At 41.7% G+C, this 72,089-nt stretch overlaps 2 protein-coding genes across 2 annotated transcripts; both read right to left on the bottom strand.

Annotated features, from left to right (window-relative positions):
- Positions 1–29,715: 29,715 nt before the first annotated feature.
- LOC310869515 (kelch repeat and BTB domain-containing protein 11-like) lies at positions 29,716–34,558 on the bottom strand. Its single transcript, XM_083780289.1, has 3 exons — positions 33,720–34,558; positions 31,720–31,951; positions 29,716–31,197 (listed from the first exon to the last, which is right to left on the bottom strand). The coding sequence occupies exons 1-3, from the start codon at positions 34,288–34,290 to the stop codon at positions 30,690–30,692; spliced, it is 1,311 nt and encodes a 436-aa protein (XP_083636415.1). The 5' UTR covers positions 34,291–34,558; the 3' UTR covers positions 29,716–30,689.
- A 12,863-nt stretch (positions 34,559–47,421) lies between these two features.
- On the bottom strand, positions 47,422–59,351 carry LOC310868536 (cytosolic phospholipase A2 gamma-like; the record flags this gene model as incomplete). The annotated part of the gene is made up of 11 exons (XM_083778996.1): positions 47,422–47,600; positions 48,477–48,580; positions 49,970–50,114; positions 51,712–51,870; positions 52,719–52,844; positions 52,950–53,015; positions 53,348–53,522; positions 54,102–54,300; positions 54,953–55,095; positions 56,869–56,888; positions 59,303–59,351. The coding sequence occupies 11 exons, from the start codon at positions 59,349–59,351 to the stop codon at positions 47,422–47,424; spliced, it is 1,365 nt and encodes a 454-aa protein (XP_083635122.1).
- Positions 59,352–72,089: the final 12,738 nt, after the last annotated feature.

Here is a 72,089-nt window from a genome sequence, read left to right as displayed (position 1 = left end):
ACGTTCTTTTTAGATTAACCAATTAATAAAGCATAACAACTAATGTAGATATAGTGTAGCTGCATTAAATATTCATTAAGAAAACAATTACATTAGATAGGCATACTGTATTTGAGATTTTGTTTGAGTTATACAATCGTAATTGCTTTAAAAAAATTGGTTGTGTATACCGTTTATTAGATTAATTTGCACAAATAAAGAAATAATACCAGTTCATATCTTGGAAGGAGGGGCCCCTGAACCAATTGTCTGTATTAAGATATGTCATGTAGGGCGAAAACAGAAAAGACAATAGAATAGACTAGACTAGAGCCCTGAGGGACTCCACTCAACAACGTATGGGGTTTGTGATTAAACAAGTGTTGACAAGTATGATCCTATAATTCCATGAAAACTAGCATTCAGATACCAATTATTTGAGAAACGTAAAACCATGCCCTGTCCTGGCAGGCTATGTACTTCAATGTACTATAATTTAACAAGTACTACTACTACGTACACGTCAAAACACAAGTAAACAAAACTCCCACTGTCTTCAGACTTCAGCCAATTTCATGAATTAAAAATAGAAAAGAGGGCTGAATTTAATTATCTGAGAAAGAATTGCCATTCTGACTGTACTTTCCACACATTTACAAAAAAAAAAAAAAAAGATCAACCGTACAATATATTACAATAATTTAATGATTAGAGTGTAATACAATGATGTTTGGGCAACTTTTGTCTGGAATTATATTGCCCATGTTGTGTACTCAGACCACTTTAGAATGTGGCTTTGACAAGACCGTGAGCACACACACACCTACTAGCAAGTTACGATGTCTTCAGTGCAAATGCAAAGCAAAAGCTGTAAAATGTATTTTCAAACAAACTTCTTACACAGCAAAAAAAAAGGAGTCTTTACTCAACTCTGGGAGTTGAATTAACACTCGGCCATTGGTTCCTCTCATTCAAGGTAAAGTTGTACATGCAGTAGCAAGGCAGAGTGGCCAGAGTTTGTCCAGCTGTTGCACAGAGACTTACAGACAGCTGCACGACAGATATTTTGGGCCCCTGTATTACGCTCGAGATAATCATGGGCATATAATTGTGAGGGAACGTGTGTGTGTGTGTGTGTGTGTGTGTGTGTGTGTGTGTGTGTGTGTGTGTGTGTGTGTGTGTGTGTGTGTGTGTGTGTGTGTGTGTGTGTGTGTACACAGTGCACCACGTGCTATCGTTGTGGAGAATAGTAATTCCAATCAATCAATATTGGTCTGGTCCCCATTGGGAAACAGTCCCCCCATTTATTTTAGTTAAGAAAATATTGAGGTCAAGTTTAGGGATTTTCAGGATAGGGATTTTGAGTTTTACAGTAGTTTTTGGATTAGGATTATAGGTGTAGTTGTAACAAAAATATAAAATATGACATTTATAGGTCATGATTTAGGGGGCCATAGCTGAATGGGAAGGCAAATGTTTCAAAGTGTCAAGCTAGCAAGACACTTGCACAATTAAAATTTACGTTTCACGTCCATGTGCAAATGTATACAGTGACAAAAAACACCCTAAAGATGGGGAACAAATTATTATTGTTATATCTCAGAACAATTTGTTCATGATTATAATCTATATTCAATCTGCATTTGGCAAAAAAAATATATATAAAATATGGAACAACCTACAAAAATAGGTTTCAGGACCCCTGACGAATTTAAACTTCTTAGCAATAATATACTGTGTGTTGCATGATGATCAGGGCCAACGTGCACCAAGAGTATACTAACAGTATATCAACAGGTATAAATCTGTGTGCCTGCATATTAATCTTGGTGAATGAATGAGTGGTTCTATGAATCATGGCTATATAGAGTTCTGTAGGGTTTCTCTGTAATTTCCCCTCTCTCTCTGCTGAAGGTAATTGCTTCCATCTGGGCCCTCCCCATGCAGCAAGAGGGAGATGGATGGATCGAGGAGCCTCATTGCAAAGGAATTGCCAGAACTCTGTTATATTTAATTGCACCAAATGTTAGTAATGTTCTTTAGTGTGTGTAATCTTAAGAGCAGTTGAAACTAAGAATGAATGAAATGGTGGGGGGGGGGGGGGGGGGACAGTAGCTTGTTAATCCTCCTCAAATGCAGTCTTTTTGTGGTGTCTCTCGTTGAGCTGGCTGATGTGTCTGAACACATTCAAAAAGGTGTGGAACTAATGGAGTATGAACAACAAATTTGTTAAAACAACATGTTTAGATTTTAATTCACTTTACCAGTGAAGACGTAAGTTAAGAAAAGGGCTGTCACAGCCAGCATATGGTGTAGCTGCAGTGCATGGGAACTCTTTATAATTCATTAGTGTTTCTCAACGGGGGCGTAGAGAAGCCTGTGGAGCGCTGGAAGCAATATTTTTTAAAGGGGGGAACTGATGGGCTCTTGGGAGGGAGAGTTAATACATTGATGTGCACGTTTTCTTCATTTCATCCTAGACTTTGTTATACGAGGCATGGTTTCTGAATTGTGTATAGTTGCACACAATTCAGAAACTTGTCACAACTTGTCATCACGATTCAACACGCTGTGATACTGATGACAGTATTATGGTCAGTATCATGCGAGTATCATCATGGTCAGTATCATATTACACTTTGACGGGACCCAACATAGCATGGTACCACCATGGTATGGTCACATGGTAACATGACAGAACCTGTGACAGCCGTGTTCAGTGCTGTGAGAGGTTCCTGTTTTGACAGGGCCTGGCATTCATAATACACTTCACTCACCGTGTAGGCGTGTACCAATTATAGCAAAAATGAGGGAGGTGGTGGGTCAGTTCAGAACAAAATCACTAAAAGAATCAGTAAATTAGTTTAGTTGAGATTTATTAAACAGCAAAGCAAATATAGCTTCAAATATATATATATAATATAACAAAATATTCACTTAAAACAATAAAATATAACAGTCCTCAAAAGGTTTACTGAAAATCAAGTCCTGGCACTGTCCAAAACTAAACACAAGTGTCCAAAATAAAGCAAAATGCAAACCTGTCTATGCCGTGATCTTACACCCTTTAACTCCTTTGCACAGTTTGTCCTTCAATAGAAAGTCTTGATCCAAGAAATCCAATAATCCAGTGGTGGTATCTAATAAGTCTTGGGGAAATAATCCTCTTGCTCCCAAAGTCTGCTCAGCCTCTGGACTGCCAGACAGGTCTGGCTACCGAATCAGCCGTTGACAAAAAAAATGCCAGTGTGATTTCAGTCTGTCTTATTAGCCCCAACTCTCCAGATGCCACAAACATTGTGAGTGCCAATCACTCACTCTAAACTAGCCCGATAGGTGAGTCTTGTGAGTGATTTTCCAATCATTGCTAGACTAAGTAAGTCAATAAGTAACTCAATGGCTTCATGGATCATCAGATTAAACAGAAAATAACAAAGCACAATCAAATTGAAACAAAAAATATTAAATACATAGAAACACATGTGACTCTGGGCACAGAGGTTACAATATAACTTAAGCACAGGTTCCTTCCTCAAATCAAAGCCTACCTCAAAATGTTCACATGTCTGTCTCACCAAAATAATACAAAATAATAACACAAAAATAATACTACAAAAAAACTAAGCAGTTAGCAAAGCTTCATGTCCAGTTAGAAGTTATATGATTGCTGCTCTCTTCTCCCTTCTCTCCTCTGTCTTACCGCTCATTTCTTTGTTTGTGCAGCCTTTGCAAATGCGCCCTGTTTTGACCTCCACTGAATTCACAGCTATCTCATAAATTCTCCTAATTCTTGGTGATGACAATATTTACACTAGCAAAACCACCAATGACCAGGGGGAGGCAGACTGCTCTGCAAAGATTCATAGACACACTAGGAATTAATTGTGGACTATACAGGTATTAAGTTTTTCAGTTTTACATGATTATATTTAACTTTAATCTGAACACACTGATATGCAGGTGTATAGTTACTGTGACAGCCATGACATATTTCTCCAGTTAGTTGTTTTTCAAAATTATACAAATATTGACATTATGATTATGAATTAACTTTACCTACAGTGTGTAGCTACACTAATTATCAGTGTTTGAAAAGGAACGTAATTTGTGTAAATGCAGTAATAACTGTACATGTGTGTCAGACTCACCATGCATGTGGACCTGGTGGGGGAGTAAATAACCTTTCTTAATGTTAACGTCAGCAAAGTTCTACCACAAAGAGTCACTTTCATTAATCAAAAAATCACCATAGAGACTTTTCAAATAATCTGAAAGGTTAATAGCAACAGCACCCACCCTGATAATTTAATTCATGACTCACAACACAAATCGTACAGTATAATAACAGATCATATGCCCCTGAGGGAGAACAGAGTGGGAACATCTACACTGCACATGTTACCGGCCTCAGACCTAGGGGAGTCTGGGTCGGTACAAGCGATTCACAGGCTTGAATGCCATGTGGATCTGTGAAAAACGAGGAACAGGACACGAACTTTAGTGTTGCTTTGCTCGGTCAGCAGCGGTTTATTACTAACTCAATGTCAACATTCATATTGTGCATTCAATATCAAAATAATAATAGACACATAACATACTTCACAATAGCTTCAAAAATACAAAATACAATAAACCAAAAATAAAGTACACAATAATAAACCTTTTGACATCCTATCCAATCTGTATTCTTAACATACAAACTTAACACTGTAATCAGAACACTCAGATTCCATTTATCATCATTAGCTCAAATACATTCAAATAACACGTACGTTTTCATTCAGACACGCACGCACGCACGCGCACCACGTGTGCCTGTCTGTGTGGTAACACAGTGTAAAACTACCTGCAGCAGCCATTATTCAACTCAATCAAAACAATAAAACTACTGATCCAAACTCACTTCAAGTACACTCAAAACGTTACTAAACATGTCACTGACAGTTCACAGTAGTTTCAACATCATTAGGAATGTTTAGATATGATTCTTATACCTGTGAAAAACGAGGAACAGGACACGAACTTTAGTGTTGCTTTGCTCGGTCAGCAGCGGTTTATTACTAACTGCGCATGCGTGGGACCGAGACTATAGGCAGTTCCTCTATGATTCACAGTAGCGCAAGAGCGCCATCTATTGACTAGGAAGTCTAATAAGATGTGGCATCTCATAAAAAAGTGTCAATAAATGTTAGAATAGTTCTAATAAATCTTTAAAAATGGGGGGTGTATGTTTTAGTGCAAAACTATAATAGAGGCTATTTCTGAACCCTCTACACTCTCCCCTGCTTCAAGAGATGTCTCCTGACATCTAGAACTAAACAAACAATGAGTAGTCAAGTCATAGTCAGGGAAAAGTCATCAGTCTAGTCTGTGTAGTGTCTGGTGAGGTTCATTGGAGTTAGTCAAAGTCTGTCAAGTCAGTGAACTTCAGTCAAATCCTATGTAAGTCTTCTGTCCTAATAAGTCCATTCAGTTGGGGTAGGGTAGTAGTAGGTTTGGGGCAGAACTGGGTAAGGGGTCATGGGGTAAGGCACACATGTGAACATGGCGTTTGCTTCGGGCCTCCAGTGCTGGTATGACGGCTGTCCGAAATGTTCATATGTGAATCTTTCTTTGGGTTTTACAGTCCGGGTGGACCTCCTCGCGGGCAGTTCCTCTCCACCTCGTGGCTCTATGTCAGGTTCAACCATATCCTCTGGCAACCCTGGACCTGTATCACCCTCGTTGTCATCCATCACAGGTTGTTCCTGGACATTCTCAGCAGGCAGCGTGTCAGCTGGTGTTGGTGCTTGTGCTGATGCTGGTACAACAACTGGAACAGCTTCCTCCTGCTGATGCATATCACCTGGTTCTGTCGTTTGTCTTAGAGGTTGGAAATCTGGTGCTACAGCTCTGAGATGATTGTGTGGTTCAGGTTGAGGCGCCTGATGTCTGACTGTCCTCCTTGTGTACACAGGTAACGATCGGAGGTTGTAGGAATATCCTTCCTCTTCAGCAGAATCATCCGATTCCTGCTCAGCTGTTTCTCTGTTGTTAGTCTGTTTGTCTCTCTGTTTTCTCTGTTTCTTTTGTGCATGACAGGGCTGCTCATCTTGTTCGAATGGCAAGTCATTTACAGATAACAGGAGGTTACGATGCAGAACGCGAATAGTTTGTTCTCCCTTTTCTGCTTGAACTTTGTACACAGGCCCGTCTCCCACCCGTTCAATGACTCTGTGAACTTTCTCCTCCCAGTAAGCACGGAGTTTGCCAGGTCCACCTCTCTCGGACAGGTTCCTGACAAGCACACGATCTCCTGGCTGAAGTGCAATCCCTTTAACACCACGGTCGTAGTATTTTTTTCCTTTTGCAGAGCTCTTCTGGCTATTCTCTGAGGCGATCCTGTAAGCCTCCTGCATCCGAGAAGCCCATTTCTGTGCAAACTCCTGTCGACTCGACACCTCTTCCTCCTTTCTCAGATCAAAGACTAAGTCAATGGGCAAACGTGGGGCTCTTCCATAGAGGAGAAAGAATGGCGAATAGCCAGTTGCTTCATGTCTCGTACAGTTGTACGCATGGACGATGTGGGGCAAATGGTCTTTCCACTCAGCTTTTCTTTCCTCTTGGAGAGTGCGGAGCATCTGTAACAGTGTTCTATTCAGGCGTTCCACCGGGTTCCCCTGCGGGTGGTATGGTGTGGTTCGAGAATGGGAAATGCCAGACAGCTGTTGGAGTCGCTGGAATAGATTGTTCTCGAATTCTCGTCCCTGATCATGGTGTAACTTCTCAGGGTATGAGAAACGTGGGATAAAATCACTGAAGATTTTCTCAGCTGCTGTTTTGCCTGACTTATTCTTAGTCGGGTAGGCTTGTGCGAAGCGGGTGAAGTGATCTACCAGGACTAAAATGTACTCAAAGCCTCCTTTACTTGGCTCTAGGTGGAGGTAATCAATGGAAATAAGCTCAAATGGGGCACTGGTCGTGATTGAACCCATGGGTGCTTTTTCTGGGATGGTGGGTCGTTTCTGCTTAATACAGGAGCACTGGCGGATGACATAATGTTCTATTTCACGCTGCATGAATGGCCAATAGAACCTTTGCCTTGCCAGGTGAATAACTTTGTCAGCCCCGACATGACCCATGTCGTCATGCAGGTGTTTGAGCACAGTGGACTTCAGCTTACTGGGGAGAACGAGCTGTTTCCATTTTCCTGCTTGCCTGTATAGAATGCCTTTGTCCAGTTTGAGTCTGTTCCATTCATGTACTAGTCTCCTTGTCTCTTGTGGCATTTGTCTTTTGTCTTTGTCATTGGGGTTCCATCCCCTCCTCTTCAATGTCATCACCTCAGAGATTGCTGCATCCTCCTTTTGGGCCGCTCTGATGTCTTCAGGGGTGATAGTGGGGATTGTCACAGGTGGATCGTCGTCACCAGAAGAGAGTTGCAGTGCAGCCATCCATGGCACATCCTTCTCAGCCACTGCTTTGTTTCCCTGCCATATGGTGGAAACTACATCTGGGGGCAGAGTTTCAGTGTACTCCCCTATGTGACCATGAAGCTTTACTGGGTACCGTGACAGTGTGTCAGCGTCAGCATTCGCCTTGCCTGGCCTGTATTTTATGGTGAAGTGGAAATCTGCCAACTCACCCACCCAGCGATGTCCGACGGCGTTGAGTTTGGCTGTGCTCAACACATAAGTAAGGGGGTTATTGTCTGTGTACACGGTGAATGTGGGTGCATAGTAGAGATAATCCCTGAATTTATCGCAGATGGCCCACTTCAATGCCAGAAACTCGAGCTTGCCAGAATGGAGATGGTAATTCTTTTCTGCAGGTGTGAGTGTTCTGGATCCATAAGCGATGACGCGGAGTTTCCCCCCTTGCTGCTGATAGAGCACAGCCCCCAGACCTTCATTGGACGCGTCAGTATTTAACACAAAGGGCAAATTAAAATCTGGGTAGGCTAAAATGGGTGGATTGGTCAACATGTCTACGATGCGAGAGACGACAGCACTGTGTTCGGGGGTCCACTGGACAGGTGTATTAGAGGGGAGCTGGCCAGGCTTTGTGACTTTTCTTTTGTGTGCAACATTGTTATCTTTAACAGGTCTCTGGTTGGGCAGACTGGGACCCTCTGCAAGCTTGAATAGTGGCCGTGCAATCCTGGAAAAGTCCTGTATGTAGGATCTGTAATAGCCTAGGAAACCTAACAGACTTCTGACTTCTCCCACATTCTTCGGCTCTCTCTCTTTTTGCTGCAGCACTGCTTCCAGGTCTTTCGGGTCTATCTGGACACCTTCACTTGTCACTAGGCGTCCGATGTATCTCACTTCTCGTCTGAACAGCTCACATTTCTTTGGACGTAACTTGATGCCATGCTCTCGCAGGCGGCGGAGCACTTGCCTCAGGTCCTCCACGTGGTCTTGGAATGATTTAGAAAAACAGAGAGTGTCATCCAAATAAGGAGAGCAGCATTCGTCCCTCATGCCCTCGAAGACACCCTCCATACATCTTTGAAAGGCCGCTGGAGCGTTGGTAAGGCCAAAGGGTAGGCGAAGCCACTCATATAATCCCCAAGGGGTACTAAAAGCGGTCAGGTGTCTGGAACTCTCGTCGACAAAGCCCTGGTGGTACGCGCTGCCTTGGTCGAGTATTGAGAACCAGGAGTAGCCTCCCAGGTTATCCAGCAGGTCTTGAATGCGCGGAAGCGGATGACGGTCTGGGACAGTTTTGCGGTTTAACTCCCTGAAGTCAACGCATAGACGCAAGCTCTTATCTTTTTTTCTGACACAAACCACGGGGGATGAGTACGGTGAAGTGGACTTTCTTATCCAGCCATGGTCAAGCAGGTTCTGCACATATTCTTTTACCTCTCTGTACAGGGGTTTCGGGATTGCATTGTAGCGTTTTTGGACTGGTGTCTCATCATTTAGCTGAATTTTGAGTTGCAGGTTTGGGATGCAACCTATGTCAGAGTCATTCTTTGCAAAGGCATCTGACTCATCGTATAACATGTCTCTGGCTATCTCTTGTTCCTCCTCTTCGAGGTGTGACAATTCAATAGGTGGGTGCCATTTATCCTGAGTCAGAGCGGAGCAGGTTTGAACAGTGGAACGGTTTATGGGCTTTGGGTTGTCGGTGGAATGGTTAATGGGTTTGGCCTCAGTAATTTCCTCAAGTGTGCCTAAAATGGTTCTCTGTGACAGATAGATGTCATGTTTAGTGACATTCTGAATAGGGATTTTTGCAGTTTTAGTTGAGCCATTGGGGACATCTACTAAAGTGGGAAAGGGGTCTAAACCCTCCGGGCAGTTGTTCTCTGTGCTCGGCTCAAATAGCATTGTTCCGCCACGGGGCCATGCTCTGACTCTGCACTTCACCTCACATATTTGACCAGCAGGAATAGTTAGTCCTTTCTTTCCAACTCGCACAGTGTACTGAGGAGGTGTTTCATCAGGGGGCAGTATCTGGAGAACAGAAACAAGGGTTTCCACTGTGCTTTCACTGACACTCATGGCTTCCTTCAGTATTGCAGTCATATCCACCTGTTCTTTGTTCTCTTTGATCATCTCTGCAATAACATTGCTACCTAACAGGGGACAGTTAACACAGTTCTGACTGATTAATATTGGCACCTGTATGTCAGCATGTCCATGGCTCTCACTGTGTATCTGTAAGTCAACGTAAGCCCATCCATCAAAGGGAACCGATGTACCATTTGCTGCAGCTATTTTGAGGGGTTTATCTGGGAATAGGGAGGAGAGTGGCTGTATTATGACACTAGGCAATGCTTCCTCTACCCACGCCCTCCCCACCATAGTCACTTGGGCCCCTGAGTCGAGCAGCATTTGGAGAGGGACCCCATTGATTGCACATGAGACCATACATCGCTTGCCAATTAGTTGTGCTACACGTTTTCTTGGTGTTGCCTGGCACTGTGTAATCTTTGGTTTTCCTGGGTTTACTGTTTCAACTAAGTTAACCTGGACTGGAGACTTGTTACTGGCGACGGTCACTGGCAGCCTCACTCCAGTGACCTCCTCTCGTTTCCCGATGCCTTTCTCTGCAGACAGCCAACGGCTCTATGTCCTTCCTGACCACATATGAAACAGTGAGGGCAATGTTTAATGTTCTTTTGCACACAATCCTGACATCGGCCCCTGGTTTCAGCTGTTTGGGATCTAATTGAGGGTTGGTGCGGGGTTGGACCTGGGTTCACAGGAGTCGTAGATTCTGTGGGTTTGACAACCTGGGCAAAGTATTTGGTCAGTGAGGACACTTGTGCGGTCAGTTCTAGGATAGCAGCACGGTTAGCCTGTAATTCAGAGTCAACTTTGGTCTGTTTAGTCTGGTCAGTCTGCTCAGTCTGAGCTGTACTTACAGTCACTGGTCGGGGTTTAATCACAGTACCAAGGCGTCTTAACCTCTCTGCCTCCTCACTTGTGGACTTAGTGATCTGTTCTAGGAGAAGGTCATCATTAACCTGCAAGTCTGTGAGGAACGGTTTGAGATCACATCTGACATGGTTATTTTTTTCATTCAACCCTTGGTAGAGTGTGTGAAGGAATGTACCCTGAACAAGCTTTCTGTCATAACAAAAATCTGCGCCTGGCTGTTGTGACTCAAAAACAACTCTCTGTTTTAGACCCATGATTCTATACAAAAACTGCTGTGGGCCCTCTTTGTCTTGCTGTCTGGCAGTACTAAGCTCCTGAAAAAGCTCAGTGCTGTTTTTGTCTCTGATATGGGAACGGAGAAACCGTTTTAACTCACTCATAGTAAGGTCATCTTTGTTAGTTAACATTTCTCTGAATGTACCAGGTTTAGTTATCTTAAGCACAGTGCGGATTATCTCTGACTCACTAAACCCTTCATGTAACCCTTCATCCATCTGTTTACAAAGGCTACTGAATGACATTTCACACCCTGTGTCAGAAATCTGTCCACCATGAAGTTTAAACTCTCTACGTGGAAACAGAGCAGCTACATCAGTCAATCTCACCACCTGCTCACCACTACTGGAGGACGGACTGGCACGGCCAGGAGGGGCACCACCTGCACTGCTGGTGATGGATCTGGCTGGCGATGAAGTGGCAAGGTTCCTGGTTGGTGCGCTAGTGTCTCTGTCCATAGTCGGTTGAGGTGTGTGAATGTCTCTTTCCCTGGGTTGGGACAACAGGTGACTGTCCATGGTCACTGTAGTTGAACTGGTCTGTTGGGTCACTGCATCGTCCGTCTGGAGGGGTGCAGCCTCGACCACTCCTCTCACGTCAGCTCCTACCACAGTACCTCTTCCATCCAGGGGTCGGAACATGTCCTCGATCATGTCGTTGAGGGGAAGGATTTGAGACATGCCTTCATCCTCCATGACTTTCAACTTGTCACTTTTCAGGTAGTCGACAATCAAATCATACAGTTCTGGTTCACTCAAAGCCGCAAGCTCCTCAGCGTCTCTGTATTCATCAACAGCACTGGCAACAGTCTGTAGCTGACTGGTACTCAAGGCTAAGAGTCTCTTTTGGATCGTGAATATCAGCATCCTTCGTGGGGTTGTGGTAGTAGCCATCTTCAGCGCCCGTGGTCTCTACTCTCTGGATGACGCACAGCAATGCAGCCTTCCCTGAAGCTTTAGACACAGGTTCTCTCCGTGGCAGTTCCCACTTTCCCAGCTAGGTGGCGCTGTGATCCCGGACGAGCCCCCAATTTGTTACCGGCCTCAGACCTAGGGGAGTCTGGGTCGGTACAAGCGATTCACAGGCTTGAATGCCATGTGGATCTGTGAAAAACGAGGAACAGGACACGAACTTTAGTGTTGCTTTGCTCGGTCAGCAGCGGTTTATTACTAACTCAATGTCAACATTCATATTGTGCATTCAATATCAAAATAATAATAGACACATAACATACTTCACAATAGCTTCAAAAATACAAAATACAATAAACCAAAAATAAAGTACACAATAATAAACCTTTTGACATCCTATCCAATCTGTATTCTTAACATACAAACTTAACACTGTAATCAGAACACTCAGATTCCATTTATCATCATTAGCTCAAATACATTCAAATAACACGTACGTTTTCATTCAGACACGCACGCACGCACGCGCACCACGTGTGCCTGTCTGTGTGGTAACACAGTGTAAAACTACCTGCAGCAGCCATTATTCAACTCAATCAAAACAATAAAACTACTGATCCAAACTCACTTCAAGTACACTCAAAACGTTACTAAACATGTCACTGACAGTTCACAGTAGTTTCAACATCATTAGGAATGTTTAGATATGATTCTTATACCTGTGAAAAACGAGGAACAGGACACGAACTTTAGTGTTGCTTTGCTCGGTCAGCAGCGGTTTATTACTAACTGCGCATGCGTGGGACCGAGACTATAGGCAGTTCCTCTATGATTCACAGTAGCGCAAGAGCGCCATCTATTGACTAGGAAGTCTAATAAGATGTGGCATCTCATAAAAAAGTGTCAATAAATGTTAGAATAGTTCTAATAAATCTTTAAAAATGGGGGGTGTATGTTTTAGTGCAAAACTATAATAGAGGCTATTTCTGAACCCTCTACACACACACACGTCATTCACCCTGCACATACTTGGATGATTTCTTATCACAAAGTAGTGGCAGTGAGTGAGTGAGTGAGTGAGTGAGTGAGTGAGTGAGTGAGTGAGTGAGTGAGTGAGTGAGTGACAAACATTGTACATTCAACACCATGCATGTACACATCCTCACTCACACTGACAATTCTCTTTGTCACCAAAAGATGGCACCATTGACTCATTGCTACTGTCATCATCATGAGTTACTTGTGCAAACTTTACACCATATAGTGTACAGCTGTATTCCCCTGTTGTGTGTCAACTGTCAATCATTCAGCACATTGTAAACTAAAGCACTGATGACATTGTAAGCACATACAGCCTTGATTTGATTTATTTTATTTTGCACAACAGAACATAATAGCCTACATACCGTATGCATACTAATATATGCATATATAGTTATTTCCAAGTAGTTTAGGCCTATACAGTGAGGTGAAACCCTAGAGAGGCTTATATGAGATCATCACCATTTACATTACATGCATTTTGAACTTTGTATTATTAAAAACAAAAACATATTTGTCTCTTGAGATGTACTGGAGTAGAAAATAGGAAGTATAGCAAAAATAAACAAATAATCAAGTAAAGTAAAAGTACAGCACAATTGTACTTACTGTATGTACAGTACTTTCCACCACTGCTTTTGTACTTACTCTGAGTTGAAAATGCAAGTCATTGGTGTCTATATTGTAACTCTGTTTTTTTCGTAAATTAATGCCCTAATGCACAAAAGCATCAAAAGTAGCAGATCCACAAGCTCGAAACCCGGTGCGAAGCGACACATTTTTGAGCTTGTAAATCTGCTACTTTTGCTATTTTTTTATTTGAATCCTGAAAAGTAGGACAGGTTAGTTCATGTGAGGTTTCCGCCCGACAGAGACGAAGTGTGAAAGTGCCTGTGGGGGGTTTCCAGGAAGATAGTTGTGTAATGACATGGGGATGAGATCAGTGATGGATGTGCTCTGGTAACCATGTCATTATGGATACCTGACATAAACAAGAACAAAACACGTACTATGCAAGTTCAAACTGCAAAACATTACCAATCAGTGCTTTGTGATCCAGCTTGGCTCTGTCTCAGTGTCTCATATCATCATCATCACCTTTTTGGGTGTGGAGGTTTTAATGGGTTGTGAATAAATTATTATTAAATTTTCCAAAAGATTAAAATATATGTATAGACCTCTTTTGGATGTTGAGCTGAAAGAAGTTGGGAATCACTGCTCTATTTAGTCAGAGAGTGTCTCAGACAGTATGTGTTTAAAATGGGAACATGATCTAATTTCGGAATGTAAGCCAGCAACATTTCCTCTCTCATACATTACTGAGTGACAACCATTCTGAAATGAGCTAAACATGACCGACAGGTTTTTTCTTTTCCACACACTGTAACCAGCTGTTTATTGCTGTGCAATCGATCTGCACCTCTTTGATAGTACATGCAAGTGTGCAGCATAAATACAACATACACAAGCTAGGAAAACAGATTCACCTGAGATTTCAGTCATATAATATAGCATGGCATAGAGTGTCAAAACTGTCAATGGATTTTGTACAACCACCATGGTAATATAACCATGGCTTAGAGCTCAAAGGCAGGATTGAGTACATATAGGCTAATATACTGTAGTGACGAATAATTGTTTTTCAAGACACTGTTCACCTTCACAGGCTGCATCTGGTAGCAGCAAATGGTAGACTGAGGACAAACTCTGAGAATTACGACAACCAGTGTGGAAAATATTGTGCTTATCACGAAGAATTTGCTTGATAAATCAGCTGGCTCTAGACCTGGATGCAGATCCTCTGCATCCTGATGATTTGCAACTGATGTCATCAGTTCTGAACACCAATGGTCTAAGTAAAGTAAGTGCATACGCTCAAGTGCTGTACTTAAGTACAATTTTGAGGTAGACTATTTTTGCTTTACTGGAGTATTTCCTAGTTACTATATATCAGAGGCAAATAGTGTAATTCTCCTTTTTACTCCACTACAATTATTTGATAACTTCAGTTACTTTAGCCTTATTATTAGCCTATAATACATTTTCTGATACCTTGTGAAACAGGATATTCTGCATAATGAGTACTTTCACTTTTAGTACTTCAAGTATAGTTTGATGCCAATTCTTGTGTACTTCTTCTTCAAGTACATTTGTATTACCGCCACGCCAGAACCTTTACTTGAGTGTTTCTACATTATGCAGTATTGATACTTTTACTTAAGTCAAGAAATGTAGTACTTTTTTAATTCCACCACAGCTGAACACTGTCCAGAGAATGGAGGCCAACGTGGCCTCCAGAGGAGGTGACTCTGCATGCTTCTAATCTCACTGCAGTACGTGGATGGAGGCCGTGTTGATTTTGACAGCATTTATTTTATTTTATTTTAGTTATATAGTCTTTGGAATGAAACTTCAATGAGCATCGCACCTGTCACAGACATGTGCAGAGCAAGTTCAGTCACGAAACTCAGTGCAGTTACTGCCAGCCGTTCATTGGGCTGCCTCAGCATCACGTTCTCATTCACATGATTCACTCATCCAGTCACACACTCATTCCAGCTTCATACCGGATATTTCAACTGGAAGTTTGCACTGCTCATCCTGCTGGCTTACTTGCTGCTGCATAATGATACTGCTGCGCTGCTGTCTGCTTAAACATTTGCTGCTCATGACCCTCCCTATGGTTGGGACTGATGTGCTTGATCAGAACTGATTAAATTCATCGCCAAACCATAATAAAATATATTGCTCATTTTATATAATAATTCCATTCAAGGGTTATTGTCCTGACTGAATTTAGTTTGAGTCATATTTCAGTCACCTGAAATGTTTTTGTGTTTGAAAATAGCCGATCTACAAGCTCACAAACGTGACACCTGCGTGCAACCAAACATAAAACGACTACTTCTCCACTAGTCCCTCCCTCACATTTTAGTCTATAGTTTTTCTTTGTTGACAAAATTGTCAGTATATTTAGTCTTAGTTTTAGTCATCGTAGCTTAGTTTTCATTTAGTTTCAGCCAGCCAGCCAGCCAGCCAGCCAGCCTGCCTGCCTTGCCTGCCTGTGCACACCTTAGCGCACAGCCGCGGACAGAAGAAGTTGGCGCCCGACGTCATTCCGGCTTTTTAGACAGCTGGTGGATGGAAAAGAAGCTCCACCCCCTGACTGACGCGGAGGAGAGCGTTTCCGGGAATCTGTCCGTTGCGTCAGTCAGCCGCGGAGGTGGAGGGATAGAGAAAGCTCCTATATTCGTAATTTTCGTGCAGCGGCTGAGTTGCGGGCCGCGCTGCAAGTAAAGGCTGCTACAAAATTGGAGCCCTAGTGTTTGTTCTGGTTTTATCCTCGTAGTAGTTTTTGTATTGATCTGTAGCCTACTTTCTTTTGAAATGTATGTTCTACATACTGTGAATACAACAATCAATCAATCATGTAGGATTTGGCGGTAGACCACTAGACCCTGATCTGAAAGTGTTCAGTGCCAGAGACCAGGGACTCCTCCAAGATGACCCCATGTTATTCTCCATAGAGAAATTAGTTCCGTGAACCAGGGGATGAGCGAGTGACGTCAGGACTTCAGTGCTCTATTGCAGACAATAATATATTGAACAATTGAACAAACTTACACAACAGGTATCCACGCCATTAGGAGGTCCAGGAGCATTAGGATTTGGAACAGGAAGATGTCTATAGCAGAAAGAATTAGCAGCGGTTGTGGTGCCCTGGTAAAAAGTGCATGGTGTAATTGTCATGGTGCCACACTGCAGGTTAGCTGGTGGTGCGTTTTGTCCTTGTAGGACTGCAAGGAAGCACATTAGTTTACATTCAGTATTATTTGACTCCTTTTTGGGTCTAGATCTCAGACAACATTATACCTGAATTCTGAATACAGCTCACCTGGTATATAGACAATGGGATTGGTATTAGGAACCGGTACGGCATTAGTCGGTCCAAACCCTGCAACTCTAATGTTTCCAGTAGGCCTTCCACATCCTCCTGGTGGCAGGTGGATGTTGGCGAAAGCATTCGGTAGATCAGTATTTAGCCTCAGAAGTATGATGTCATGGCAACGGTGGCCATCATAGTAAACAAACTGTTGATCCGCAGGAATCACTTGCGTCTGTCGTTGGGCTGGTGGGAGTCCGTGCACACCAAGTAACAAAGTCAGCGGCTGCCTGAGTGAGAGTAAATGAATGTCAGTGAGAGAATGTTAGTCTGGATTACAAATGACTTCGATGTAAGGGACTTTTAATGGTCAATTAATTTGAGGCTCTTCTCACTTTGTGGTGGTTTAATTTGGAAAATTATTAAAGTTCTGTCAGAGTCTGTCAATGGATTACAACACTGCTATGTTACCCACAGTGCTAACCTCTCTGTCTCACGCACGCATGCACACACACACACACACACACACACTCTCTCTCTCTCTCTCTCTCTCTCTCTCTCTCTCTCGCGCACGCACACACACACACACACACACACACACACACACACACACACACACACACACACACACACACACACACACACACACACACACACACACACACACACGTACCCGTCAGCACAGTGGCCAGCGGTCAACACCCAGCGGCGGTTGATCAGTGAACCTCCACATAAACCTCCACTCTGGGTTGTCACGACCACATGGTATCGCCTTTCGCCCACAGGACAGTCGACACCTCCATAGAGTCTCTTCTCCAAGTTCCTCTCTGCTGCTGCTGAAACATAAACATAATATTACATTACATTACTGCTGAAATAATAACATTACATGCCATTTATATCTTTCATTTTAAAACAGAAGGTTGTCATTCACAAGTCTGCAAGTCTGCACTTTGGACTAAAGGCCTTGTAAGAGACATTTATTTTTATTTCTATCTTTTTTGATGATGTCACTCCAAGGGCTTGGTCAAGGCCAAGGTTGGCCAGGTTATTTAATGAGAACTGATTGAATGCTCTGTTGTTGTCCTGATGTGAAGGCAAACAGTTTTTTGACTGTGAGACATAGGCTGGTGATTTATATGGTTTTGACACTCTTTGCTTTATTTATTTTGACCGAAGTTACAGTGAATAAATACTTTTTTTAAACTTTAAGTCAACGCTTGGACATCAGTCTTTTTATCACACGTCATGACTAGACCCTCGGCGTCGGGCAACCAGTAGCCCACCCAAACACATCTCTCTGTTTTTACTAAAACTACAACATGACGTCACTGAGCCGCGGTGGTAAGAGACTCACCGCTCACCCAAACACATCTCTCTGTTTTTACTAATATACTACGGTACTTAAAAAAAAGAGTTAATTGTACAATGTGTTGCATCTTTTATTTATTTAGTTTCAGTCATCTGGTGGGGGTCACTGGGGGGGGGCACTCATTAAATATAAATTAATCCACAAAACTAGTGTCATTTGTGTTGTTGAACTATCTCTAGCAATATTTGAATATTTGTTCAACTTTGACCTCTCTGTCACATGGGACTATGTTTTTGTGTCCACTATCACTACGCCACAATACCAGATAGTTCCATGTGACACAGAGGTCAAAGTTGAACCAAAGTTGCTCTATATGATAGAAATATCTCATCAATATTAATGACGCTAGTTTTGTGGATTCATTTATTTTAATGCATGACCAGAACTACCGAATATTCACCGCCAACCAATCAATTTATACCTTTGCAACCACTATATTAATGGCAAGTATTCCCTACAGCTTTTAGTCCCAAAATCTGAACCAACCCTTTAAGAAAGCAAACTTTGTACAAAACATACGTACCTGCCAGCATAAAGAGTAGTAGAAACACATTAGATCCACATTAGATCCACATTAGAAACACATTAGATCCACATTAGAACCACATTAGAAACACATTAGATCCACATTAGAACCACATTAGAAACACATTAGATCCACATTAGAACCACATTAGAAACACATTAGAACCACATTAGAAACACATTAGATCCACATTAGAAACACATTAGAAACACATTAGATCCACATTAGAACCACATTAGAAACACATTAGAACCACATTAGAAACACATTAGATCCACATTAGAAACACATTAGAAACACATTAGATCCACATTAGATCCACATTAGATCCATATTAGAAACACATTAGAAACACATTAGAAACACATTAGAACCACATTAGATCTACATTAGAACCACATTAGATCCACATTAGATCCACATTAGAAACACATTAGAAACACATTAGATCCACATTAGATCCACATTAGATCCACATTAGAAACACATTAGATCCACATTAGATCCACATTAGAACCACATTAGAAACACATTAGAAACACATTAGAACCACATTAGATCTACATTAGAACCACATTAGATCCACATTAGGAAACGTACCTGTCAGCATAAAGAGTAGTAGAAGAGCGTGAGTCTTCATCGTGGTTTCCCTGAGTGACTGACGACTGCAGCGCTAATATTTAAACCCTGTATACTATCTCCTTCCCTGAGTGACTGACGACTGCAGCGTTTAATATTTAAACCCTGTACTATCTCCACTTTTAACTCTAATGCAAATACTAGCAGTAGTCCACCAATCACATAGAAGAGAATCATCAACTACTAGCAGTAGTCGACCAATCACATAGAAGAGAATAATCAAAATATTTCACATGACTAAGGAGGGATCAAGACAATGACGTTATGTGTGCTAATCTAACTTAATTCAATTTCTGTTTTTCTGTTAAGTGTCTATTACCTGTAGATAGATCTTTATTTTATGTCATAGCAGCCTGTTAACGAGAAACAATAAATGGCTACTAAACACTTTTATATAGCAATTTCATACATTCACACCAAAGGAAACCATACAGGCACCAACCTGCACATCAGGAGCATTTAGGGGTTCAGAGTCTTGCTCAAGGACACTTGGACACTAACTCTGGGGAAGCCCACAGGGATCGAACCGGGAACCTTGGGGCCAGGGAGTACTAGAGAGATACAACTGAGGTAGACTAAAGACCTGTTCATATAGTCCAGTTTTCGGTGAAGAGGTGACCACCAAAACGGTGGTTAGTAAAAACAGAGAGATGTGTTGTGTGAGCGCTGACCACCGTGGCTCAGTGATGTCATGTTGTAGTTTTAGTAAAAACAGAGAGATGTGTTGTGTGAGCGCTGACCACCGTGGCTCAGTGACGTCATGTTGTAGTTTTCGGTGGTCACCTCTTCAACGAAAACTGGACAATAAATAGGTCTGATCTATAGCCTTAATTCTAGCATCACTAGCACTGAGCCCAGTCTCTGAGTCTGTTCCTCTGATAAACTCCTTCTGTTCCTCTGTTGTGTATACTTAATAAAATTTCTCTCGTATCTGTCATAAATATTCAAATGTTCTTCCTCCTGTGGAAGTGAACAAAGAGCCTCTGAAAATGTTTCAGTTACATTTCTTTATCTCCCTTTTTGGTGATAATACACATAATGTGTCAACGCATGCCAACATGGAAATGCAGTATCAGTATCTATCTCACATGACTGCTGCTGCAGAGAGGAGCAGGCAGACAGACGGCTCTCCAACGCTGCTTGCTGAAGTTTACATGACCGTAAAATGTGTCCTGCCTGTTAGTTTACAGGCAGGACACATATATTTTTTGTAATTAGATTGAGGTTGACCCTGTATTTTCCATAGATTTCCTGTACTATGTCTGGTTGTACGTTATAGCCTATCGTGATCACAACTAAAGATCTTTCTCATGTTTTCTGCTGCCTTTGATTGATTTACTTTTTGTCTTTTACCTGAGCAGATGATTTCAACCACTGTGTCAGGTGAGCAGGGATTTCTAGTTGAGTTTGAAGTGTGAAGGCAATGAGAATCGACTCATTGCCTTCACACTGGAACTCTTTGGTCCACATTGTAGCGTTGATGTCGATGTAGGGTGCTCTCTGGAGGCGCAAGGGAGCCCCACAGTCAATCTCCCTACAGACCACCTCTGCGTCCTGCCGGTCAGAGAGAGAGAGAGAGAGAGAGAGAGAGAGAGAGAGAGAGAGAGAGAGAGAGAGAGAGAGACACAGAGACAGAGACAGAGACAGAGACAGAGACAGAGACAGAGACAGAGACAGAGACAGAGACAGAGACAGAGACAGAGACAGAGACAGAGACAGAGAGAGGTGGGGGGATAGAGAAGGAAAGAGAGGGAGAGGGGGAGAAAGAGTCAGAGAGGATGCCCGAGAAAGATGTTGGAACAGGATCATCAAACATGCAAGGAACAGCTCCCAATTAAAAATAAATACATTTCTTTCTGATTGAGTTACTTTTATTTGTTTTCTTTCTCTTCTGCAATGTAACAGTATACCTGAGCAGGTGAGTCCAACAGCCTTGCCATGTGAGCAGGTGTTTCTAGTTGAGTTTGAGGTCTCACACTCCAGGAGAATCGACTCATTGCTGTCGCACTGGAACTCTTTGGTCCACATCGACACATTCATGTCTCCATACAGCGCCCCCTGAAGGCTTGAAGGAGACCCACAGCTAAGCTCCCTACAGATCACCTCTGCATCCTGTTGGTCAAAGTCACCTTCACACACTGAGACCCACGTCTGACTAGAGTTCACCTCCACTCTGCCTGAACACACACTAGTGCCATTCACCAACCGCACAGACTCTGGAGAGAGAGAGAGAGAGAGAGAGGCAGACACACAGAGAGGAGACAAGACAAGTGAACAGAGTGTGTGACCAAGCGACGGACAGATTCCCGGAAACGCTCTCCTCCTCAGTCAGCCGCGGAGGTGGAGCTTCTTTTCCATCCACCAGCTGTCTAAAAATCCGGAATGACGTCGGGCGTCAGCTTCTTCTGTCCGCGGCTGTGCGCTAAGGTGTAGCTGCGCTGACAGTGTGTGCGTGTGCATGTTTGATTGATTGATTGAAATCTTTATTAACAGTTTGTAGAATTTACAGTACATTTTAAGCACAAACTCAATACAAAGACTGTCAACTGTGAGTGGACGACCCAATTAAGCATTACACTTGTTTACAACAGGGTCCACATTGTTCAATTCATCAAAACATTTAAAGACATACAAACATTTAGAGACATACAAATAGACATTTCTCTGTAGGTAAAGAACAGAACAGGAATTCATCATATGGGAAGCAAAAAAGGGAAAAGATACTATATACAGTGAGGGAAAATGGGGTGGGGGGGTGGGGGGGATTCAGATTTTACAGAGGCCAGTTTCGAATTGCAGCCATCCGTAGGTGCCCTTTGAGAGCGGTTTTGAAGGAGTCAAGGGATTCACATGTCTTAATGACTGTTGGTAGGGCGTTCCACATTTTGGTGGCATAGGAGCGAAAAGAATTTAGTCCCTTGTTTGTGCCGAATCTGGGTTGTACATGGTTTGTTGTACTCCCTCTGGTGTTGTGGGTGTGTGGATGTGTGCGTGTGCGTGTGTGTGACACTGTGTGCGCGCATGTGTCTGTCTGTGTGTGTGTGTGTGTGTGTGTGTGTGTGTGTGTGTGTGTGTGTGTGACGTGCGTGTGCATGCGTGTGTGCGTGTTTGTGATCAAACATGACTAATTTGAAGATTTTTGAGTTCAGACTGGTCTGATTTTAATCTAGAATCTATAATAATAATCAGTTCTTACTACTATTTCATCTTTGTTCACCTGCAGTGGTGTGTGTTTGTTTCGCCTGGAGATCTGGGGAGAAAAATCACAAACCAAATGGGTTTCACTGTAACAGTGGGCCTTCATGGTCCTCCAAGAGGAATGAAGAGGGAATCACTATAGTAGTCTGTTCACCAGTGGTAGAAAAAAGTACTCAAATGTTTTACTTATGTAAAAGTATCGATACTGTAATGTAGAAATACTCCGTTACAAGTAATGAATTAAAAATGTATAGAAGTACAAAAGTATTGGTATCGAAATGTACCAAAAACTCATTTTGCAGAATGTCAAATATACAAATCCTTTGATAAAAGCAGATCGGCTATTTTCAAATGGCCAAAATGTATATAGACCATATGGCCATAAATGTGTATAGAAATACATTTATGGAAGCTTTTTTGCCTATAATGACATGCCTAAAATAGGAATTTATAATGAATGTGTATACAACTGTGCATTAACACTGACTGTGCTGTTACAGAAACATTAAATGTTCAACCCCCTACTGTATTTGCTCTCAGACGCAATCTGGCAACACCACAGGGGGCCATACCTGTACGTCCACAGTCCTACGACGGTTTTGTGCCAAAAATACCAGATATCTACAACCTTACAATGCGGTAATGGATAACGGAGAACTCGCCAGTTTACCAAGTCGCCACTGGCGAAAGTTCTTATTCATAATATGATGAAGAATTTTGCCACGGCAATGTAATTAATTAGTAAACATATTATGTTTACTAATGAATTGCATTGTTTCGGTACTTTGAAGTTTAAACTTTTAGCATTCCTACTTTCTCTAGTGTTAACTCTAAACAACTATCCTCTCTCTCTCTCTCTCTCTCTCAATTCAATGCAATTTAAATGAAGGTGAAGTAAAACTAAAATGCACTAAATCGCGGCGAGTTGGTAAACTGGCAAGTTCTCTGACCGGTTACCGTGGTAATGACCTTGTAGGCTATTGACTTGGACCAGGGCTGGCTTTCATTTTCAATGTTCAACAACTATAGTAGCACTATTTCAAACTTATAGGCTATTATTATTACTTCTTTTATTTTAAATAATTCTTACCATTTCTTATTCCTTTGCATCGGTTTATTTTATTTACAGTAGGATGCAGGATGTGTCCTATAAGAACACCAAAGGTCTTTCAGAACAGAGATATGAAATACAGATGCAGAAAGTCACCACAGAACTGGTTTCCTTAGAGAGAGTCAATTTCACTAAGTAAGATTATAAATCTCCACAATAAACGGCCAGCAAGTGCATTAGGTTATGAGTTCCATCCAGAGATCCACGTTGCAGGATTATAAAAATGTCAGATCTATGAATCTACAGTTATTGATACACAAACAAACACTGAGTTATGAATCTAAAGTTATTGATAGCACAAACACATACAAAAATGAGTGATGGTATATATATATATAAATATGGCAGTATGGCACGTGAGTTATCGCTTGACAAAAACAACACTGCTCAACTCTGAAGCTTTACATTTAATTTGTGGAGAGAGAGAGAGAGAGAGAGAGTTGTACAGTATACATTGGGGAGGGTCTCACAACAGAGCATGCAATGGCTTATTCTCCTTCTCTCTTGGGACTACCCTTTTACCATTTTACGTGATAAGAATCTGACTCTGAACAGATGAAAACTGTCTCACACTTCTCATATGGGTGCACACACGCACGCACACACACACACACACACACACACACACACACACACACACACACACACACACACACACACACACACACACACACACACACACGTTTGTCTATTTATGTCTGTTTAGCTACTACATATGTCATGAATATGGACACCAGGGTTGATGTGTAAAGTAGACACAGGTGTGTGGACATATAGTGCTAGTGGTTGTTTGATGTGTAAATCAAGGCTGCAGCACACTGATGTAATAAAGGGAACCATGGGGGGTCTAGAGTGAAGCTCCTCACAGCCAAGCCTTGAGCATATGGACTCACCAAGACCTGGCAACAAGTTGGTGCCAACTAGCGTCAATAGGTCACGGTCACACAGGCTGTGTATGTGTGTGTGTGTGTGTGTGTGTGTGTGTGTGTGTGTGTGTGTGTGTGTGTGTGTGTGTGTGTGGGTGTGTGTGTGTGGGTGTGTGTGAGGGTGTGTGTGTGTGTGTGTGTGTGTGTGTGTGTGTGTGTGTGTGTGTGTGTGTGTGTGTGTGTGTGTGTGTGTGTGTGTGAGTGAAAGAGATTTGTTTTTGTCTTTTACCACTGTTTAATGGATCATCTCAATTCTGTAAGAAAACGGCTAGTCGGGAATTCTCCTTTAAAAGAAATATTAAACCACGTAGGATTTGACAGTGCATAATGTGTGAGCACTGAGCAGGTGTGCACGTTGACATAGTTCCATTGATGTTGGCAGGCCGATGTCCCTGGAGGCTGCATGGGGTAAATGATCCTGTCTGTCTTTGTCCCGCACAAAAGGACACAGAGGACATAACCCTGGGAGGGACTGACGCCCATGCTGTCACTCCCTGGCTTAACCCATTTAGAACGGAGGACAATTCTAAAAAGAAAAGGCATACCTTCTAAATCCCGAGTTTTCTGAAAAAACGTAGGAAAACAATTTACAAGTGTGAGCTTAGATTAAGCAGAGTAAACACAACAACCAACAACATGGTAAATAGTTACACAAGTACTGTAGAAAAGAGAACAATGCAGTGCCTCAAAGAAACTGGGTGAACATCAAACCTATAATTTGTATAAACAATATGCTATCTAGTATCTACATGCTATTTTTAACTTGTCAAGAAAAAAGCCCAAATATAAATAACAAAAACATGTTAGTTAAGTATGAGTAACTATAACTATAAGAAATATAGTTGACTAGAATAATTTCTTTACGTTGCAGGTTGCACTGCTCTGTTATGTATAAGTTTACTCATAGCAGGATTTAGGAACATCTGTTGTCAGATGGTAACCTCTACTCTCTCCTATTAACTGTGTGCAGTGCATGGATTCTATGCTCAGTGACCAGTGAATTACATTACATTGGCTCTAGTGTACTTTCTAGTTCATTCGAAAATCTCAATATATAATTTCCAGAACATGCTCATTGCTCAATATGTGAAAGAGCACGGAAAGTTACCAATTTGTCACTGTCAGTAAATGAGTTGAATAAAATCCAATAGTAAAACCAGGTAATACCAGTCAGATGTCTCATTTTGGCAGAAGACTCGTCATCTGCCTAAATATGTCCCAAACCGCCCGCTAAGGTCTTCCACTGCTGGCCTGCTCGCTTTGCCTAAAAGAATGTCAACTAAAAAATACGGGGAAGCAGCTTTTTGCTTCTACGGGCCATCGGCATGGAACAAGCTCCCTCTGTACCTTCGTCAGGCAGCCTCTGTAGACATTTTTAAAGCTCAGCTCAAGACCCACTTCTACAACATTGCTTTTAAGTGATCTTATATTTTTTGTTATTCATGTCCTCACTGTATTGCATTACTGCTTGTTTTTTAATGTCGTTGCCTTGCTTTTCTTTTATTCTCCATTGTTCTGTAAAGCACTTTGAGCTGCATTTGATGTCATGAAAGGTACTATACAAATAAAGTTTTATTATTATTATTATTATCTCACAGTGTGTTGTGTAAATCAGAGGTTCCCAACCACCTGTACATGGACCGTTGCCAGTCTGTGGGACATGTAGGCCTACCACCGCGACATGTACCACCGTGAGTAGAATGCATATACTGTATAACCAGGATTTTCCAATAAAGTTTACACGGTTTAACTTGTCAGGCTATTTACACTGTAAATAGCCTGAGAAGTCAAATTGTGTAAACTATATTTTTACAAGGCAACAGAACAGGTTTGAGTTTGATTTACAAACGTATCTAACCTACAAAAAACACATCTTCACTGATGCAGAGGTGGATAGAATGTAATGTCATGTTGGTATTCATTGCTTACATAATGAAATCCCCTATTCAAGATCTGTGATATTTACACTAAAGGTAGCTGCTCCCGTTTTGCCTTTGCTGCGGTGTAATTATGCACCAGGCAGCACTTTTAAGTAAAGTGTGTGTTGGATTAGGTAGTACAGACAGAGCCTCCCGAGGCACTTTAGCTCTGCTATAAATCTCTTTACTCAGCGCTTTGATCACCCTGCAGACTAATACACCTGCATGAATAGTAAGGCCAAGGAGATACAAGTCAGATTTGGAATTACAATTGTTTTTTTATTATTCAAATATTTATTGTGGCATAACCAACAGTCTGTGGAAATGGTTTACAGAACAGCATGATAGGATGGGACAGTCAAAGGGTAGACAAAAATAACAAATACAAGGGACAGTTTTTCCATCGAGAATAAAAATAAGAATCACACACATCCACATGCCACACATGTAGATATTATAAATTAAATTAGACAATGTGTTTTATGCTTACATTGCGGTCGAGCTTCTAGTCGTTATAATTCTCATGCCAATATTATCATGGCAAAGTAGTCAAAGCAAACACATGACAATTAAAATTAAACAGATGACACAACTGAGTCAACTGAGATATGGTATCTGCCTCATATGTCCAAAACTGTTACTTTTCAGGATTCCAAAATTGCAGATCTAAAAGCTCAAAGTGTGTCACTTCACACCACGTTTCAAGCTTGTGGATCTGCTACTTTTGATGCTTTTGTGACGCTGTAGTGTGATCACGGAAGGCATTAATTGATAAAAATGACAATATGTTTGTAATAAATGGCTACAGAGTAACAAATTTAAATTTGAATGTAACCTTAATAGCGTGTCTGATAAGCAATCAAAACCAAGTTCAGTTGACTGCCAGGCAGCTCTTCCAGCTGAATAGGAGATAAACCATGACACCGGTATAGTGCATTCACGTCATACAATGACACGTATACAGACAGGGAGATAGTAGGCCAATATATCCACAAAGATACAGTACATACAGCAATTCCATGCATCCATCATAATATGTGATTATATGTCTGTGTGCGTAAGTAGAGAGAGACCTGCAGGTAGTTAGCATGGAATAGTTCAAGGCTTTGTATATTTCAAATGTTTGAAAGCAGCAAACCTACAGACCACTGTGACACAGACAGACAGCTCTATAGCCCTGCTGTCCATACAGAGGGCAAAGGCCCCCAGACTGGAGAATCACAGAAAACAGACAGACAGACAGATCTTAACAGGCGACAACATGGATACAAGGCTGTGTTGGCTGGTAGGGTACTGTAGAATCCACAGCATTGGATCCTTAGAAAAAGGCAACAAACGCTATATAACAGTGACCAAAGATTGGTATTTCGGGATACCGTTGCTGTCGGGCAGAAACCTATCTCCATATTCTAACCTTTTATGTTTTATTTTTTCTATAAATAGAGCATAGCAGTGGCCATGGTTTTCTGGACCCACTGAGAAAACGGCCATTAATTTTTCCCGTAGAGATTTACAAAGATATTGATCAATATTATCAATTATTTTAAGCCTAGAATCCAGCCATCCAGGACCATGGTGAATCAACACCATGGTGAATCAACACCCCCCCCCCCCCCCCCCGGCTTTTTCACCAGGATCCTCGGTGGCTGGATTCTAGGCTTTAAATAACAAACAAGTTTCTACCCGGCAGACAATATACAATGTCAGGATATTTAATAGACATAGAGTATTGGGGTGTTATAAAGACTGATTTATACTGATAAACAAGGATATACAAGCTCACAGTGCATTGCATCCGTGTTTTGCAAGCTTGTAGATCTTCTATTTCCGGCGTATACGATAGCGTGGCACGACCAAGCATAAATGGCATCTGCGCTGAGTAGACCAGAGCCTTGAATCCCAAAAGCAGCTTTTATGAAACAGTTTAAGCCTCAGTAATTATGTTGGATGGAAATAATCCAGTAAAGATTCTTCCAGGAAGCACTGTTGGTTTCGGTGGCATGTTTTTTACAATACTCCTAACATGCTGCTAAAATAGTCTCTTTATATAACCAGTGTCACCATTACTGTATAATGGACAACAGCACAGTCACTAAGATGTATTAGATTTACTTCTCTAAATCTAAATCTTTGGCAATATAACAAGCTACAGTTGGTTTGCTACAAGTTGCTGCTTGCATTCCCTTTAATCTGGCATTATATTAACATTTTATAAATTCTGGAACTTGAACTGGAAAGTTCAAGTTTCCAGGATTGTGGATTATGAAATTAGGCCCAGCAATGTCACGAGACAGTATGCTGTGCTGCAAAGCACAAGAAGCTGCAACCTGCCACATGTACATACAGTACATGAAGCTGCAACATGCCACATGTATGATAAAAAGAGAGAAAAAAAGAGAGATGTATGCCACATGTATGTTTGATACCAAATGTGGTATAGCCTACTTTTTGTTTACATGAAATCAAATCCCTGGTCATGCCCAGTGACATTTTTTTAAACACAAAAACTTAAACATGATATATTGCTAAGCACAACCGGGTTCTGTCGTGCCTCAAGCCTATTTTAGGCTGGTCCGGTGCATGTCAGGAACAGGACTTGTATACACAGTAGTGGAAGGAAGGCGCTAGAGCAGTCTCAGACAACCGAAACGTTTCGATGTCACTACATCTTTGTCAGGTCTACCTGACGAAGACGCTGTAGTGACCTCGAAACGTTGTCGTTTCTGCTCCAGTGCCTTCCTTCCACACGATATATTGCTTTCGTACAGCACAAATTAGTGTAATTTAAGAGCATGTCAAATGTTTCCAAGGATGAACCCAGATAAGACAGAAAGGATATGAATTCAGATCAAGAGAGCTTAATATCGGGCGCCTACTGCCCAAGTGGTCGAGGCGCATGTCACATGTAGGCTTTTGGCCTGACAGCGGTGCGTGCCGCGTGTTCGAGTACCGTTCATGACCACCTTTGGTGAATGTCTCTCCCATTCTCTCCTTCCTGTCAATCTTCACGTGATACTATCAATAAAGGCAGAAAAGCCAAAAACTAATCTTTAAAAAAAGGGGGGTCAATATCAGTGCATGTTTTCATGGAGACAACTGTCAAAGCATCACAGGCACAGATGCCTGCTAGTCTGCCTAAACATCATTCCAGGATGATGAGATATATTTTCATTCAGTCTTATTTCTTTGTGTTGTCGTTTTTAATAGCATGTTGCTTCGAACAGTGGTTCTCAGTGGGAAATCGAAGTCAGTTTAACCACTTTAACCCAATGAATAGGCTATTTGAAAATAGCCGATCTACAAGCTCACAACACATCACAATGTGACACATTGTGGGCTTGTAGATGTTTTTTAATTTCAAAACATCTTATGGAATTATTTTCATTTTGAAAGTGTTTAACAATTCATAGGGGGTTCCATGGCACAAAATCTCTTATGGGGGCCTATGGTTAATGCATCTTAATTTGGGGGTCCTTGACATAAAAAACATTTGAGGACCCCTGGCTTAGAGAGGGAGACTTGAATCCCTCTATCTACCAGCTTAGAAAACCGTGGTTGGCATTTACAATTAAAGTGCACTTAAGGCACTTCACATTCAGTTGTCTGCTGCTTAGTGGCCCAACAGATAATCAGTCTGTTGGGTCAGGGCAGCTCCCAGGGCTTAAGGTGAATAACATTCCATGAATGAAAGGTGCTACACAACCAAACACATTATTAACCCCTACCTTAACTAGTACAAAACTAACCTTAGCGAGTATACAAACTTCCTTTTTTGCGAGTTAGTTCTGATAAATAATAGGATGACATTAAAGACAATGGTTGGGTTTTGTTCATGACAGCTCATGAAATAATTAGCCTTCTGAGAAACAGGCCTACATTATCTGTGTAGAGTCCTAGCTAGGAAGCAGGTCACAAACCAACAAAGCGTATTCTATCAAAATGTCCTGCTCAGTGTTTAGTGCTTACTCACTGTATAGTGAAAATCTCCCTGGATGAGTTTGAGATAAATGAATGAACCTAGTATCTATCTGATGACTCATTTTAATAACAAATAGCAGGCTATCATGTCCCGACAATGAAAGTGGAACTCCTTTGATTGCGCTAATTTGGCACAGAGATATAGTGGCACACAAAGCACATGAAATCAGATTATTAGGAGCATTTCACCCAACATCACGCACCGTGTGCACTATTCTAGCTAATTCATTAAGATGTTATTGTAATTGCCTTGCATTTCAGATAGATTCCGCTAATTGGATGTGCGTTTGCTTGGCCTGGATTATTTATAGGCTAGGACAGTGGTTCTCAAAGTGAGGTCCAGGGACCTTCAGGGTTCCTTAATGGACCCTTGAAGGTTTGTAACTCTGAGAGTGTAAGTGTAATTTGAACACTCTCAGAGTCAAGGATCCTTGAAATTAAAACAGTTTGACAAACCACAGGGCTAGGCTATACTCTGTCATGATCAAGTCTGTGTCACCCTGTGTGGCTGGAATTCAAAGAACTTCATCCGATTGTCCAACTAATATGCCTCCTACTTAATGTCTTTTATCCAGAGTCAGAACGAACGGCACCAGGGGTCCCCGGGCCTCCGTCGGCGCCGGGAGCGCCTCCTCTAGAAAGCGCTCGTTGTCCTCCTCGATGGCAAACTGCAACGTCTGCGTCTTGTTGACGCAGTAGATGCGGTCGCCGATGACGGCGCAGCGGAACGGCGAGGGGCTGTCGCGGGGGAACGAGGCGCCGTCATGCCACACCTTCACCACCGTGTTGTACTTGTGCACCGTGACGACCCCGCCGGCGTGGCCCTCCTGCTGCTCGCGGCTCACGTCGAAGCGGTACACGAAGCTCCTGTGCGCCACCATGTCCGTGGACTTCCTGCGGCTGTTGTTGAACGGGCACTCCTCCCACTCGTCGCGCCGGCTGTCGTAGCGCAGCAGGCGGTAGAAGAGCGAGCCGCCGGACACGAACAGCTCCCCGTGGCAGGTGGCCACGGCCTCGTGAGCCACGGCGAACGCGCCCTTGGGCAGCGGCGCCACGGGGCTCCACCTGTCCGCACGGGGTTGTCACAAATTATTACATAATCGTCCAATGGCGATTGTTTGAGGTGATCGCAATTATTTTGTCATAATCGTGTCCATGCATGTTTTCTTCTTTTCACCTTTTTTTTAGACCCGAGGTAAAATTCCAAAAAACACCTAAAACCTACACAAGGTTTTCTGAAATCCTTCAAATTCTTATAAAATTTGTTTTTTAATCATCATGTTGCTATATGAGACACAGAGATGTATGAAACACAGAGGTAGCTCCCGGCATGAAAGGTACTGTATAACAAACAAACGTATAGATTACACCAGGTCTAAAATTCATTCAAAAAATGCCAGTAGGCCTAATTTCTTGGTATATTTTAGTTCATTGTCATATCTGCCCTGTGCACTTTTTTAATATGAATCCTAAAAGCCAATGTTCAAATTTCCAATGCCCAAAAACACAATTAAAACCGTTAAATTGCAATTATCTGTGCGACAACTCATCGTCAACTTAAAATGGTGCCGACAGCGACAGCCCTACCTGTCGGCGCGCGGGTCGTAGCGCTCCACAGTGAACAGGCACTCGCCTCCGATGGCGTACAGGTGTCCCTCCATGGAGACCAGCTTGAGCTGGGAGCGGGGCTGCGTGAGTGGACGGACCTGGCTCCAGTGGTCCGTGGCCGGGTTGTAGCAGAACACCGCGGCCGAGACCTTGCTGCTCTTGTTGTTGTTGTCAGCCTGCTGCTGCTGCTGCTGCGTGCCTCTGATCCCGCCTGCAGTGGTGGGGGGGGGGGGGAAAGCACTCAAATGTTTTAGTACACTGACTAAAGTATACTAAACCTGGGTGATTTGAGTCTACTTGAGTAAAACTTCAAGTACAAAAGGTATTGGCATCAAAATGTACTTAAAGTACCAAAAGTTTAAAGTACTAACCAGAGCCGAAGAGTTTGATCAATCCTCAAGGGGGCCCGTTACCCCCCCCCCCCCGCCCCGCCTCCCCGCACCGGGTAAAAAAAGAAGTTGTTTTCGCTGGTACTTTTAAAGCAGCTTCTATAGGCCAATGTCCGGACTATATTATTATTATTATGAGAGAGAGAGAGAGAGAGAGAGAGAGAGAGAGAGAGAGAGAGAGAGAGAGAGATACGGAGGGGGAGAGAGACGCTGAATCACTTTTTTGTGCACGCAAATCTGCGAGAAATGTCACGATTGCACTGTAGTGTAGTTAGTTGGAAACAATTGCTCTCAAAGACGGGGCATTTTCATCCTGGTGCTCCTTGAACCAGGCGAGTCTCTTTGGTGAATTCTTGATCAGTGTTATTATGTCACGACTCAAGAACAACTACCATGAAATTCTGACACGCTTTGATGTTGTGGACATCTGGCTAGGTGAAAACAAAAGAAACCCGATTAGCATTTGAGTACTTTTTAACACCTCTTGGACGGCCGGCGGCGTAGTCTCTCAAGACAGACTGTTGCCTCGCAACAGTTGAGGAACAACAGGGGAGGCGCTGTTTTCCCGAATATTTGACGATGGGATTCTCAGATTGCCGGCGGAGAGGTCCAAAATGTTCGGAATTCCCAGAAAATCTGTAATATAAATGTAAAATATCCACGAAAATCTTCATGGGGGCCTAAAGGGGCCCTGGGAGTCTTCATGGGGGCTGCGGCCCTGTGGCCCCCACAGACTCTACGTGGTTGGTACTAACTATGCAGAATGTCCCATTTCAAGTTTTCAAATGTCAAATGTATAAACACAGACCTGTGCCCATCAGGCCTACTTGGGAACAATGCAAATCGGCATTACAATGATTACATACCCCACACTAGTAGTATGCGGACTGTTATATCCGTTGTCATACCACCCGTTTTAACTGTCTGTCTGTGACTGTGTGTAAATCCCTGTGCAGTGGTAAACGTCTGTGGAGAATGTTTGGGAGAATGTCTGAAGAGTGCAAACTGACTGCGAAAAGTGGATACAGACTAAATGGCAGGTGTGGGGAATAAGGCTGGGGTTGCCATGGCAATCAATTGGCTCAGGCAGAGCCTGGAAATTGCACAGGTGTGGGACTCATTATGTCCACAGTGGCAGAGCCTGACCAGAGCCTTTTCTGCATACAACCGGCTCAAGGCCGGGCACTGCACTCCCTGTGGTGGTGTCTGGTGTGAAGTCGGTGGGGCGACTCAAATTAATTGATGTGGATTACAGACATTAATCATGTGACATTATATGACATTACATTACATGTGGTGTGGTGCATTTATTGTAAGATATTGGCTAGTTAAAAATGGCTGAAATGTATATAGAGCTGAAGTGGGCAATGTATGTAATGTATTTGTAATAATAATCTAGTATTAACTAGTAACTAAAGTTTTCAAATCTGCCTCTGAGATGTAGTGGGAGTAGAAGTAAAAGTATTGTAAATTAGAAATATACTCAAGTTAAGTAATGTATACAGAAAGACCTCAACATTTGTAGGCGTACACTTGAATAATACATGTACTTAGTTACTTTCCAGCACCACTGCCAGCCAGCCAGCCCACCTGCCACGAAGAGGTAGTTGTACATGGTGCACATCCCGGCTCCCTTTGTGTGGAGCAGGTCCTCCGGCATCTTGGTCAGCACTTTCCACTCCTTTGTCTGGCTGCAGTAGTAGAAGATACAGCGGCTGTGCGTTTGCGTTTCCTCCACGCTGACCGAGGACTGGGAGGAGGAGGAGGGTGACAGCGGGCTCTGGGGGCGGCTGCTCTCCCGGCTCGGCGGTCTGCTGCTGCTCCCATGCACGCGGTCGTACACCTCGTTGATCTCGGCCACCGCCAACACCCTGTTCCCCCCCTCCATCCTCCGCGCCAGGATCTCCTCTCTCTCGGCGCCCGTCAGGCGGCCGTAGACGCCGGGCGTCCTCAGAACGTGCAGGAAATTGTCGCTCATGTACCTGTACACGTCCTCCTTCAGCTCCGCCAGCCGCTGCCTCTTGGCTTTTGTCAGAAGGTCGTAGCAGTTGTCTGCGGTGATCCGCTGCTGCTGCTGCGGCGGCGGCACTGCGGGATCGATCGGTGGGGTTCTATCCCCGGTGATATTATTATCCGTGGCATTTTCTTTGCCGTCCTCCATTTTTTTTGGCGGTGCAACAATAACACGGGGATATCTTAAAAAGTCATAAAGAAACTCCACCCTGTCTGTCACTCACTGCATGCGTCTTGACTGATCAAAGGCAAAGCCCCTCGATCTCTGACTGCTCTCTTCTCTCTGAAGTTCTCTTCCCCAGAGATCCGTTTCCTCTTGGCCTGCCCCGCTGCCCCTGACACGTTTTTTCCGAATAGGCAGTTCCTTCCACCCACTATACCCTCTCCGGTTCTGTTCTGTCTGGGATGTGAAGCCGCGGGTCTCCGTCCGTGCTGCGTGTCGTCGGTGTGTGTCCCCGATCAGCTGGCTTCTGTGTGTGTGTGTGTGTGTGTGTGTGTGTGTGTGTGTGACTATGTGCGCCTACGTGAGGAGCGTAGAAACGAATCCCCACCCTTTACTTCGCCTGGGAGGGAACTCCTTTTATTAAAATGATTACTGTCGCCGATTCTTTTCACATGCAGACACATCCTACTTGTGTACACTGCCTATCAGGGGCGTTGGCAGTGCGGTGTGGTAACCTACTGCAACTAAATAAAGAAAGAGTGTATAGGTTTGATAACAACAGCAACAAGTCACATTGTGTGTGATGCTGTGTGACTGTGACTCCTCCTAATTGTCCGTTTTGTGAATGGGAAAATCATTCATTTGATTTTGGATAGGCAAATTTATTACATTAAAATTATGAATGTCAAAATGTAGGGCTTGTCCACTGTGGGATCTTTTGGAAAGTAATCTCCAGAATCTCCACAGTCAGATGATGAAACAAACCGTGTTCCATTATAATAATAAACTAGAAAAAGTGCCCCTCATCACCTCATGGCACAGGTCTCCACCAGGAGGGTCAGGTTGTGGCCTCCTGGTGGTGTTATAATAGGCCGTTCTGGAGTTTCATCGTTGGCATCCAGGGAGTGTGTGTGCAAAATTTGGCATCGACCGGGGGAACGGTGCCGGAGATTAGCTGGTAACAGACGGATGGATGGACGGACGGACACACACACACGGACGGAGTGCAAAACATACTCTCTTCTCATGCCTTCGGCCTGGTGGAGACAATACAATTATATGAAATATAACAATAAAAACGTTACAGTGTTCAGCACCATGGACAGCATCGCACTTGCCCCCATAATAAGCAGTTAAGCACCCGCTAAAATGTCAATGGACACCATGTGCTCATTGTTCACATTTGCCTTTTATTGATGCAGAATAAACCATAAAGAAATTATCACTGAATATACAGTATGTGTGCCATTAACTTACTGATTGACTGACTTGGAATGAACAACTTGTCATTTGATTACCATGTCATAAACCTGTTCAGATGGAGCACAGATAATTTTAACCACACTGAAATGCTCATTTTATGTCGTAATTATATTTTTTGAAGGCTATATTTGATTTGATGTGTATCATGTTTTCAGCCTTGCTACAATGCTTGATAGATGCCACACACACATGTGCGCGCACACACACACACACACACACACACACACACACACACACACACACACACACACACACACACACACACACACACGGGTAGGCCTATAATATATTTCAAGTGGAAAAACATAACACGGCACATTGAGTTCTTCAGTTAAAATGTATTATTGAGTACTGTATAATCAGGCTTCAGCCTGCTGATCCGTGTCTGCTGTATACAGCAGGAATGTCTGCACCCCACTTACACGCGTGACCTCCTGTCTGCATTGATCAGATTGGTTGACATTATAAAGTTACCATGGTGTTGTTCTCTTCTTATGGACAATGACATAACAAAGGTCACAGATATTCGTCTCCTCCTGTCAAGATGTGTGGAAAGGACTCAGCTAAGTGCAGACTCAAGAGTTTATTAAGTCATTAAAATGGCAAAGCATCTGTATCATTTATTTGAGCTAATATATATAGGATGTTGCAGCCATACAGCAACATACGTTTTTCATAAAACACTCAGGATTTAGAACAGTGTTAAACGTGTTGTGATGGACACCTGCGCTCCTTCCATGCTGACCATGTCCAGAGTTCCACCGGAGGTGGTGAAAAATGTCAAAGACACAGAATGCAAGCAAAATGGAAATCTGAGACAAGACTCGGAACAGAATACAGGAAAATACAGACAAAAATAGCTAACACAGGGAACACAATGTAACAGTGCTTGCCTTAGGATCTGGCAGAGTGAGTGGGAAGTGACCAGCAGGCCTAACGAGGTAAGGTAAGAGGAACCAGGTGTAGATGGACAGGTAACAGATATTATGGGAATGAGGTCAGCTGCGTGGAATGTTGGAGTGGCCAGAATAGGAGACAGATGAAACAGGAGTGAGACAGAATTTGTGACAACTTCCTTGTATATGCTGTTTAGGCATTCTAAACATTCCTCTCCTCTCACAGTCTTAATCCATTTGTCCATGGGCCCATTCCATCAGAGCTGAAGAGAAATGAGTCCTCTTTTCAAATGAACTGACAATGTGAACATAAAGACAACCTTGTTCTTTTGTTGGTCCTCGTCTCGGTCCACTCAAAAGACTGGAGGACTGGGTTTGGTTCATTTAAAAAGGTCCATATGTGAAAAGATTTCCCTGAAATGAACAGGTTTTTTTTGGTGGACTTTTTGGACAGCTATATTTCAATCCTATTCTGACATACTGGGTGTACCTATCCCACCCAACCCGTTAACGGCCTTGTTTGGCATTCCCCCAGGGAGAATAATGTCCTTTACTTCTCTTTTAGCCAGACGTCTTATACTCCTGAAATGGAAACAAGTTTCCCCACCTACACATAACGGATGGATAAAAGACGCACTATTCTACCGTAAGCTTGAAAAGATTAGATTCTCACTTAATGGTTCCATGACAACTTTCCAGCAAACATGGACGCCCTTTGTTGACCATGTAAAAACCCTGACGGTAGTCCCAGAGATGAGCGATATTTGAACTATATAATGGTGAACGCATAGGCCTATGCATTGTACATGCGTTGTGTAAACCGGTGGCTGCGCCACATGTAACAGTATAGGAACATATAGGTTAAGCAAGCATCATGTATAAAATCATTCCAGTCATGTGATCTCTCTCATTAATATTTGTTTAAGAGATTTCTTGAATAATTATTTGCTTCTGATGTGAGTGCAGTACAGCCACGTGTGTGCCCTCGCCCATCTGACCCACAACGCAGCCTAAGCAGGCTGAGCCCAGACCTCATTACAGGGACAGGAACAGCACATCTCCCGGGGGTAATATAGCAACAATGTGAGCAGTACTAGTGATGGAAGAAGTATTCACATGTTGTACTTAAGTAAAAGTATCAGTACTGCAATGTTGAAATACTCTGTTACAAGTAATTCAAATATAGGCTATACTCGGGCATCAAAATATACTCATTGTGCAGAATGTCCCATTTCACAAGTTCAAAAATGTATTAAAATAAATCTACGTAAGCGCACAATGTGTCACATCGCAACACATTGTGCACACATTGGCTATTTTCAAATTGGCGGAATATATGCAGGTGAAGTGGTTAATGTATGTTTTTTTATGATAATAAATCGCCAAAGTAACTAAGCTGTCAAATAAGAGTAAAAAGTTTATATATTTCCTCTGAGATGTAGTGTGGTAGAAGTAAAAGTATTGACATTTGGAAATACTTAAGAAAGTAAAAAACAATACCTCAAAATTGTACTTAAGTACAGTACTTCAGTAAATGTACTACTTTACTACTTTACTACTCACTTTACACCACTGAATGTGAGTGCTGTTAAAGTGCAGAGTCAGATATTATTAGCTGTCTTATGGTTACTGTTCCTAAATCCTAAATAAACCTGCATATAGCCTCAGTGTGCTCTGTGCAGCTTTAATGAGAAGAGTGAACGTATGTGGGTCACACACACACACACGCACGCACGCACGCACGCACGCACGCACGCACGCACACACACACACACACACACACACACACACACACACACACACACACACACACACACACACACACACACACACACACACACACACACACACACACGCACGCACGCAAATAACATAAAACTTTTGGGATTCTAAAATGATCATGCCATATTAGTTTTTATTATTGTGCACAGCAACACTGTTGAAAACAAAATATTGCACTGTGAGTTTGAGCTTACAGGCCCTTTTGTCAATCAATCAAGTCACCTTTAACCTTTAAGTGGCAGATTCCAAAAAATGTTTTTTATATACATTCATACATACATACAATTAAATATTATTCAGGTACATGTCCTGTGATCTACCTGCACAGCCTTTGTGATCTACTGGTAGATACCTTTTGGGCACCCCTGCTGTAGTATGATCAGGTTCGTAGGGCATTCATTTACAAACAAACACAATACATTAGAATATGGAGATAAGAGGTTTCCCCCCGACAGCAACGATATGGTAGCGTTGCTGGCGTGGAACAGAGTATCATCACCTGTCATTACTGTGTTCAAGTGATTTGATCTTTTTTCTGAAAGCATGTTTTGCCTCTCTGTATAGTTTTCAGTCAGTTTGGTTGTCAGATTTGACTCACTTTCTGAGACTTAAGGACAGTGTTAGTGTAGGAGCCTTGTTGGCTTTGTGTTTATACTTATTCCCCCTGACATTCATGAATAAAATGCTTACCTGAATGCAGAACAGTTTTCATTGCCTCATGATGAGCCTGCTCTATTTATTTCTTCCTGCATTCGGGTTGCACAGTTCCCAGTTCCTCTCAACTTATGTACTGTAGAAAAGAGTCATCCTAGTGAGCAACAACAACCCTCCCCCTGGCCTATTCCATGTGGACCCACCCACCTCACGTGCTGTCACGCCCTCTCAATCAGCAATCTCACCTGCTCCCACTCACACCTCAATCAATGGCCAGCTATATATACTGCCTGAGTGCCTGTCCATGCAGTCAGTGTTTGTCAGCAGCAACAACAACTCCACCACCACCACCACCACCACCACCACCACCACCACCACCACCACCACCACCACCACCACCACCACCACCACCACCACCACCACCACCACCACCACCACCACCACCACCACCACCACCACCACCACCACCACCACCACCACCACCACCACAAAGCCCTCTTTCCTGGAGCCTCAGGCCTTTGTAATGCGTCATTGAAGTGAGTTCCGTTAGTTGATGTTCATTTGTATATTGCATTTTATTGTTTAGTGTTAAATGTAATCTTTATCTCTTTTCCTGAAACTCTAGCGAGTGTGTGTAATGCGCATTGCACATAGTCACTTTAGTAGTAGACGTAATGAGTAACTTATATTGAATGTTTGTATTTCCCATGCTGTGTACTCCGTCTATTTATGCACTGTTGTATTGTATAATGTTTCTCTTGTTTTAGTAAAAACCATAACTGTGAAGCCTTGCACCACCTCCTTGCTCAACCCTAAATGTGTGTCTGTGCAACGGAAAATAAAGGCTTAAACGGAACTCTCCTTGTCTTATATTCTGACCGATGATGTAATAGCCCATGAGCCAGTCTCAACCTAAACCTACCCTACATGTACAGTATGTATGTAAGTACAGTATGTTTTGAAAGCCAATGAGCTGGGCCACATTGAAATTGTAAGCCGTTAGTAATGGAGTATGTATTGATTTACCAGTTGACCATTGCCACTGCTTGCTCTTTGGCCTGCGGCGCTAGTTCAGGCAGGCAATTCGTGAGCGTGCCTACCTGATCAGGTGACTAGTCTTATGCACTCTTTACCTGATCAGAGTGGCTATTTAAACCTATACCTGCTCATTCCTGGCTTCTCTCCTGCTGTGCGGTTGTGTGCCACTGCTGCTGTCTCCCTGCCTCGCTTGCTGCTAACCTGCTGCTCATGCAAATCTCACCACCTCCCCAGCATCCACCTTTATACAGGCTCTGTTTCTAGATCCCCCTGCATGGGGGTCTTATTCATTCCATGTAATTCTACTTGGCTTATAATTTAACTAAAATGTTAATGTTACAGGGAATGAATAGGGACGCCAATCTATGCTTCATATATCTATGCTCAATAAATATATATTCTAAATGCACTCTAAGAGTTGTCTGACTGAAATTTTATTAGCTGTGGCTGTAAGCTGACTGGTCTGTGAAAAGATTCTGTGAAAAGAGTCCATTGTTTAGATTTAATCAGATGTTACATGTCACAGAGGTCACAAAAGACAATCTGGACAGTATGTCATCCTGCTAGATTTAGCATACTGGAAATATCCATGTTGTCACAAAGTGTACTATATGTACCACACACTCTCGCCACTCACTTCTCCAAAAGCATTCTGAATAAATCTATATTCTAAACTGCAACCTCATCCTGTCTGCCTCCCTGTTTGCATCTGGGTTCAACAAACATTTCATTGTGACAGTACACACTACACTACTTTTCGAAGAGAAGACATTTAGGCACTGGCACTGTAACCTTACATTGCACAATGTCAGCTTTGACATCTTAAGCCTTTTAGCTTTCTACTTAACAGTTCTTTCACCTCTATCCAATGACAGGAAATGAAGCAGAATGTGGAATCATTTGTCCCTTCCTGAGAGTTCCATGACTTAACATTTTGACTGCCAGTGCCAGCCCTATCTTACCCAGTAACATCCTGAGTGTTCATTTTCACATGAACTCAGACGTTTGTAATCACCCCAGACTGTCAGATTTTAAGTTGCTTGATTCCATATTTATCTATTCATTCAATCAGACACCCCTAATCGAGTGAAATGGAACCAAATGGACCTGTAACTCAGAGACTACACATATACTGAGTGTTCACACTGTAATAGATGCATAGATTGAACTGTGTTTCCTGTCGCAATAGAGGGAAAATAAAACGACACAATGTCTATTCATCTGAAATACTATGGTGACTGTTGGATTGGGTGGGTTCTGTACACATTCAGAATGTATACATGAGGGTGACGTGGCTACTTTGCTTTAAATGAAACTTGTAAAGATAGTGGCTCTCCACATATTGACAAAGTAAATAGGATAGCAGAGACACTGTTGTACAACAAACTATAAAGTGGTTAAATATATATTTTGTTTTGTTGATAAATAATTCTATCATTAACCCATTAAAACCATACATTTTCGAGATGTTTGTGTTGGCTACTCAAAAATAGCAGATATAAAAACTCACTGTGTCACTTCGTTCTCAATTATTTTAATTAAAAAACTACTGGCTAGAATAAACGAAGATAATGGTTATAGTTGCAGCAGTGTTGTATACTGTAGTTAAGTCACATCTGACTGAGAGAGTTCATCCTGTCACATTGACTCATAGAGATTCCATTGTTCCTGGGTCACTTCCTGTGTGCGTGCGTGCGTGCATGCGTGCGTGTTGACACAGCTCATCCCAGCTGGTTGTAAACCAGTGTCTGTCGGGACATTGTGTGTGGAAAGAACATCCATCCTTTCTTGGTTTCAAACAAAAACCTCCCATTACTGTAAATGGGATTCACTGCTATTTGCAGACCACTTCACTGGAGTGGAAATATCTTTAGTCTCCAAGGCTATGTTCACACTGACAGCCCAAATCTGATATTTGGCCTGTCCAGATTGAAATAAGATTAGTTTGATCAAGTCTGAAGAGGGCAGCCATTATGCCATGTCACGCCATATGCCACGCCATATGCCATGCCACGCCATGCCATGCTATGCAATGCAATGCCATGGAAACAGATTTCAGATTTGAACCACATTCCAACCAAGGTGGTTTGTAGTTCAACTACAATCTGATTTCTAAAGATCAGTATCAGTCTGGATGCGCAGACAGTGAAGGCAGATTTTACTTGTGTTGCTCACAGAGAATAGATGATCTACAAGCATCGCAACGCGTTGAGAGCTTGTACATCAGCTATAGTATAAACGAAAGCATTACTCACACGGCGGTATGTCTTCACTTCGTTGCCACAACAGGTTAGGTCTCTGATGCCTGCATTAACGAATGAGTTGCAAATAAGAGCGTGGACAGTCAGTCCTAGCTAAGACTTGAGAAACAAACTGACATCAAAATCACCACATAGCACATAACACCAAGACAATACAAACACAGGTCCCCACTGTATACAGAACCATGTAGGGGAGAACGGGGTAAGATGAGCCAGCCCCTTTATCTAGAAAACTAGAAAACTGTGTTGCGACTTTAAATCTAGTAAGTGTCCATTTACACCTGGCTGTGAAGTTGGGAAGCACATGGGAAAGTAGAAAACATTATTTTAAACAAAAAACTGTTTTTGTCGGTCAAAATAAAAAATTTGACACATCATGTAAAATGACTGTTATACAAAGCAAAATGTACCTAGGTCTAAAATGTAATATCATACACGTTGATGATTTGCCAATGGATAGAACCATGTGAATCATTTAGCAAATACATTGTCTGAAGTAACTTATTCTAGTCATTGTTTTCTAAAATGGAGGCTGGGGGTAAAATGAACCAATGTCCGGGGGTAAGTTGAGTCAATGGGAATCACTATTCATAATTATTTTATTAAGTCTTTGCTCCTCAAATTATACTGAATGACCTTTCATTTGCATGTACATACTCATTTAAGAGAAGTTTGCAATATTGTATTAACACTATTGCAAATATAAGGTTTTGAATAACAAACTTTATTTAATTGTCTTAATATTGTTTAACCCATTCTGACCGGGCACCCATTTTGGTGTCAGCATCATGTTATGCTTTAGCTATTTAAAAATAGCAGATCTACAAGCTCATATCGCGCCACCGAGTGGCGCGATACGAGCTTGTAGGTCTGCTATTTTTGAAAAATCGAAGACAACGACTGACATTTTTAGAATCTGATCTCAGGTCAGAATGGGTTCATCAGACCAGTGTGTGTCCGGCGGAAACCTCGTATGAATCTGATCTCAGGTCAGAATGGGTTAAATAATAAATAAACAGATAAATAAGACTATTTGCAAAAGGGAAAACTTATTATAATATTATCGATAAGTGAATACATCTGTTCAAGTTTAAACTTTTAACATTGAAATATCATGTGGTTCAACTTACCCCTCGACTTGGATCAACTTACCCCTTACCTGGGGCAAATTGAGCCACATTACCACTTTTTTTTAAAAGGTCATATTTTCATGGCCCTTTGTCATAGATGCTTACTCATCATTTCAATTGATAGAAGACATCCTGAAATATGTGTAGATCATTAGATTTTACTGCCATCTCATTTTGTCTTGCTTCCAGGACAACTTAAGCAAAAAGTGGTTATCTTACCCCGTTCTCCCCTATAATACTGTTTGCAATGTGTTTGTATACTGTTTGCAATGTGTTTTAAGATATTCTATTATCTGCTGTAAAAGTACCCAGCTTGGGACATATAAATAAACTTGACCTTGACCGTCCTATCGGCGGGGCAGTTTGTTTAATGCCGCGATGGCTGAGGGGACAAAAGTCCTACTAAAACGGACCTTTTTCCATGGCAAGGTTCTGTATCTTTGTCCAGATGGCATGAGGTTAAAAAGGCGATACAGAGGATGATCAGTGTAATTTGAGATTGAAAGTGCTAGCCGTGTGATGGCCTTATTGTTCATTTCAGAAAGTGTGCATGTATAGAGAGTCCGATGCTCCTGGAAGCAATACGGGTGAAAAGTTTGTTTCTGTTAGGCATGGAGAGTATGGCTCGCCAAAAACAGCAGATCTACAAGCTCACAAGCGTTGAGGATTTGTTTTTGAATTGTTTTGCACTGTCGTCGCCCCTCCCACACACCTGTAGCCTACTACTTCTCAGGTATCAAATCCCTAACCCCCTAGTGTGGAGGGCACACCCACACTTAATGTCCTGCACCTATGGATGCATAATGCACAGTACGCAGTGGCTGCTGTGCTCACACACCTATATAAAGTATCTTATCTAAGGTATGTGTAAATGTGTGTTTAAAAAAAGAAACTTTTAGTTGTACAGTTTTGTAGAAAAGGCTTGTCAATATCTGATGTTAGAAAGCACCATTTTACCTGTAAAACTGTGATATGGACACTTTTGGCACCTTTGGCCGTGCAATTATACAAACATACATATCACATCATGTAATCAACACAACATAATAATCTGCACATACATATTAAAAGACAGCAATGGAAATAAGCTGCTGGCTTTCTTTTTGCATGTCTATCCTTTTGATAATGGTGTGACAATGATGGTGTATTTAATTTTACATGTTTTATTAGCAATAAAGAGATCAAAGTCAGATAATCCTCTCTCCTCCTCGCTCACAGCTGGGAGAGCCTCCTGGCAGCTGGGAGCAGATGTTGGCTGACCTCACTCACATTCTCTCTGTGACTCAGTTGTTCACGGTTCAGTATCAACTTCAAATCACAGGTTTATTCTATGCTAACTGAAGTGAAAATGTCCCGAGGCTTGTTTATGTAAACTTGGAAACGCTGTTTTCCATGGCTCTGATTTCTTCTTTAACAAGCACTTATTGTTAAGGATGACACAATAAGCTTCCTGGCCTATTTAAGACTATGGCTGATTGTTTCACTTTGTCCTTTTTGTTAGGGTTAATTATTCAGACTATTTTGACTTGCATTGTGATTAGAAGATTCACGATAGATGACTGAGTGAGTAATCTGTCGGTTAGGGTTAATTGACTCTTTGGTCAACTTTACTCTGCCCTTTGGACTGTTCTGTAAGCTAGTCAGCAGGTTCTACTTCCACTCGGTTAGTGGTGGAAAGTACATTTACTTAAGTGCTGTTAAGTACAATTTTGATGTACTTTTACTTTATTAAAGTATGTCTTTTTTTTATTTACAATTTATGCTTCTACTCCACTATACCAGAGGCAAATATTATACTTTTTACTCCACTAAAATGATTTGAGAACTTTAGTTACTAGTTTCTTTGTAGATTTGGATTATTATAACGAAAACATACATTAACCACTTCAGCCATATATTTTTACATTGACTATTTGAAATTTGCCTATATCTACAAGCTCACAACGCGATGTGAAGCGATGCATATAATGAGTAGTGCTTTTACTTTTGGTACTTTTAGGTATATTTTGATGCCAATACTTTAATTATTTTACTCAAGTACATTTTGATTACAAACCTTTTAATTGTAACAGTGTTTCTACGTTGCCGTGTTAATGCTTTTACCCATGTAAAAAATGTGAGTACCACTGCATCCGGGCTCACTTTCATGGTCTGCGTTTAGGTCCACCTCTCTGGATTCTTATCACTTCTGGGGGAAGTAGAAGAAACAGGAACATTCTGAGGGAGTATGGAACACACACACACACACACACACACACACACACACACACACACACACACACACACACACACACACACACACACACACACACACACACACATTATTAGACAATGTTAGCTATACTCACTAAGTCACTTTGTGTATTTTTCTGTTGAGAGATTACATTTTTAGTAACTCAGCTATGTTTCCAATGAAGGACATTGATCCCTCTGATCTCAGAGCAATAGAGCTAGGAGGGACTGGTGTCTGGTGCATGGTGCGGATGAGTGTACAATCATAATGGGTTAAATATGGCATACCAATGAAGCAGTGATATGGTAAATGAACTAGATAGACAAGTTTTTAAACAATGGACAATTGGACATACTTGCTGGGTTCCATTTGTCTGTCACTCCGACCGTCAACATGACTCAACCACAATGTGCAGGTCATGGGTTTTGAATTCTTTCATTTAACCTAAATGACAAGCCAAAGTGCAGACGCACAGCAGACATAGGATTACAGCCAAACTACAGGACAACATTGGAAACAAGCAAAAATATTGTGTTCACTCGTCTTTCCGTTAACAATATCAAATAAAATCTTTGCATTCTTCTAGCTCCAGAGTCCAGCCTGGCCAGAGGTTAGAGAACCGCATAGCGAATCGGGATAATATATAGCCTTCCTTTATGGGTTATTATGAGCTATATAACTCTTTTGAGGAATGACTTTGGGTGGTGTGTAATGTATGTTCTGTGCCACTAGAGGGCTGTGTTATCATTGTCTGGCATGGGGAGAGAGTATGTTTTGCACTCTGTCCTGTGTGCGTCTGTCCGTCCGTCTGTTACCAGCTAATCTCCGGCACCATTAACCCGGTCGACGCCAAATTTGGCACACACCAACGATGAACCTCTACACCAAATTTTCCAGAACGGCCTGTTATAGCGCCACCAGGAGGACGACTTTTGAAAAACCCTTTTTTTATATTACTCCTCCAGATTCTGTCCAAAAATCCAGCAAATCGTTACACACTATCTCTATAGTCATGTGTTCAATACGGATCTGTCCGATATTTCATATTCCATCCTAATTGGCTAACATTGGCTTTCAAAGTTTGCAGGATTGGCCCATTTTGAACAAAAAGCCCCAAATCATGAACGCAGCGTGCAATTTACGTGAAATCTTTCACAAACTTTCCTACTAAGCTGAGGAATATATCCCACCCACATTGGCCTGTTATAGCGCCACCAGGAGGCCACAACCTGACCTTCCCTGGTGGAGACCTATGCCACTTTTCTAGTTGTTTTTCATTTTGTCTCATTTAGTCAGTCATTTCCATTTGTGTGACCACTGGGTGAGGAAGGTGCATGTTCTCTCTCTCTCTCTCTCTCTCTCTCTCTGTGTGTGTGTGTGTGTGTGTGTGTGTGTGTGTGTAATATTATGACAAGCTGGGATAATCTACTGTATATGTATCTAGCAATGAGACAGGCGGATGTCAAAGCAAAGTGGCATAAAAAATAGTGGGATTTCTTGAACGATATGATGATTCATGCTGGAGAGAAAAAAAAGGAAAATTTTCAATCACTACTTTGTTATGGGATTTTTTATTTATTTATTACAGTGTGATGTGGCTTAACATTAATAAAGGTAACCATGGTATCAACATGTATTTTAATTCCAGTGCAATTACTACCCAATTACCCAATTAGGCCTATGTATGTATTCAGATTTTATTCAAAAGTTCAAACGACCTATAGAAACCATGAATGAGAATGGACAAATCACATGCATTGATGCATATAGTAATTGTTTTATCTATAAATGACAGTTTTGTATGACCAAGAGAGCAAAACGATGGTAACAGTTTGTGATTATATTATACTACACTTTAGCTACCATGTTGTCTTTATTGGGACCTTCTTGGCCTTCCTCATCTCCCCCAGCAGTGTGTCCTTGGCGAGCGTCACATTCATTTGGGCCATCTTCATCAGGTCAGAGATCATTTCTGGGCTGTACGGTAGTTGGAAGGTGTCATATTTGTTCTTATTGTGCTCAAGAACGTGGTGGCTGCCTGAAAAGTTTGAAGAGTTTTTTCTTTTTAACAAATTAAATTTGTTTACTAACGTGCACAACTGCCCACATGTATCCTCACTTGAATCCAACAAAGTCATTTTCACAACTTGTCAAACTACCAAAAGGAATATTGGTATATATTTTTTGCATTTGGTTTGATTGATTGATTGAAATATTTATTAACAGTTTGCAGAATTACAGTACATTTCAAGCAAAGACTGTTAACTGTGAGTTGACGACCCAATTAAGCATTACACTTACACTTTACAACAGGGTCCACCATGTTCACTTCATCAAAACATTTAGAGACGTACAAATAGACGCTTCTAACAGAACAGGAATTCATCAAGGAAGCAAAAAGGGAAAAGAAACATATACAGTGAGGGGAAATGGGGTGCGGGGGGGGGGGGGGGGTAGGGGGGATTCAGATTTCACAGGGGCCAGTTTCGAATTGCAGAATTGTACAATTGTAATTGTAGCATTCATCAGGCACTTGAATTAGAGTTTCAGATTGACTGGGCCAAGAAAACAATAAAACCATTTCCTACAGAAACTTTAAAAGGAATGTTTCACCCAAATATCATATAGCATTGTGTTTTAAAGTTTTAAACACAATGATACGTTCTTCCTAATACAAATATCAATTTCTAATCAACATACTAGGCTACAACGGAGCACATTGTAGCAAAACCATCCAATATTGGGAGAGTTTTTTGTGCCTCGAGGTCTATACTAAAGCATGAACAAACATGCATGGTGACACTTTAATTGAGCAAAATCCATGATCACACGTGTTTACTGAATATATTTGGAATTGACAGTACAATTAGTATTTTCATAGAAAAGTAGCCTACTATATATATACTATAGTTACCGTCACAGTTTTTCATGTTGAACAGGGGCATGTGGATCACGGTTGGGATTTTGCCATCTCCTGGACACACATAGTAGGGGAGGTCTGGAGAGACACCGATGTTGCTGGGTAGGTGTGGGAAACGTATACCCATTGACTTGGACATGCGTGAAGCTTCTTCCAATGTCTGTATAATTAAGGAACAAAAATAAACCATCTGAGTTCATTCTTAAAATAATATTTACAATAGTTAATTACGTTATAGTTAACTTTTCATATACTGTGTTAAACATTTGCTAATGATATAAATACATACACATACATACAGGCTGGAGGCATTATAATTAGATTACGAGCTGCACAATGGACATTTCCTGTCCTACCACAGAATATTTGAACTCAGGTCTCATTGACATAATAGCTTGCTCTGGGGAGGAATAGGAATAGAAATTTTACTTTCAGGTTGTGTGTGTGTGTGTGTGTGTGTGTGTGTGTGTGTGTGTGTGTGTGTGTGTGTGTGTGTGTGTGTGTGTGTGTGTGTGTGTGTGTGTGTGTGTGTGTGTGTGTGTGTGTGTGTGTGTGTGTGTGTGTGTGTGTACATCCAGTACCACAAGACAAATAAACAGTCGCACACATCTTAAATGTTTGCAACCACTATAAAGGACTGTACATTGCCAGACATGACCGTCTGGTGGACCTGGCCAGGTCTCAGACAAGATCAGAGGAGTACAGGACAGGACAACAAGAATGTATAAACACAGCACTGTAAAAATAGACTGGTTCGATCACAATGACACGCATGTCAATTCACTACAAGATATAAGATCAATGAAATTAGAAAAACTGCCATATTTGAAATAGGCTGCGATTTGATTTGTATATGGACACTTGTTTTACATCCAAACTTATGAAATATCAACTTCTGGTGGAACGTATTATGGCCTTGGGATATAACTGTCAGCTTATTGTCCTTGTATTTGGAAGTCTGGGCCATGTCCATAAACTTGTGCTCAGGGGTCTGCAATTGGGTGGATTGCAAAAAACAAATGCTAAAAAGCTGGCTAAATACTGTTCTGTCTCAGCTACTATGCAGTCTGTCTATCTGGAGAATACGTTGTTTCATTTATCCCTAGGTGGCTTGAAAAACCCAAAACAAACATCCTGTTTAGTAGTGTCAAGTAATAGTATGTGAACAATGTGATATATATATATATATATATATATATTTTTTTTTTTCTTCTTTTCCCTCTGTGTGTTAAACATGTGCAGCAGCTATATCTCGTTGGACCGTATAACCTAATTCTGATCAGTGTTTGGGTCTATTGTATTACGCCTCTTGTGCAGATCCAAATAAAATAATTCAAATGTGTGTGTGTGTGTGTGTGTGTGTGTGTGTGTGTGTGTGTGTGTGTGTGTGTGTGTGTGTGTGTGTGTGTGTGTGTGTGTGTGTGTGTGTGTGTGTGTGTGTGTGTGTGTGTGTGTGTGTGTTATGTGTGTGCGCGCGCTACCTTTACAGGGTGTTCCCATTGCTGAAGTCGAGAGAGATAATGAGGTCGATGTTTCTGTCTTTTCTGAGGACGGCGAAGTAGGGAGAGTTCAGAAGTAGCCCGGCATCTTCATAGTCCCTCGTTTTGGTGTCCAGGTTTAGATTTTTAGCTTCTTCAGTGGAACAAAAATCACAAAATACATTACAACCAGAGCACTTTGTCCAAATCGATATATGTCAGCTGACAACAATCATTTGTTATGGATTGTTCTCCCCCCCCCCCCCCTTTAGTACACAAATATACCTCGATTTATGATTTTTACTCACAAAGACAAAGTAAAGAGATTGTATTTGTTTCATTTATGACATGTATAATTTTGTTGCTGTCGCAAGGAAACCTCCTAACTCCATTTTTGAGGTTTTTTATTTGTTTTTGCATAAATCAGTGCTATTGAACTCCAAACCTCCTAACTCCATTGGACCGTCAAACTATAATAAACTATAAAAAATATATAAGGTTTTCTTAATTTTCTGAAAAATATATATTTTAAATTTCCTGAAAAATAAACATTTTGGAGTTAGGTGGTTTCTTCCCGACAGCAGATATTTGATATAGGCCTACTGTACCTGAGTTAGCTACAGTTCACATCTAGTCGGTTTGGCAGTTCAAAATTAAAACGCAACAAAGGACCACAATGGAAATAGTGCTAATAACTTTTGAAAGTTATTAGCACTGTTGTTAATATAAAATGTCAATAATAAATTAAAAAACAATATTCTTATTTTTTTATTGATTAGAGTATGCATCCTTCGAGGCAGCGGTGGCCGAACGGTTTGCGGAGCGGTCTTGATATCGGAAGGTCGCTAGTTCGTATCCCCGGACCGGCATGTTAAAATTACCACCGCTGAAGTGCCCTTGGACAAGGCATTGAACCTCTACCATGAAATGTTCTATGAGCAGGGCCTGGCTGTAAACAAGTTCTTGAGCTTAGTCCAGTTACCCTGGGTAAACATAGTACCTTATTATTTCCTTTCCTTTCACAGCTGTGTTTTTGCAGAAGCAACAATACATAATGCAAAGTTAGACATAAAACACCCACCCATCAAACACTTTAAACATCTGAAAGGTTAAAGTGTTCTCAAACTAAAAGCTAAAATATTTCCCATATGTTGTATGTACAAAGTATACACGAGACGATCATGATTAAATGTACTCGTGATTACAGAGCTGAGATAGTGAATCTTTAAAAAACATCATTTCATATTAGAATTTTAGTCCACATAATGCATGTTGATGTATTTTATTGAAAGTATTAATATTAGAATACTGCCCTTTTTGTGACTGTCACTGAACGTTGATTGGAATCAGTGATAGAGCTCTGATCCTACCACTCATGCCATGTAGGAAGTTGTATGTGGTTCCCCACTTCCAAAGAACTACACATTCTATGGTGCTGATGAATATATCCCACCAAACTGAAATGAGAAGTATACACTGCACATTGGTACTAGACAAATAAATATTAACCACATTCAGACTGGCTATCAGAAATACAATATGACCAGAAATATATTTGGATGCATTCAATACAGATTACTAGTATTGTAGTCATCTATTAATTCAAAACATTTTTAAATGCAGGGGGTGTTTCTTGACTACTTTAAAATGGATACATAAATTGCAGCACAAAACACAGAATACTGCGTGCGTGCGTGCGTACATGTGTGTGTGCGTGCGCACATGTGTGTGTGTGTTTTGGAGAGACACACCTGGATGGAGACAGTCCTTACACCAGTCCTTGGCCCAGTCAGAGAAACATTCACAGACATGCAGTGTGTGAGCCTTCAGCTTGGCCATCCAACCAGCCTTTTCCAAAGTCTTATTGTTGGGGTCCAAGACCACTTTATTGCCTGTCCTGTCCAGCTTGCCTGTAAAGGGGAAAAAGGGGGATGGGATTTTGTTTTTAAGCTGGCAAAAGGTCTGCAGACAAAAACTGACAGATTTGGGCAGGAATTGAGTCAATTTAAATAGGACACATATAGCCTACTAATCTACTATATAATATATAATATAATCCCACTGACTGTATTGGAACAGAAAGTCATGTTTGGATCAATCAATATGATTGTGTACACTGCCTATGTTGGCCTATAGTGTTTTTACGTTGATTTATTTTTATGAATCACAAAACTCTAAACAATGCAGAGTCAATTGTTATTTCACTTAACAAAATGATACAAATGTTACAACTGTTTGAAACATGCTCTTTTTGAACCAAAATAGGTACAAATGATCTTGTGAGTCATATATGAGACCGTCAAACAGGCATCTTATATCCCATAAGGTTTGCCAGTAATTGGCCTAAATAAAATCGTGGGCCTTTTTCTTTTATTTATTTATTTATTCTTCTTCTTCTTTTTTTTAAATGCCATACAGATTCTGGCTGCAACCCACGACTTACACAGCCCTGGCTGGTCAACCCAGCCTGGCAGAGATATGCGATCAACGGAAGGATCTTTTCTATTTAAGAATTCGCTCAAATTGGCCAGTGTGCATACATGTCATGCATCCAATGGCAGTATTTTGCATTTGATGATCCGTCTGCAGGATTTGAGTTTGACCCACACACACATCACTATTACTGTACATTAGTCAGAGCAACGTGCAAGTCACTACATGGGATGACTTTAGTAGTTACCAGACACACTGACTTCGAACAACTTCAAACAGCTTGTTCAGTGTTTGGGCGTGAAGTTCTGGATATTTAAAAGTGTACCTTCAAGCAGCTTGTTCAGTGTTTGGGCATGAAGTTCTGGATATTTCCCATCTTCTTTTAAGGCCTGAATATGCAGGTCCACCAGGGTCTGGAGCACTTTACATCCGTGGCAAATGCACTCCAAATCTAGAACAAAACATGCATGTGTGTATGTAAAATGTATGTTAAATGCTCGGATAAATAAATGAACCGAATGAAAAATAAACAATTTAAAAAATGAATAATTCATACGTTGGAAGAAGTTCTTGATATGGTCAAGTATTTGTTGTAGGCTGGCTAGGGCGCTGCCACACACGCCTACCAATAACAGATCAACACAGAGCAAGGGTTATTATTCTAGTTAATTAAAACTGCATTTAAAAAAAGAAAAGCACTCCCCAGGTATCTCATATCAACATGGCGGCCCAGTAGTTACAAACAATCACACGTTACAACTAAACAGTACACTAAAGTGTGTTCATGAAAACATGTTAGGCTCTTGCCGGAAATGTTTTCAATGCAGAAACATAACGAACGTGTGTCTCCAGCTATACATGTGTCTGTAGCATTATAGTGTGTGTGGCGTTAGAATAAGAAAACCAACAGAACAACGGGACTGACCACGGTGAAGTCTCTCTGGGCTAAGTCACCTTGCACGTAGCTCATGTCAATCTCTGGCTGCGGCTTTATCTCCTTCCCTTCGCTGAACTCACTCCCGAAGTGGGCCTGGTCCACGAAGGCCCCAGCGAGAGAGTACCCTGCCTCACCGGGAGTCATCTCAAACCACACGTCTGCCAAGGAGGAAACTTCGATCAAACTTTCAATCTAACCACCATCAAATTCAATGGCCACAACACGCTACATAACTAAGTGCACATATTAATTCATTCAAGTGTTTTTCTCACAATATGTCGATGATGAAACAATGACTCTGTATATGCGCAGGAGCAGGGATTGAACCCCAAGTCTCCCACTTGCCAGACCGACACACAACCTGTCGTGCCAATAGGGCTGAGCCCGATTGGCAGGGCTGTTGTGGCCGGGTCTTGGCACGCACGCACGCACGCACACACACACACATACACACACACACACACACCCACACACACACACACGGTGAAAAGAGAAATTACACTTTACTTTCTGAAACTGTGTTGTTTTTGGCATGATCCTGTTGGTCGACCGTCTTGTCAATCATAGTATAGATGGGATAGGGATCCGAGCTGTCTCGTCCGAGTCGTCCTCTCTGGGCTGAAAGCACATTCTCATCTATCTGAAGAGACAACAACACTGGCTGAATGCTTCCCCTCATTCTTCAGATATGTCATATCATTTGTATTGTACATTTGTATTGTTTGTTTTGCAAGCCACTATGACAGAATATATACTGTACAATCAATATACCTCTTTCACGATGACGGGGACAATCATTGCAGACCAGAAATGTGTCAAAGAGTAGTTGCTGTATTCGCTGTAGTACTTTTTCAGCTGTGCTTTCATCTCCTCCCACGGCAGACTCCCAGAACCTAGCCTTGTTACTATGGCGTCTGTCACAGAGGGTTTGGAGGACCAGTTGAGCTCTTGGTACAAGGAGGCCATGCACCTGTGGAGGACAAGAGAGAAATGGGGCGACTGTGGCTCAGGAGGTAGAGCAGGTCTATGGGTCTGCGGTTCGAATCATGTGGGGACCCACCTGGGGATCCCTAACCACTGGTTGAGAAGCACATGGGGTCTAGTGCAGGGGTAGGCAACAGGCGGCTAGCCCCCCAGAAATAATATCTATAGCCTACTGTGAGAAAATTCTGAGAATATATATATATATATATGTATATATATATATATATATATATATATATATATATATATATATATATATATATATTCTAGTACAATATCAGACAGACAATCTCACATATAGGCTATTATGTCCAAATAGAGAAATTATCACCATCTAAATAAGGTTTATTATACTTATTATTAATATACTGACTGGCTCATGCAATGTTGAGAGTGACAGTGCAGGGAGAGCAGCTGTGTGAGTCTGAAAAGAGTCTTATATTAATTTAAATTGAGATATTCCTAAAAATGTGGCATTTTTTATGTCAATATTGATGAAAGGCCAGAAACGTGTGTTGGCCGGCGCCGCAGTCCGGCCCCTCCATAAAAGCCTTGGAGAGATATTGGCCCGAGGACAAACTCATGTGTCTAGTATTCTCTCTCTCTCTCTCTCTCTCTCTCTCTCTCTCTCTCTCTACCATGTAGATCCTGAGACTCCGGCCAGGTACATCATGCAGTCCAGAAGTCCTTCTTTCCCCAGTTGGAGCAATGATCCCAGCAGCGCCACCATGGCTCTCTCTCCTCCCCCAGAGGCAATCAAAGCAATGTTGGGAACCTCTTCCTTTAAAGAGAAAGATTATTGCTGAATATCGCTCGTTTAAAATCCACAATTCTTTTAAGATTATGTTTCCAACTTCATTATTATGCTTCCAACAATTTGCTGGATATTAACCTTTTTATTTTATTTTGTTTTTGCATTTTTCATGCATTTTTACATAATGTAAAACATTTCACATCACTGAAGTGTCGATTATATGTGAGTTGTTGTGTTTCACTACAATGAACATCACTACACCTGCACCCACACGGCTCCATTTTATTATAGATATATAGGTTCCATGGCTGTATAGCTCAAACGGTTCGGCCTGTACAAAGTTTGGAAGCACTGTCTGTACTGATAACACCCAATTATTGAAATCCCAAACATGGAATCGACTTGGACCATGCATATGGCACACTTAATGCCTGTCTCAAAATAGCTAACCCTGGTATTGGTGGAGATCTACAAGCTGTCAGTCAGCCACAATGTACTACATGCTCAGACTAAATAACATATAAAGGCATACCAGAGTGCAGGGGATGCCGTTGTTCTTCAGGCATTGTTGAACTGTGTCTCTTCGACGGGTGACATACTGTTTCTCTGTCTCATTGAGAGAATGACCAATTCTGACCTTGAAAAAAATAACAACATAGAATATATAAATCTATAATATCTATAAATCTATATACCTAATCCAAACAATTGTGTTTTCTACACACAAAAAATTGTGACAGAGCTAGCATATTCCGTGTTCGGACAGACACGTACAGGGACATAGGGACACACATAGCTGCGTAATGGAGTGGAGGCACCGCTCAAAAAAAGAAAATCTAATCGTTTTCAGAAAGTAGCAATAACCCTGTCCCAGCCCCATTCAATGAGGTGATTTCTAGGTAGGCATCGGGTGACTTGAAAGTAGGCTACCAAAAGTAAAAGCAGAATTTCAAAGTGTTCAAAATGTATAATAAATATTTTTAAAATAGCAAGTTGTGTTTTTATTTAAAAAAAAATGTTAAAAAAGGGGTTTCAACAAGATATCAACAAGATTCTAGATAAAAGATATGTTTCTCCTTCTCCTAGTAAAAGACAGCAGAATTTCACAAAAGAATACGAATAAAATAAGTAGTGGAGAAAAATAAATCACACCCGTGTGAAGTGAGGGGCCCTAATATATTAAAGTCTAACTCATGTTGAGTAGGTGATGTAATGGTGATATAAAACAAACGGTGCCAACACAAACATTAAACACCATTAACAATAAAGAGACAATATGACGTAAATGACACATTAGGACGTACATTTTCCCTTCATTGTCAATGGCGTATACAAAACAAACATTGAACTAAAGACAAACATTAAACCTGTGTATAGGAGGGGCTGGTGCCCCTCAAAAATCATGTCATAAAAATAAGCATAATATAATATCTGGTGATAAAACAGTGTACTGAATGAATTTCAGAGTTAATCTAATCTATTTTAATGCATTATTTTAAAGTGTTAACTGAGTTTCTTTTAACAACATACTTAAATAAATAAATAAGGTAATGAAGTAAATGAGCTAAACAGAGAGAGAGACTGCTTTTCTCTCTCTGTTTAGCTCGAAGGGATGAAGTCCTCAATATGCTGTAACCATGGAACGATTGCTTATAACCTGTAACTGATTGCTGACCAATAAATGGAAAGAAGGAAATGTGCCTGCTTGGATCTCCTATTCATTTCAACAGCAACTTCAACAAAGGAATTAGGTAAATTAATCCACAGAACCCTGTAAGAAAAGACACATCAGTAACTTACCCATTCAGCCATGTTCTCTGCTGTCAGACAAAATGAGCAATGAGCAATTGAATCCTGTGATCTTGAGCTTGAGAGGGCTGTGAGTGTGACACCTATATATACCTTTATGCTACATCACGCACGGGCTACAAGGAAATGGAAGATTCATTTCAAGACTAGTCTGGGGAAAATAAATCTGCAAACTAAAATGCATTTCCTCATAGTTCATTCATGATGTAGGCTCCAGCAAAGGTCTGCTAGAAATACCTGCGTCCAAGTTGAAAACTAAGGGTGACCGGGCTTTCACTGTAGTGGCTCCTATACCCTGTGTGGAATGCCTTGCCTCTGGCATTGAAAAATGCTGAATCAGTGACTGTTTTAAGAGACTCCTAAAGACTAATTTATTCCGTAAATATTTCTCCCATGCATGTACCTTTGACCTGAGCCATTTTATAGCCCCATGTCTTTGTTCTGCCTTGTTTTTTTTTGTTCTGCTCATTTTCTTCTGTTCTTTCTTCTGTTCTGTGTCAATTGTTCAGCACCTTGTAGCTTTGCTTCGAAAGGTGCTTTATAAATAAAATGTACTTACTTTACTTACTAGTATAGGCCATATGGGGACAGTAGGCCTACTAGGAACATTCTAGGTTCACCTGTCTGTGTTCCTGTTCCTGCGGGTGCTATGTTGAGTTCTATGTTCCCCAGATACTGTGGTCTATATCAGGGGTTCTCAACCCGTGGGTCGCGACCCCCCAAATTATTTTGGGGGGTCCTCAAATTATTTAAAAAAAACCCGTTTTTGGCTGGAAAATGGAAATGAAGAGTTTACATATAGTATAGTACATGCATCCACCCTAATGGTATAGGATGCATCCACCCTAATGGTAGGATGCATGTACTATATATATACGATATATAATGATAATATCTGGTTTCAGTATTTATTTATGGTGTATTGTCTCTATCATTAAGGTTATTGTAGCAGTCAATTTATATTGGGGGTCGGGAGGGGGCGGGGGTCCCGAGTCATTGCCAAAGCATTTCCGCATAAACGTTGAGAACCCCTGGTCTATATGGCAACCCCCTCCCCCTCCCCCCAACCCCCTCGGACCTGGTCTTGACTTGGGCTTGCTTTAGGTGGACTCGACTGCAACGCACACTACCTGGGGCTTTTGTATAGGGTCCACTCAACATTATGTTGAAACACATAATTCAGCAGTGGGTTCTGAATTACACTCAAACCAACACAGAAACTACACAGCAGCAAATAAGCCTTTGTATTCCAGCGGACGCCAACGCTGGGCACTGCAGGGGAGAGAGGGGCACATAAACCCCATAAATCAGGGGTTTTCAACTGATTGTGAACCAGGGACCACCACCTTGACTAAGAATCAACGTGGGGTTCTTCTTGAGATTCTAACTGCCTTTTCTGTGGAATTTCTTAACCTCAGACTTCCCAGTAATTCGGAGACATGGCCAAAGCATTTCCGGGGGTCCCCAGCCAAAAAGGTTGAGAACCCCTGGACTAGATCTGCATGGAGCCGGCCAGTGCAACTACTGTATATCTGACCTCACGGACACCATTGTAATAGTTTACATCCTGCTTCTTAACTGTGCCGTATTAAGAAGCAATCTGATCTAAGCACCTTTGGAATGGAATCAATTTGTGATGTGTAGCCTATACAGTTAACATGACTCAGCTGTTTGTGTTCCATTGGTTCTCTATGTGTGGGTCCGCGGACCTGCAGGGGTCCTGCTGGGTGTCCCCAGCAGATTTTTTTTAACCACTTTAACTTTATAGCCTATTAATAGAGTGCGACTGCTACTGTGCCCTATAAATATACATTTGAGAATAATAATAATAACTTATAAGGTATAATCAATTTATTCTAAATAACAATAATATAAATCTAAGCAATATTTTATAGTTAGTTAGGTCTACTTTAGTAGCCTACTTAGTAGTAACTTAGGTCTGAGTCTGAGTCTTGTCTGATATGATTAAAAAATAAATAACCCTGGTTCTCTTCACGTCACACATGACAGGAGACAAGTCACGTGACCAATAGGGTGAATAGGGCACCTTCCTTGGATATCTGGGCACCTCGTTGTCAAATTGGATATTTTGTCCAAAATGTTAAAAGATTAGGCCTATACTATATATTTGAAGAAAAAAAAGTCTTTAATAAGTAAAAGAAAGTAGGCACATGATCATTGTACATTGCTTAAACATTCGATAATTAAGGTCTAATATAATATTTCTACAAATTGCTACAAAACCTATTTTGGAGCATATACTGTAAAAACTAATTTGAAGGAAAAAATTAGGTCTGATAATGATGTAGCCTACCGTCCATGTTCACATCATGTATACTTTAATACTTAATATATATAATATGTAATTCTTTTACATTTTGGACAAAATAGCCAATTTTACACTGAGGTGCCCAGATGTCCTTACCTGACTCTGCCAGCAGAGGGAGTGTTTCCACCAGGCTACAGGTGTCCATAGTGCCCACTTGATCTGTGGTGGTTCTCAACCTTTCCAGGCAGTCTATCCACACTTTTCCTGGGCTGTGTGTGCTCCAGTTCCTGTCGATTTGATCCAATGAAAGCCAATGAAACTGGTCAGATGACCAATGATATCCAATGAAATCAACAGGAACTGGAGCACACACAGCCCAGGAAAAGTGTGGATAAACACAACACCAGATATCTGTCTAAACACAAATATAAAATAACAACTGTGAACAGTCATATTCATGTGAGATTTTTTTATGACACAGTTAAACGGTTATTCAAATTCTACCTATAATTTTATAATGGACAATTTACTTTTTGGGCAAGTGAAGTGGGCATGACCTTTCGGCAAGTAGGACATGACCTGTGCGACGGGCAAGTGCCTCTGAGACCTATTTTAGAGCAGAATAAAAGTCGGTTTGGCTCTGTAGAGCCTACAATGTGACGTCATTTGAGGTTCGGGGGGGCGGGTACCGTCCTAATGTCGGCTCTTCGGTGCTACTGAAAATTTCTGACGAGCCGAAATCATTTCGGCACTACAGCGCCGAAACAGCGGTAAAATAGGAGTATGAATCGGCCCTTAGTGTCAACCCCTGTACATGACGCTAGTATGTCGCAGGGATTTACACCCAATCCATCGGGATCGAACCACCGACCTCCCAGTCTCAGGGCGGACACTCTAACCACAAGGCCACTGAGATGGTTGCGTCTGCTAAATGCCTAAATTGTAAATTGTTGTCTGGTATTCAATAAATCAATCAAAGTGCACAATGAAATGTGGCGCCAATATTTGGTTCTCTGATCCTCACTCACTCCTCAGACAGAATCTAGTACCTCCACCAGAGGAAGTGTAGTCCTTTATGGTGTCTATTTTATTTTGGTAATTTTACATTGGTAATATGTCTATGATTGTATTTTATTTCTAAATGGGGGAACAACTGGTTTAACATTTTATTGTTAAATGTAATTGGCCATTTATATGTAATTGGCCGCCAGTATATGTTGTTCCACAGTTAAAAACGTTCAAAAAATAGCAGATCTACGAGTGCCGCGCTACGAGCTTGTAGATCTGCTATTTTCAAATAGCTAAAGTATAACATAACGCTCAAAACAGAAGTCCCCTCACATCTCAATGCAAACGACTGATCATGCTCTGAAATATATTTATTTTGATGTGGTGTCATAATTAAACAGACCATCAACAAACAAAACCCCCTAGCCCACATCCAGTAACAAAACCCCCTAGCCCACATCCAGTAACAAAACCCCCTAGCCCACATCCAGTAACAAAACCCCCTAGCCCACATCCAGTAACAATTTCCAGTAGGGAGAACAGAGCATCGTATCGTCAATGGTGCATCGTGATATGCATCGCATCGCTGTTAAAATGTTAATTATTATTAACATTAATTACACCCCTAGCATAAACGGCTCACTCCCAGTGAGTGACATCCTCTCAGTTGAGTGACAGCGGAGTTCAAACATTTAGTTTATACATTTTTTTGTATATTCTGAAAATAAATCTAAACAAGATCAGAAATGGGTTTCCCATTACAAACCAAAAAATAATATTCAGTTTTCAAGGACAACTTTAGTTTTTTTCAACCAAGGTTCATGTTTTAGGTTGTTATTAGAGAAAGTAAAAGATGAGTGTTCATTATTTTGCTGCTTTCTTTCGTTTTAGGGATTTTAGCTTTTTTGACAGGGGGGCGGGGGCATTCGAGCATGGGGCTAAATATGTATTTTGTTTTACAATATTGTCTTTCTTTTTTTATTATTTACTATAGTCCTACTAGACCACAGGAAATTACATCTGGCCACAAAAGATCACGAGATCTACTGAATGTGTCAAACCGACATATTGAGCCTATGCCACACAGTGTGGCTTCCCTGCAGTAGTCCTCCCTCACATTCAGTAGATCCTGTGATCTTCTGTGGACAGATGTAATTTCCTGGGGTCTAGTCGGACGATAGTAAATAATAAATAAAAAAATCACCATATTTTAAAATATATACATATTTAGCCCCATGCTCGAATGCCCCCGCCCCCCTGTCAAAAACAGCTAAAATCCCTTAAAACGAAAGAAAGCAGCAAATGAAAAAAATAAAGATAACACTCATCTTTTACTTTCTCTAATAACAACCTAAAACATGAACCTTGGTTGAACATTTTTTTTAAGTTGTCCTTTAAACAAGCAGATGCTGGACGCTTATTCAACAAGCACATTATTGAAGACACAACTTGACATCTTCATGAGCGTAACACAGCTCAAACAAACTTGGAAAGTTCAGAAATAGGTATCCCATTAAGAACAAAAAATAAAATATATTCAGTTTTAAACAAGCAGATTCTGGATGCTTAGGGTTAGGGTTAACCCTAACTCTGGAAGCTTATTATTCTAAGGAAGACCAACTTGACATCTTCATGAAGGTAATCACAGCTCCAACAAACTTGGAAGAATTTCTGTGAAAGAAGAAAATGCAGCCATTAGTTAACTTGTTTAGCCTATTGATGCACTACACTTTTAGTTTCATTTTGAAATTAAAAGCGCCTTCTGTTCAATTTGTTAAGAGTTGTCTTGACTGCATGACGGTGTCAGCAGTGTTGTTTTCGTCGACTAAAACTAAGACGAAAAATGTCCGTCAACTACCTTTTTCCACTGACGAAAACTACATGGAAGCTAAATGAAAACTAAGCCATGATGATTAAAACTATGACTAAATATACTGACAATTTCGTCAACAAATAAAAACTAGACTAAAATGTTAGGAAGGCACTAGTGGACAAGATATCCACTATAAGTCATTTTACACTTTACACACGACTAAAATCTTATGATATTTAGTCGACTAAAACTAGACTAAAATGTGACTAAAACTAAATGATAACTATTCAAGAGACTATGAAAAAAAAGTGCTGCACTGGATGTCAGTATCCAACATCAATTAGGAAATGCATAATGCCAAGCAGGGTGGGATATTAACTGCCAGGTAGTGATGTGTGTTGCTCCAACTAAAAACTAAAATACGCCCAGATGCAATAGAGCACCGAAGTCTGACGTCAATATCGGTAGAGGGCGAAAATCCACGGGTTAATGTACTTTTTATTTGCATTGTAATCCCCATAGGGGGGATTTTAGATCGCCTCATATTGTGTTTGAAAAATAAACAAATCATCCAGGACGCTTCACTCATATGGATATGAAGAATCAACTGACTGAGATAGAAAACACCATTGTATTTGTTACTGCTACTGAATTAGTAACATTTTCGCTAGAAACAGACTGTATCAAATATGAGTGACTGACTGTCATAAACCATACAGAGACACCTCCCCGACAATAACGCAGAGACAGCTTGTTTATTTTTGGACCACAATGCTTATAGTAAACGATATTAAGATCACCCCATGTTATTCTCCATAAAGAAATTACGTCAGGACTTCGGTGCTCTATAAGTAAGATCTCATTGAATATTTTTGGGTGCAAATAAAAATAAAAATAAGCCTTAAGATCTCACCGGGATGGGACATGCACTTCTCCAGCTCCTTGTATGCGTCATGCGTCATAGTTTGGATTTCACCCTGGAGTCTCTGACGCCCATCCAGGGTCATCTGCCACAGGATCAGCCCTTTCTTGCCACCTGGGCTCTGCTGGGGGTGAGGAGTCCAATAATTAACCCACTTTGGGCGGGAACCCCTTTTGGTGTTTTAAACATTATGTTATAATTTAGCAATTGAAAAATAGCAGATCTACAAGCTCTGAGCTATGAGCTTGTAGGTCTGCTATTTTAGAATCTTTTTGGAATAATATATAACGTTTTTTAACTCAAATCTTTGCTTCTGGGGGGGGGGGGGGGTGTCCCTGGAACAAAATATTTTCAGATGGGGGTCGGAGGCCAATTACATATAATTTTTGGGGTCCTTGACATGAGCACCACTGATATAGAAAAATAGGTATTTCAGAAAACTGTCAGGATTTAGAAGACTTTTTTTTTATTTTGACGTCAGGCCTAAATGGGTTGGCAGAGGTTGGACAAAATTGGATTATTTTGTTTCTCAACTGATTCTGACAGGACATTAGGTCTACTAGCCAGGATAAAAAATCTACCCGAATATGCTCACAAAATCCAATATGGCCCTGTTGATAACCTATTATAACTTAGGCAATATCCTCTAAATTTCATTATGCTTTAAAGGTTTTATGACATTCATTTTCACTTATTTTTCTTTTTCTTTTTTCTTTTAGGTTTTATGACCTCAATTACACCCAAAAAACCTGAACTTTGAACATTCAGTGGATTTTCTGTGGTCTGAAGTTTTCTTTGGGGTTTTTTGGGCCTTTTGAGCTACAATGAAAACAGGCAACACAGTGAAACAGTGACATCTGCTGGCAAATCCCATTGACATATATGGGATTTGCAGTAAGTGATGTCACTTACTGCCGGCAAATCAGAGCACCTGTTTGAGCCAGAAAACCCCAGATCACAGAAAATCTACTGAATGTTAAAAGTTCATGTTTTTTGGGTGCAATTGAGATTAGAAAACCTAAAAAAAACAAGAACAATTCCAAAACCTTTTTTTTAATGTCACAATCCCTTTAAGTATCATGTGATGTGTTAAACTAGGGCGTTTTCATGATTCTGAATCCATTCCAAGCATTAGTTTTATTGGGCTACATTTTGGGGACAAGTGGCTACGGCCAAATTTAGCCCAAGGAGTGTTTCTCATGCAAAACTAATGCTTGTATTGGATTCAGAATCGTGAAACCCCCCTATACTAGTTTGACACATCACATGCTACTTAAAGCCTAATGAAAATATTGCCTTATAATAGGTTATCAATAGGGCCAACTTGGATTATGGCAAATTTAGGGTATTTGCAGGGAGCAGATTAGGGTAGATTTTTTATCCTGGATAGTAGACCCAGGCCCTCATTTATCAACCGTGCATACTCCAAAATATGGGTGCACGCTTGAAATTACCGCAATTGTCGGCATTTACTATTTCCGCCAAAGCTTGAAATTTAACGTGTGCCAGGACAAAAATCACGTCGGAGCTGTCGTACGCTTTGTCCTCGGCTGTAAATGGACTGCACGCCTTTATTTCCAAGTGACAATGACAAGAATACAGCTTGCCTATTTGCAATTGTAGCAGGCTATAGGCGTAAGGGGCTTAATCATTCACCATTTAAATAAGTGCTTTGACAGTTCAGATATTTTCGGGGATCGGGACGGGACCGTGGCGTGCGTCACCAACCTTCATCCATATGTTTATGATTCGTTCATCAATGATCAAATCACACCATAAACGTTGATTATGACTGCCTTGACGACATGGTAGCCTCTCTCTCATGCAGGCATCACTCACCCACAGGACTTATCACAGCAGTGCGCAGTAGGGCGGGAACCCCTTTTGGTATTAACGTCAGAACGAAATTAAGGAAGGATCAGCTGTTTGCGATCACTTTATAAATGCCGTGGCGACGTGGGTGTACTACGAAACCTACACTCGACTTTGGGGCAGATTTTACACTCAATTGATAAATGACGGCCCTAATGTCCTGACGGAATCAGTTGAGAAACACAATAATCACATTTTGTCCAACCTCTGCCAACCTTTTTTTTTACTTACTAGAGTCTTGTAGAAACTGGTGCTGAGACACAGCCGGTGGCGGATGGTGTTCTTCCAGCTCTTCGGGGCCGTTCTGAAGAACGGGAAATTTTCGCTACATGGACAAAAAAAGAATACCGTGAATGAGACAATTAAGTTGCTAGTTTTTTCCACTAGATCGATTTGAATTCAATTTTATTCTCATTCTAAACTGTAGATTATATTGCAAACATTTTAATCTCCATGATTGGTAACCATCACCACATTTGTTTTGCCTGAAATGTCATATTCCTATAATGACCGATACCGTCCTAAGCAGACAGTACAGGTCAATCCCTTGACTCCTTCAAAACCGCTCTCAAATTCGAAACTGGCGCCGCTGCAATTCGAAACTGGCGGCCATAAAATCTGAATCCCCCCCACCCCTTTCCCCCCCTCACTGTATGTTTTTTCCCCCGTTAATTATGATGATTTCCTGTTTTTGGCTTTATAGAAGTGTATATTTGTACGTCTCTAAATGTGGATAAGGTGGACCCTCTTTATTGGGTCGTCCACTCACAGTTGACAGTTTTTTGTATTGAGTTGTGCTTGAAATGTACTGTAATTATGCAAACTGTTAAGCCATTTTGTGCGGGAACCCCTTTTGGTGTTTTAAGCATTATGTTATACTTTAGCTATTGGAAAAGAGCAGATCTACAAGCTCATAGCGCGGCTATTTTTGAAGAATCGTGAAAATGTAGTGCAAATCTTTGAATATAATATTCTTTCAGAGCGAACGTTTTTAAGTCAAATCTTTGCTTCTGGGGGTTGGCGGCCAATTACATATCAATTCTGGGGGTCTTTGACGCGAAAAAGGTTGAGCACCACCACTGACATAGAAACATAGGGTTTTTCAGAGAACGGTCAGGATTTAGAAGGCATTTGTAGAATCGTCGTCAGGTCTAAATGGGGTTTAATCTCCACCGTATCTGAACATTCAGTTGGAATGCCAGGTAAACCTGCAGTGTAAAACATTCAGTTGGAATGCCAGGTAAACCTGCAGTGTAAAACATTCAGTTGGAATGCCAGGTAAACCTGCAGTGTAAAACAATTGGACAGACCTGACAAAGGTGTAGATCTGCCGGACATTGAGACTTCTGCTGCTGAGCGCCATGGAGATGAGGACGCAGGTGTTGACAGGAGGGCAGGGCCAAACTCTCTCTTTTAGGGTCTCGCTGTCCTGCAAATACAGTGCAGAATATAGTATGTCATCATAATCTCCACATAAATCAAAAACACCAAAATCACTATCATGTACAGATGATTACCGATCTACAAGCTCACAGCACCTCGTATTGTGATGCAGTGAGTGTTTGTAGTTTATCGCAGAAATGTTTAGCCATTTCGCTGAATGCCCGTAAATATGAAGCTCGTTAACCTTGTTTAGATTAAAGTAAAGAAATAGCACATATCAGGCTATGAATTAGTGGACACTCTCAACTGCCAGTGTTGTTTTCGTTGACTAATACTATGACTACCTTTTTTCACTGACATAAACTACATAAAAACGATGACTAGATAGACTGACAATTTCGTCAACAAATATAAACTAGACTAAATGTTAGGCAGGGACTAGTGGACAAGAGATCCAGTATAAGTCATTTTACACTTGCTGAAAATAGGAGATCGCGTTGTGAGCTTGTAGATCTCCTATTTTCAGCAAGTGTAAAAACAGTCATTACGATGGCAAAATACATTTTAGTCGACTAGATCTACAGTTGATTTAGTCGACTAAAATCTTATGATATTTAGTCGAATAAAACTAGACACTAGGTGACAAAAATGTGACTGAAACTAAATGAAAACTATTGAAGAGACTACGACTAAAATAACAATTTGCTGCCAAAAACTACACCGTCAGCTACTGTACCTGCGGGACATGTTGGAGGGACCTTTCTGAGGCCGAGCGGTCATTCCTCCTGGTCCGGGCTGTTCTGCCCTCATTAACACTTTCACTCCCCACCTGTGCAGTCACCCAAGGGTTGGAAAGGTTAGAAGAAAATGTATCATGCCTTTTACAATGATGACACACGTGACACACATACAGTCCTCTTCCCCTAGTATTTGTTTCTTTCTGTAAACACTCACCTGCAGTGAACCCCCGCCATCACGCTGAGCTCCAGGGTGACCAAGCGTGACGCGACGACCACGACGTTTCTTTTGGACCTTGTCATCCTCCTCCACAACAGACAGGGACCGAACGCCTGGGACCGAGGCTAGGGACCGAGAGGCTTGGACCTCCATAGGAGGGACAGACAGGGAGTGAGGTGCTTGGACTTCCACAGGAGGGACAGACAGTGACCAAGGGGCTTGGACTTCCACAGGAGGGACAGACAGGGACCAAGGGGCTTGGACTTCCACAGGAGGGACAGACAGGGAGTGAGGGGCTTGGACTTCCACAGGAGGGACAGACAGTGACCAAGGGGCTTGGACTTCCACAGGAGGGACAGACAGGGACCAAGGGGCTTGGACTTCAACAGGAGAGGCAGACAGGGACCGAGGGGCTTGGACTTCCACAGGAGGGACAGACAGGGACCAAGGGGCTTGGACTTCCACAGGAGGGACTGACAGGGAGTGAGGGGCTTGGACTTCCACAGGAGGGACTGACAGGGAGTGAGGTGCTTGGACTTTTACAGGAGGGCAAACTACATTGGGGTTCACCAACAACCACAGGTTTGGGTCCACAGGGGATTCTGTGATGTGGGGAAAATAAAATACAGGCAAGAAATACATTTCATGTTCAATTGTTGTAAACTCCCATACTGTATACATGTATTTGTTGTCCAAATGTCCAAATGCCCCCCCCCCCCCCAATAAATGTCCAACATAATCCTACATTAAAACACCAAAAGGGGTTCCCGCCCAGAATGGGTTAAATCAGTCAGCCTCCATCTCACATATTGACTCTTTTGAAATGTACTCTGTCTAATACTGTGAATAAACTAAATTCAATCAAACACTGCAGCAAAAGGTTACCCCTCCCTCAAACTACTATTTGGCAAATGTTGGAAAAGAGCTTTCTGAATGATTGAGTAGTAGTAGACTTGTGCAAAATGGTATAAAATGAATACCCTGTTCAGGACGCGCCGAGCAGTCCTTCCTCCTGGTCGTGGCTGTTCTGCCCTCATTGCACCCATGTGGCCGAACGCTTTCACTCCCCACCTGTGCAGTCACCCAGGGTTGGAAAGGTTAGAAGCAAATGTATCAGGACACACGTGACACACATACAGTCCTCTTCCCTTAGTATTTTTTTTCTTCTGTAAACACTCACCTGCAGTGAACCCCCGCCATCACGCAGAGCTCCAGAGTGACCAAGCGTGAAGCGACGACCTTTCTTTTGGACCTTGTCATCCTCCTCCACAACAGACAGGGGCCGAACGCCTGGGAACGAGGCTAGGGACCAAGAGGCAGGCAGGGACCAAGGGGCTTGGACTTCCACAGGAGAGGCAGACAGGGACCGAGAGGCTTGGACTTCCACAGGAGAGACAGACAGGGACCGAGAGGCTTGGACTTCCACAGGAGAGAGAGACAGGGACCAAGGGGCTTGGACTTCCACAGGAGAGACAGACAGGGACCGAGAGGCTTGGACTTCCACAGGAGAGGCAGACAGGGACCAAGGGGCTTGGACTTCCACAGGAGAGGTAGACAGGGACCAAGGGGCTTGGACTTCCACAGGAGAGGCAGACAGGGACCAAGGGGCTTGGACTTCCACAGGAGGGACAGACAGGAAGTGAGGTGCTTGGACTTTCACAGGAGGGCAAACTACATTGGGGTTCACCAACAACCACAGGTTTGGGTCCACAGGGGATTCTGTGATGTGGGGAAAATAAAATACAGGCAAGAAATACATTTCATGTTCAATTATTGTAAACTCCCATACTGTATAAATTTTTGTATTTGTTGTCCAAATGTCCAAATTTGATGATGATTGTCAAAGGTCTTCAAGGATCTCCCTCTCACCTTGTCGTGATCTTCTGGCAGAGTGCCACCGGTCCAGGTATTGGCCGTTCAGCCTGTCGCCTGTCAGTGTTGACGGACAGGCATCAATCATGTCAGTTATTTATCCACACCTGACAGCAATCATTTACAGATTTAAAAATGGCTGGATTGCCATTGGCCAGTGGTGTGAACAGTCACACTGAATGCATAAGGCATTATAACAAGTAAGACGCGCAAACGCGGGAAGCGAACGCAGCTCGTAAATGGCAATAACAACAATTAGAATAAATTACATACTTTTTTAAAGTTTTTTTTAAGTTAAGTTTTTTTGTGTTTTTTTAAGATTTTATTTTGAAGTTAAGTTTTTTGAAGTTAAGTGTTTTTAAAGGGGTTTTTTTAAGTCAAGTTTTTTTAAAGTTAAGTTGTGTGTGTGTGTGTGTGTGTGTGTGTGTGTGTGTGAGTGCTTGCGTGCGTGCGTGTGTGTGTTTTGTGAGATACAGCTGCGCCCTCTGGTGGCGGGCGGGTGGTGTCACAGCGGGACAGACACACAGACAGACAGACAGACATGATCTGCAGGGTCTCATAGTTAGTGCTCACTGAAAATCACTGCGTTCGCAATCACTGCGTTCGCAATTATGGCTTAAAGGCTTCTCATATGGATCAGGTCTGTAGCCTAATGCAAGGTTCCCAAAGTGGGGTCCGGGGACCCCCAGGGGTCCTTGAAGGAATTCCAGGGGGTCCCTATGCAGCAGCTAAATGATAGTTTGGAATCAAATGGACCCCTTGTCAGTCTGTAACTCTGATACTGTACAATATATATATATATATATATCGGGGGTCCCAGAGATAGGAATGCCATTAAATGGGGGTCCGTAGACTAATGCACGTCAACCTGGGGGTCCTTGAAGTTAAACGGGTTGAGAATCACTGCTAGAGCCATACACAAATCTTCTCTTCTCAAATGGGGGTCCCTGGCATCTTTTCAAAAAGGGGGTCCACAGGGCTAATTAGTGTCAATTAACGTTGTAAAGTCCTATTTATTTTGGGTCCATTTGGTTCCATTTGTATGTACTATACACTTATACAGACCCATATTTGGACTGCTGATGGTCCATAGCTCTGGTCCATAGCTCTAATGTCATGGACCAGAGCTATATGTGGTCCCCAGCTCTTGTCCATAGCTCTAATGCCATGGACCAGAGCTATAGGTGGTCCCCAGCTCTGGTCCATAGCTCTAATGCCATGGACCAGCGCTAGGTGGTCCCCAGCTCTGGTCCATAGCTCTAATGCCATGGACCAGCGCTAGGTGGTCCCCAGCATGCAGACATTGAGAAACAAATAAGCCTTATTAAAGTACACCCAGAAACACTGCATTATTCTGTACATCAGATGATTTTGGCTGGGGGGGGGGGGGGGGGGGGGGCGTGTCTCGCGACCCCCACCCCTCACTACAATAACCTTAATAATATATCATATATAAATACTGAAACCAGATATAATCAATAAGGAAAGCTTATGCATGCACTAAGTGTATAGGCCTACTACAGTATGTAAACTCTAAATTCCCATATTTTCCAGCCATTCAGTTGCAAATAAATACATAACTTTTTAATCATCTGGGGACCCCCCAAAATAACTTCATTGGAACTATATCATTTCAATTGTTACAATATAGCCAAATTCCAATACCACTCACCCAAACACACACTCTCGGTCACTCCAGCAGGGTGGTGTTACGGTGAAATTGGTGACCTGCTGAATTATGTCGTGTCGTGTTGACATCACACATAACGTTGTCAGTGTCCGAACGTATAAATCATTGCAGTTTGTTCATTAATTATTCAGGCCACATATTTAAAGACCTCCATGTAAGTTGTGTGAAGTCAAGTCCACAAGATGATCACATATTTCGGCAGGTCAACAATTTCACCATAATTTGCCATGCTGGACTGAAGTGACCCGAGTGTGAGTGAGCGAGTGGCCGAGATGTTGGGTATCTAAATCCCGGAGCAGTTGCGCAAAGACGCAAAGACCCCCGCCCGGCCCTCCCCCGCAGCACTGTTTAATGGAATGTAATATTATGTGTGTTGTTATGAGTTTTATAACTCTCCTACTAGATTAAATACTCTGCTTCTTCATTCATACATACTTGGTGGTCCAAACTGATCAGTCGTAGTGGTTAATTGCATCTCCTCGCCCATGTCCCAATCGGTCAGACCGATGGAGCCGTGCATGTCCAAGAACCTTCTGGGATTTACAAACTTTAGATCCATCCAGTCTGCAGTCTCTCTTCTGTCACTCATAATTACACCTTCTTCTTATTCTTCTTCTTCTCAGACTGAGGTTTATACTGTCTGTGAAGCGTGATATCTGCTACTGTAAATGAATGCACCTCAAGATGGCTGCTAAATTGAGTTGACTTGTTAATAGGCTGGAGTGAGATTAATGCCAGCTGCAATCCACATGTCTTGATTAGTTACACTTTGCGTTAATTAACCTCCTTGCATTGCAGGCCCGGATATAATTTATACCTGCAAAAAAAAGAAGAGATTTCAACCTTTACTACTACTTTTATTTGTACTAGCTAGGACTTTGCAGAGGAAAATATGTTTTGTTTCAAATGTTATGCACATTTATAATACTCATTACAGTAATCATAATATAACATTAAAAATTTACATTTGGGGGGTGTCTGTCACTATAATAATGTACATGTTCTAGAAGACATTCTAATGATCACAAAAATATATATTACAGGCATTTGAGTTACTTTTGTGTGAGGGTATACCTTCGGGGTCAAAGGTTAAGAGTCCAGAGCCTCTGTGGGGGGTGTTTATATGCAAATATCATGACCAATGACATTGCAAGAGTCAACAATATACCCAATGATGAAATTAATAATACATATTTAAAAAAGGTATAAACTCTGTTTTTGATTAAATATAAATGTTGCCCAAAAGCATATGGCTGGGGACTGCAGGATTCAATTAGAACAGTGCAGTGTGGTTCCCAAACTTTTTCATGTCAAGGACCCCCAAATTGGCACTAATTAGCATGCTGACCCCCATTTAAAGAGATATGCCACGGACCCCCATAAGATAATATTTTTACGGCTCTAGCAGTGATTCTCAACCCGTTTA

Source organism: Protomyctophum parallelum, assembly GCF_964188405.1.
Source record: "Protomyctophum parallelum genome assembly, chromosome: 13".
Taxonomy (NCBI): domain Eukaryota; kingdom Metazoa; phylum Chordata; class Actinopteri; order Myctophiformes; family Myctophidae; genus Protomyctophum; species Protomyctophum parallelum.
Note: the sequence above shows the minus strand (reverse complement) of the source record. Positions and strands in the feature narration are given on the sequence as shown.

What these genes read in the sequence shown, in the direction of transcription:
- LOC310869515 (XM_083780289.1), bottom strand. Translation starts at nt 34,290, where the DNA reads ATGGAGGACGGCAAAGAAAATGCCACGGATAATAATATCACCGGGGAT. An exon ending in CAACTACCTCTTCGTGGCAG is followed by an intron (nt 31,952 to 33,719) that starts GTGGGCTGGCTG and finishes CCACCACTGCAG; the next exon opens with GCGGGATCAGAGGCACGCAG. An exon ending in TACGACCCGCGCGCCGACAG is followed by an intron (nt 31,198 to 31,719) that starts GTAGGGCTGTCG and finishes CCGTGCGGACAG; the next exon opens with GTGGAGCCCCGTGGCGCCGC.